The 72,089-nt window shown below is 34.8% G+C and overlaps 3 protein-coding genes across 7 annotated transcripts; 1 reads left to right on the top strand and 2 right to left on the bottom strand.

The window, feature by feature from the left end:
- The first annotated feature begins 12,268 nt into the window (after window positions 1-12,268).
- On the top strand, window positions 12,269-17,128 carry LOC112278644 (putative pre-mRNA-splicing factor ATP-dependent RNA helicase DEAH2). Its single transcript, XM_090246947.1, has 7 exons — window positions 12,269-12,912; window positions 13,177-13,364; window positions 13,650-14,734; window positions 15,111-15,236; window positions 15,707-15,945; window positions 16,253-16,371; window positions 16,689-17,128. The coding sequence occupies exons 1-7, from the start codon at window positions 12,652-12,654 to the stop codon at window positions 16,816-16,818; spliced, it is 2,148 nt and encodes a 715-aa protein (XP_090103073.1). The 5' UTR covers window positions 12,269-12,651; the 3' UTR covers window positions 16,819-17,128.
- Window positions 17,129-23,687: 6,559 nt separating this feature from the next.
- LOC112276790 (protein ENHANCED DISEASE RESISTANCE 2-like) lies at window positions 23,688-31,166 on the bottom strand. Of its 4 annotated transcripts, XM_090247207.1 has the most exons (20): window positions 30,139-31,042; window positions 29,585-30,001; window positions 29,017-29,211; window positions 28,744-28,808; window positions 28,533-28,630; window positions 28,256-28,348; window positions 28,120-28,169; window positions 27,802-27,905; window positions 27,573-27,668; window positions 27,329-27,393; window positions 27,071-27,142; window positions 26,760-26,918; window positions 26,193-26,503; window positions 25,909-25,972; window positions 25,534-25,700; window positions 25,236-25,355; window positions 24,965-25,018; window positions 24,456-24,695; window positions 24,240-24,341; window positions 23,688-24,108 (listed from the first exon to the last, which is right to left on the bottom strand). In XM_090247207.1, exons 2-20 carry the CDS (start codon window positions 29,717-29,719, stop codon window positions 24,013-24,015), a joined length of 2,286 nt encoding a protein of 761 aa, XP_090103333.1. In that variant the 5' UTR covers window positions 29,720-30,001; window positions 30,139-31,042; the 3' UTR covers window positions 23,688-24,012. The 4 variants fall into 4 exon arrangements, with proteins under 4 accessions (XP_090103333.1, XP_024364252.1, XP_024364255.1 ...); XM_024508484.3 differs by having other exon boundaries at window positions 29,585-31,166; XM_024508487.3 differs by lacking the exon at window positions 28,256-28,348 and having other exon boundaries at window positions 29,585-30,738.
- Window positions 31,167-33,526: 2,360 nt separating this feature from the next.
- LOC112276791 (putative ethanolamine kinase) lies at window positions 33,527-38,190 on the bottom strand. 2 transcript variants are annotated; one of them, XM_024508490.3, is made up of 12 exons: window positions 37,845-38,190; window positions 37,253-37,612; window positions 36,936-37,027; window positions 36,464-36,573; window positions 36,240-36,345; window positions 35,965-36,087; window positions 35,583-35,674; window positions 35,262-35,346; window positions 34,846-34,951; window positions 34,574-34,640; window positions 34,136-34,228; window positions 33,527-33,958 (listed from the first exon to the last, which is right to left on the bottom strand). In XM_024508490.3, the coding sequence occupies exons 2-12, from the start codon at window positions 37,507-37,509 to the stop codon at window positions 33,833-33,835; spliced, it is 1,257 nt and encodes a 418-aa protein (XP_024364258.1). In that variant the 5' UTR covers window positions 37,510-37,612; window positions 37,845-38,190; the 3' UTR covers window positions 33,527-33,832. The 2 variants fall into 2 exon arrangements, with proteins under 2 accessions (XP_024364258.1, XP_024364257.1); XM_024508489.3 differs by having other exon boundaries at window positions 37,744-38,136.
- Between the last annotated feature and the right edge of the window lie 33,899 nt (window positions 38,191-72,089).

The raw sequence follows: 72,089 nt of genomic DNA, 5'->3' as shown, positions 1-72,089 counted from the left end.
TTTATTTATTTATTTATTTATTTTTAATGTGTACTAGATTGTATGCTCCTTGTAGATTTATTTTTATATAAATCTTTCTTAATTGACTTGATCAAAACATCTTAAAATCAAAGATAGTGGATATCTATTCTTGATAGTGATCTTATTAAATTCTTTATAGACCATACACATCTATAAAGAATTATCTTTTACTTTCACAAATAAGATAGGAGCCTCAATGTGATATTATAATTATTTATAGTATATAAAAATTTATTAAAATAAATAATATATTTTTAAGTGTTGATATACTTTAAAGTAATTAATAGATTAATTTAAAGAGAGTTGATGTAAGAAAATTTATTTTAAAGATTACTTATATTAATTATAGTGTTTGTAATATATAGGATTCAAATATTTAGTATAAAATTTAAGAAAAATATTGGAACTCAAAGATGAAGATTAAAACCTCTAAAAAGCTTATGTAGAGGGATGAAAGGAAGGTGTAGATGGATGAAGAATAAAAGTAAAGATCTTTATTCCAATTGGTCAATGGCCATGCCTAATAGGCATTTAATATGCTATCTACAATGATAACAAGGATTTTGGTGACTTCAAAAGAAGCATTTGAGAATCACCAATAAAAGATATAAAAGCTGCAATAAGAACTTTGCCTACTCTTACTCCATCAAGCTTTTTAAAAAATAAGAATGTAAATGAAGAAATCTTTGATGAATTGATGAGGAACATGAAGGAATTGAAGATAGAAATGATTGCTTTATAGAAAGACACAAGATCATGCACTTCATGACCAATTGAAGGATCAAAGGAATTTGAGATGAAAGGCATTTGGTGTGATGATGCAAACCACAAATGTGGTGATTGTGGATTATATACAAATGCCATAAAAAATGGCGTTATTACCTTCAAAGAAGGTAAAATTAAAGATGTTATAATAAATGAACCTTTAGAGAGTAATTTTGGGAGATGAATTATAAAAAAATTGATAGAAGATAGATTGGAAAAAAACAATTGTTCACTTAGTAAAGAAGTAGAGACTTATACCATTAAGGTGGAAACTTCTACACATGTATCTAAAAAAGTAATGGTGAGGGGAGCTCAAGTTATTAGAAGACTAATTGGATGGGATGATCTAATTGATGCAACCACCATTAAGGCATATTTTGGTGAGTGAGCATGGAGAGAAAAAATCCTATGATGCATCATTAGACATTAAGAGAGGCAAAATTCATAAAGAAGAGGAGGTAGGAGAGCCAATTAATAAAAAAAAAGGCTCCAAATGTTAGAAACATTACTCCAAAAAAAGGTCTTGTAAGTAACACACAAGAGAAGCAAGAGGCAAGGCCTTTTGTTTTATATCTAGGAGTTGAAGTTCCTCTCTTAAAAAAAAGTGAAAAGAAAGAATAAATACCAGCAATGATAAGGAGAAAAAAAAACAATACTAAAGATAAGGCACCAACCTATAAACTTCAATTTGATATTAAATCCTCAGTTAACATAAAGAGTATCTTAGACAAGAAGATTTTGGATGTGAAGATTGAGTTTACTTTGAAGGAAGCTCTTGATATTGCCAAAAATGGTTTTCATGAATACATAATTGATATTATTAAGAAAAAGAGGCAAATATCAATTGAAATAATAATGGTAAGAGTATTGAATATTCTAATGACTAAGAAAGAAGAAAAGAAGATTGGACAATTTTTTGCCTTGAAATGTGATAATATAGGCAATAGTGACCAAAGCAAATGGTATGGAATTATTTATGATAAGATTGTGAAAATAAAAGTTGAAATTATGGAGGAAGATTTGTATAATGAGATGGAGATTGAAGTATTATAATTTTTTTTATATAATAGAGTGGCTAACGTGAAGGTGGAAGTTAATGCTAGCAAGAACCAAAAAGAAGGAATTATAATATGAGCTAAGATGTCTTAGTGTCAGGTTAATAAACTATAGAAAAATGATAGTGAAGCTTTTACAGCTTATATTCATCCATGTTGGCAAGAGCTACTATGGAGATATATATAAAGATTGGAGACTTTAAAGAGCCAATCCTAGGTGAATCATGGCTCTTAGATGAACATCTTATTTAGAAAGATTTATGAAAAAGATAAGTGGCCAATTGACACCAATCATAGGTGGGTATTGAGAGCTACCAATGATGAAAGAAGTAGCCTTTATGGAATATGTCCAGTAGTAGGTATCAAAATTGGTGATGTGAAAGTAGAGAAAAAATTCTTTGTATAAAATCAAGGAAATTATCTTATTATTTTGAGGCAGCCATATATCACTGCAACAACAATGGAAACCAAGGTATTGGATGATCGCTAAGACTAAGCAAGAATTCATAGCTATGATTGCAAATGGTCTGTCGAATTTCTTAGAATAAAGCCAAATCATGAGAGGCATAGAGATCAACTTAGAAAAATTTCCATGGATTATGAATATGATAATTTTTTGGATTTTTAGATTGTACATATAGAGCATGAAGTACCACAAATGCTATGAAATCATCTACTAAATATGCCCTAATGTATAGAGAAGTGATTGTAAAGTTTGGAGTTTGATAGAAGAGGGATGTATAAGTTTTCAAAAGATTAAAAATTCCGATTTTAAATATAGAAGATGAATTAAAAAGATAAAAAAAAATTAAAAAGAATTGATGTGATTCTCTATGATGAGTCTATTTCTGAAATTATTAAAGAAAAAAGAATTTAAATGATGTTTTACAAGTTTTTAAAACTTTGCAAGGAGAAGATATTATATTTATTGATATGATGGTGGAGATTTATTTAAACAGTTTGTATGAAGAGATATTGAAGATAGCTACTAATGAGAAGTTGATTGAGAGTTATAGCTTGAAGATTGAGGCAATGCTGAATATCAAGTATAAGACTGTGGCAAAGAAGGTGAGGCCAATAGCAATACAACTACCACTGGACTCTAAAGATTATATCAAGAAGGATAAAAATGAGCCTAGATTGAGAGAAATAAGAAAGATTGGATACAATTTCATAGAAGAGACATTGGCTAAATTAAAGATTACAAAGAGTGAGTTCTTGAAAGAACTTGAAAAAAAAAACATTTAAAAAAATAATCTCCAAGCATGGTAAGGCTTTTTCTTCTTTATTAGATGAGATTGGATGTATTAATCTAAAGATTATTGAGCTAATGTCATTTTTACTATTCCACTTGGGCCTTGAGATTTGAAGCCAATTGTTGTGCTAAAAGCCTTACTACCTAAGTTGGTGAGTCTATTGAAAGAAAAGATGCAAATAAAAATACTTGAACCATCTATAGCTCCATATTCTAATCGATGGTTCACAGTACCTAAGAAGTCTAGAGCTTTGAGATTCATTCAAGACATACAACTAACTAACAAAGTTTCAATCATAAATAAAAGATGAAGATCGATTGTAGATGAAGTTGCTGAGGCTTTTGCAAGACATGTCATTTATTCTATTGGAGATTTTTATTTTTTTGGTTATAATTAGTTTCAGCTTGCATCAAAAAGTAGAGATTTGATAACCATAAAGACTCCATTGGGACTTATGAGGATGTACACTTTGCCTCAAGGTGCCACTAAATCAGTAGCTCATATGAAAAATTTTATGAACCAAATCTTAAGGAATTTTATGCTTTAAAAGACTATTCTTTTTTTAGATGATATACCTATGAAGAATTACAAAAAAGAGGCTAGAGACTTGATGTTGAATATTGATAGATGTAGAAGATTTGTGAAGGATTATATTGAAGATGTGGAAGAGATTTTGAAGAGGCCTGAAGAAGAGGGATTTAACCTTGTCCATTAATAGGTCCAAATTTGGATTTGATGAGATTGTGATGGTTAGACACTTATATAGAAGGTATGGCAAAAAATTTAATCTTGAAAAGATTGATGCTATTGCTAGGATGAAAGTATGTAGTAGCATCACTAAAGTAAGGAGGTTTTTAAAAGCTTGTAACTTCTATCAAATTTGAATTCCTCACTTTGCTCATATATTTGGGCCATTATACTATTTCTTGAAAAAAAGGAATTTAATTTAGATAGAAAAAAAACAAGGACTAGCCATGAATGGTCTAAAAGAGATTTTAAAGTCGCCACTAGTCTTGAGGCAAGTTGACTATGATTGTGACAGACTAGTTGTTGTTACTATTGATACAAGTCCTCATGCTATTGGATAGACTATTGGTCGAGATGATGTAGAAGGTAAGAGATTTGCTATTAGATTTAGAATAAGAGTTTTCAAGAATAAATAGAGAATATATCTACAAATAAAGAGAGAGATTTTGGAAGCACTTAAAGCTATGAAAGTAGAAAAAAATTACTTAATTGGAACTAATGTGGTACTAGACACTAATTGCTTATCATTATTGGATATAATTACAAATTATTCTATTCCTGATATTGCTATGTTGAAGTGGATAACTTGTATTAGATCACTCAATCTTATATTTGTATACATTTTTGGTAAGAAGAATTCTATGGCAGATATGCTATTCAGAGCCAAATATATTTGTAAAGAAGAAATGGAAACACAAGAGATTGATAAAAATGATGAAGATGTAGACTATGGCTATATGCTAGCCGCTAATAGAAGAAGCACAAGAGATGAAGATGTGGCTTTTAGAGAAGATCTTTATGGAGGCAAGTTAAAAGACATTAGTATCTATTTGAGTATTATAAGGAGACAAGAAGGCTGGTTAGACAAGACCTTCAAAGACATCAAACACCAATCTTATGACTATATATTTTGAGAGATAGTTTGTTATTGAAGATACCTAAGAAGATGGATGAAGTATCAATAAGAATAATATATAATGTAAAAACTAAAAATCAAAATCTCAAAGAATTTCATGATATATTTTGGGTAGACTATAAAGGAATTTAGGCCATCTATTATAAAATCAAGGAGCAATATTCATGGAAAGACCTCTACAAAGATATGGAGGAATTTGTGGCTTCTTGTACTGAATGCTAATTGTAGTCTAAAGTTAGATTCAATGATAAATTATATCCTACCTATCTACTTGCAATGTATTTTCAGTGGGTGATTGACTTGGTGGCTATAACATTAGAATTATGGAGCATGAAATATCTTTTTTTGGTAAGAAAAGAGCTCTCAAACTATGTTAAAAAGAAAGCTTTGAAGACCAAAATCACAGAAAGAGTGTGTAGATTCATCTTAAAGGATATTTTTAGTAGATATAGTAACATTAGAAGGATGAAGGTTGATTGAGGAGAATTGAATATAACAATGGCCAAAGATTTATTTCAAAGATATGGTGTAAATTTGAAGTTGACAATTGCTTATAATCTTGATATTATGGCAAGAGTAAGAGAGGATATCTTCCCATCATTAATGCTCTTCTCAAGGATTATAAAAGTAAGCCAAAGAAATGGTCAAGACTTCTACTATTTGCTTTATAGATAGATAGAACCACTCATAGTACTATTATTCATTATATGCCTATCGAATTAATATTGGATCAAAAGCCAATCATACCTATAGAAGATTTTTTATCTACTTGGATATTCTTGGATTGAAAGGATGATATAATGAAAGAAAGATTGTTGGAGCTCCAAATTCAACAGCTTGAAATATTACCTAAAGATCAAGAAATGGCATTGAAAAAATTAAATGCTACCATGTTAAGTAAGAAAGAGAGGTTTTACAAAATCTATCATTTGAAGTCCAAATCAATTGAAGTTGGAAATTAAGTATTAGTGTTTGATAGTAGTTTGGAATATCAACATAGCACTCTTAGGAAGTTTGCTCGAAGATGGTTTGGATCATATATAGTAGTAGCAGTGCATGACAATGCTATCTATTTGTTTCATGAATTGAATGGTACAATATTGAAGATACATATGGCTGAAAAGCAAATCAAGGCATTTAAGAGAAGAAATGGTAGATTTATTCTAAGTAATCTTTCAGATTTTCATACATTAGATTTGAACTAAAAAGAAGATGCACAAACAGATGGAGATGATGAAAAAAACAAGTATAGTTAGATTAGCACATGTCGGAGGATGAGCAAGTTTGAAAGAAGTAGATGTCATATTGTAATTGTTTATAGTATGTAAAAATTAACTAAAATAGATAATATATTTATAAATATTGATGTACTTTAGAGTGGTTAGTTGATTAATTTAAAGAGAGTTGATGTAAGAAAATTTATTTTAAGGATTACTTATATTAATCATCATGTTTAAAATATATAAGATTTAAATATTTAATATAAAACCTAAGGAGAAGATTGGAGCTCAAAGATGAAGATCCAAACCTCTAAGAAGCTTATTTAGAGGGATGAAAGTAAGATATGGATGAATGAAGGCTAAAAATAAAGATCTTTATTCCTATTGGTCAAAGGCCATGCCTAATAGGCATTCAACAAGCTATTTGTAAAAATAACAAGGATTTTAGGAACTTCAAAAGAAACATTTGAGAATCAAAAACAAGAATTGTAAGCTTTGGAATTCGAACTACAATTTGTGTGCAAATTTTAGAGGATTTAGAGTTAAAGTAATGAAATTATAGTCATTTAAAGTTATCTTTTTAAGACAAATTATTATTATTTTGAAGATGGGAGGAGTTTTATGATAGATTTTGGAGATCAAAAGAAGAGACTGTAAAGATGATTTTAAGATCTATATCTTTTGTCAAAGAATTTTTACATTTGGACTTTTTATGAAGAAGTTATAGAGCATTGAAGACAATATATGTAATTCAAAAGCAATAAGTAAATTGTTTTGTTGATAGTAATGGTTGAAGCCATATTTTGAGTTTTTGGATTAATTTTTAGCTCAATTTTTTTAAAAGTTTGTATTATTAGATTAAAAATCTATATATAAAACTTTTATGGTATTTAAATATTTATTTTGTGAAATATGAAGAAATTTGCACATAGATATGTGTAAGCAAGGATTTGAAGCTATTGTTAGGATTTTGGCAATATCTCAAAATCCGTAATGAATTTGTAATTGAAATTTATTGTGGTAGTTATTAAAAATACATCAGTATGTCATGTAAAATTTGGATTTGTTTGGAGAATCCGATCGTGAGATATGAGATGTTGAAGTTTGAAAAAATTTCATCTTAACAATATAAAAGGCTTTATAATATTTTTATCAATTTGTTTTGTGATCTTTGGTACCTAGGACTTACGTATTGATGTAATTACTATTATAAGAAAATTTTTATATATAAACTTGGTATTTTTTATCTTGAAATTTGATTGAGTATTTATTAATAGCCAAAAGCCAAGTACTTTTTTAAAGAAAATTCTCTCTACTATGATACCGATTGGAGATTTAAAATAGCATATGAAGTTTTTAGTCAAATTCTCATCAATATATTTTTTGAGTACAGCCAACACATTTTATAATAAGCTATAATTTGGTCCAAATAGTGGTTGAGCTCTTTCTTAAAGATTAATAGAACAATCATAAAAACAATGCTTTAGAAGAATATCTATATTTTTTTTTCAAAGACATTTTAATAATCTTGATATTGATTTAAAATATTACTTGAAATCTTTTTTTTTATTAATAATAGATGTGGTTTCTATAGCAAAAGTTGATCCTTTTTTGTAATATGCATGAAAGTTCTTGCACCTATCAATAATAGTTTGGATATATCAATCTTATGGGTTTCTATTTGCCTAGCAAAATTATATACTAAACTATTGAAAAAATTAAGGTTACAAGAAATCCAATCTATCTAAGGATTATACTTTTTTAACTACAATAATCATAAAATAATTGATTTAGAAAGAGATTTAATCACATTAGATATAATTAAATTATAATAATAACTAATTACTAATTCTAAAGAACTTTTTTTATATATAACATCTTTAGAAGACAATAAACAATCATCTATAATTTCTACATGCATAGATTTGATTTTTCTAAATAAATATATAACTTATTTTTTGACAAAATGTCCATCTATAAAACAGGTTGAGAATCCTAAATCTAATAAAACTAAGACTTTGTGATTTTTTGGTCCTAAAAAAACTTCTATTATAAAACAAGGTAAAGGATCTTAGGAGAAAATATGAACTTTAGTAGGAATTATACTAGATTTTAGCAACACAATCCCTATTATAGTTAGAGAAACTTATTTTCTAATACATCATCTTTTTTGGCAACCATGCTCATCATTTTGTGATTATGCTGCTTCTTTGGACAATATTGAGTAATATACTTGGATTCTCCATAATATAGGTACAAACCTCATTAACAACAAAAAATCTTTTCTCGCTTAATAAGAGATTTAAAATGTATTATATCAATTTTCATAGACGTTGGTTTAGCCAAGTAAGCTTTTGAAAATTTAGAAGGTATTATTATGGCTTGACTTGCACTTCTTCAATCAAATCTTTATTTCTAGCACTTTTCAAAAATTCAATTGTCACATAGAATGGCTTGAGTAATAAATTATTCTAATAAATCTACTCTTAATTTTTTCAATAATAAATCTTTGATATTATCTTTTAATCCATATTAAAATTAATTAATAAAGGCTTGGTTATTTTAATCCACATCACAAATAAGATTTTAGAATTTAATAGCATATATGGTAAATGAATGTGATCTTTATTGCAATAATATAAGTTTGGTCTTTGCTACCTTTCTTAGATCATTTCTCCAAATATAGTTGTAAATACTTCGAATAATGAATTCAACTCATAGATTAATCATGAATCTTTCTTCATCAAAAGTCCAAACCAAAAGACAATTCTTCTTGATAGAAGTGTATCTATGAAACTAACTTGAATAAATCCATTGGAGTATTAAAAAAGATGCAATCTTAAATAGAGTAACTTGTTCCAAAAATCCTCAAAATTTTAATCTTATTCCATCAAACTTCTTGAGAATATTAATCCTTCCTTCTCTTTTGCTTATAGAAGCAAGACTTCTTGAATTTGATTGTGAAGCTAATTTACTTGCTTCCTTCAACTGTACAACTTTTTGGCATAGACTATGGACTTCTTCCATGTGTATAGGAGTAGTACCACTATGATTTACATTATAAATACATGAAATTTTTATTCCTAGAGTGTTGACAAGCTCATGGAGATCTATAATAAATATAAATCTATTCTTACTTTTATTAAAAGTAGCATTCATAATCTTTTATTTCATAAACAATGCAAATAAATTCAAAAAATTAAATTACAAGAAGGTAATCTACAACCTCTAATATCAAATAAAAATCTCCAAAAAAAGAATAATCCTCTCTCTTTAAAAACACATATATATATATTAAAAAACTAGACTATTGTGTAAATATGGATAGTCTGCAACCTTCAAGATACAACAATAGAAGTGAGATAATCCACTTACTTCTAAATAAGATAAGATTATAATGAGTTTACATTCTTGTCAAGCTATCAAAGATATGAATCAAAAAAAAAAAAAAAAAAAAAAAAAACCTTGATACATTCTTATATCATTCAAAAAGACTAAGAAATCACTTAACGATGTTAATATATTGAATTAGAATGGTTGTTGTAAAAAACAAGAAAATTAAAATGTCTTGAAACAAGACTAAAGACTAAAAAGGCATTGACAAGAGTGAAGAAGACTTCACTCTTGCCTCCATATATACTATTTAACTAATAACTATTTACTGATGTTTTATAAGATCTCCAAAATATGTTGATTTTGGAAGACATATATCTTAACTAGCAAGGCAAATTTTTTATATGTGCACCACATAAAGGTAGCTTGTTTTTTAAACCATATACACGTGGATAACTTGTTGACTAAGTTTCTAACCTATCCATCAACTACAAACACATGTAAAGTCAAAAGAGTGTTTATGAATCTTTTAGGAAGCTTTTTTAAAAAATATTATAAAATAAATCTACTTTTATCTACTTCTATTTAATCATATTAGAATAAATATGTATGTCCATGACATTACTTCAAAGATGTATTTTTTAGAAATTTACATGAATTTATAATTATTGAAAAAGATCTTAAATAAATAATCTTAAAACCAAATCAAATTTTAAAATCTATTTATAATATTATTTTTTAATATTTTATTTTATACATATTTTTATATATTTTAGATTATTTTAAAAAAGATGAGTAATTTAAAAACTAATTATTAATATATATATATAAATATATATATATATATGTATATAAATATATATATATATATATATTGTTGCATCAATTTTTTTAAATTATAATTTGGTAATATAAATAAATAAAATAAAATAAAATAAAATAAAAAATATATATTTTTTGAATAATTACTTAATAGTAGTTTATAAATTTGAAAAAATATTAAATTTTTATGTAAGTTTGATTTTTTTATATTTAAATCTAGAACTTTATTTTTAATTTTTTTTAATACACATTAAGAACATATTTAAAACCATAAGATTTTAACTTGATTTTTAGAATATTTAAAATAAAATAAAATTTAATATAATATTGTTATTTAGGAACTTAATAACATTAATGACTACTATGTTCTTCTAATCCGTGCATTAACTCTTCTATCAAAAATATTTTATTAATGTTAATTGTAATAAAAAATATAAATGATCTATAAATTTTACATGCATTAGTCTAAGGTTTTATTTTTTTATTTTTTTATTTTTAAAATTTTTTTTGCCAAGATTATTATAAATTAAATTAATAAATAAATAAAATAAAGAAATATAGATCTTATAAAATAAAATTTTATCATATTAATTTTAGATAAAATTAAAATTATATCATATCTATATATATATATATATATATATATATTCAAAAAATTACATAAGACCTTTAGAAAACATTGTAGAATAATTGTAATTTCTAGCAATGGATCTTAATTGGCAAAATTATTAAAAAAATTGCTTTAAATTATTTATGTATAAAATTATTAATATTATAAATTATATTCGAGTAATTAAGTATTTATTATAATTTTAAACGATTTATAAGTTCCAACAGTCTTGTTGGAGAAAAAAAATCATAAAAATAGAATCTTAGTAAGACTTGGAGGTATTTATCTTAGTTGATTTAGTATTTTTTCTTAATTGTAAAAATTAGTGTTTAGTTGTTGAGACCAATATCTAAATTGGCATATTATCTATATAGTATAAGAACTTTTAGAATTAATTTAGAATTTTATAAGAAATAAATTAAAAATTATTAAGAATGCTAGATCATATGTTTAAGACTTTGATAAAAGTAATAGCACTACTTCGGAAAAACCTAAAGTTCTTACTACACTTTGCTATAATTAACCACCACATTAATATCTCTACTATTATTTTTATTAATTTATTTATTTATTAATATAAGTACATAATAAAATTATTTAAATTGATAATTTGTTTCAAAAAAATTATAAGCTTTTATTATTCAATAATTACAATTTATATTTTTATACTTTTAAATATATTATTTTTTTCATGTAAGATTTGGAGAATTTATGCAAACCTATGCAAGACTTGATTGTTGCCATTCAAAAAATTCTTTATAAAACTTATGAATAAATACTTATATATCTTTGATCCAAAATTAAAATGCCTTATGTAGCATAGCAAGTTACAAATCAATGCCTCTTATTGTAGCAATTAAGATAATAAGATAGTTATTCATTATAAATGCCAAATAAAGCTTTTAAGTACAATAGAGTGATATTAAGAGCTTTTTAGATCTTCATTTAGTAAATATGTATTTATTATGTGTCTAATATTTGTTTATTTATAATTTTCATTCTAAAAAAAATCTTTAAAAAATGCATTAGAATAGTTAATATTTAAACTTTTATATATTTGTTTTACTATACTTCATTTTTCCTTTTACAAAAATATATATATATAAATATAAATATATATATATATACATATATATATATTAAGTTTTATGTTTGCATAATATATCAAAAAATCATCCAAAATTCTATGTAAACAACTTAATCACTAATCATTCAATTATAATAATTCAAATACCACTTTACAAAAACCACACTAGAATGTCTATAAGTGGAATGATTTTGACCTAGAATAATCAAGTCCCTTCGTCCCTCATTCAATACATTTCAAAATTACCGACTCAAATGTTTCAGGTTACCTACATAAGAGCAAGTTGAAAGAGGCAAACAGAGTTGGAATTGGATTGAGGCCACTCACAACAATGCCTCTTTCAGATGAAAGTTATAGATGACTTCCATCCAAATGGATGATAGCTGCGCCGTCAGAGTAAAGGCCCAGAACAGACTGAGGTGTGTTCCCTTTTCCCGCATCCGGGGCACCAGTGCTTCGCTCTTCGACGCGCTTGGCCGAATTCTTCAATCGGCCTCTTCAACGCTTCCGACCAAGAATCGGTCCTGTCCCCACCAAATTCGTTTCTCCTGTTCATACAATCGTGCCGTAATCGGTTAAATTAGGTTTTGAGATTTGGGTTTTGGGTTTTGCCAAATTTTGCAGACCCGGAGAGGCTCCGCAGAAGTGGAATTAGTCCAGGCGTGTTTGAAGAGTCTCTGCGAGAGGCGACTCTTTGTTGCGGCTATTGTAGATTGATTATTGACTTGGAAGTTTTGGCGTGGCGGTCGTTTGGGTTTGGCTGGATCGGAGCGGTTTCTTGGGTTTAAGTTGCTGGAGTAATTGGAAGAGGCAGTAGCAATGGCGGGCGAGAGGAAGAGAAAGTTAAGCCTGTTCGACGTTGTGGACGAGTCCGTCAATGGAACCGAGAAGATGAAAGCGAATGGCGGTCCCGTGCTGAACCCTCACACCGGCAGGCCGTACTCGGCGAAGTATTTCGAGATTTTGGAGAAGCGGCGCACGCTGCCGGTGTGGCAGCAGAAGGCGGAGTTTCTGAACATCCTGGCCAAGAACCAGACGATGATTCTGGTGGGAGAGACTGGTTCCGGAAAGACCACGCAGGTGCGGCACCGTCTCATGATGTCATGATGCACATCCGGTTTGTATGATGTATTCGAGATTAGGGCGTTCGTTGTTGGGGATTAGGGTATCGTGGGTGATATGGGCGCCCACATCCCGAGGAGGTGCAGGGGAACTGTGTGGTTTGTTGGCCACGCAGGTGACTGTGGTTGATGGGATTGGCGTTGCAAGAAACGCAGCGCTGAGAGTGACGAGGGATTGGAGTGGGAAGAGGTGGTCTGACGGGGTGAAACTGGTTGGTTGCAGATTCCCCAATTCGTGGTGGAAGCAGGGTATACGAGCAACAGGAAGCAAGTGGCTTGCACGCAGCCAAGAAGGGTGGCGGCCATGTCAGTGTCGCGGCGTGTTGCGGACGAGATGGACGTGACCATTGGAGATGAGGTCGGGTACAGCATTCGTTTCGAGGATTGCAGCGGGCCGAAGACGACGTTGAAGTACGCGTGATACCCCCCTTACAGAGCGGATTTGGCGTTTGGGACCAGGTTTTGTGTCGTGTAGGAAGAAGAGCTGGGGTAGCCCATTGCAATGCATCAGAAAGCGTGGCGGGCATGGGGTGTGTGGAGTGGGTGGAAGTGGATTAGGCAGGCAGTGAGGGAGGGGGGGTTGGAAGGTCCGCGAAGGTTTTGCATGTGGTGGAGGGGCGAGAGGGGTTGTCCGTAGGCGCGGTGGAATGGCGGAGTTGAGGTTGCTGACATTGGCGAGTGTGTGGGTGTGGGCAGGTATTTGACGGATGGTATGCTGTTGCGAGAGGCCATGACGGATCCTTTGCTGGAGCGGTACAGAGTGATCATCCTGGACGAAGCGCACGAGAGGACGTTGGCGACGGATGTGCTGTTCGGGCTGCTGAAGGAGGTGTTGAAGAACAGGCCGGACCTGAAGCTGGTGGTGATGAGTGCGACGTTGGAGGCAGAGAAGTTCCAGGCGTACTTCAACGGGGCGCCGCTGATGAAAGTGCCCGGGAGGCTGCACCCGGTGGAGATATTCTACACGCAGGAGCCGGAGAGGGACTACCTGGAGGCGGCGATTCGGACGGTGGTGCAGATTCACATCTGCGAGCCGGCGGGAGACATCCTGGTGTTTTTGACGGGGGAGGAGGAGATCGAGGATGCGTGCAAGAAGATAGGAAGGGAGGTGCAGAACCTGGGGGACCAGGTGGGGCCGGTGAAGGCGGTTCCGCTGTACTCGACGCTGCCGCCAGCGATGCAGCAGAAGATCTTCGATGCGGCACCGCCACCGGCAAAGGACGGGGGACCGCCGGGGAGGAAGATCGTGGTGTCGACAAACATCGCGGAGACGTCGCTGACGATCGACGGGATCGTGTACGTGATCGACCCGGGGTTCGCGAAGCAGAAGGTGTACAATCCTCGGATTCGAGTGGAGTCGCTGCTGGTTTCGCCGATCTCGAAGGCGAGCGCGCACCAGAGGGCGGGGCGTGCGGGTCGAACGCAGCCGGGGAAGTGCTTCAGGCTGTACACGGAGAAGAGTTTCCAGAACGACCTGCAGCCGCAGACGTATCCGGAGATTCTGCGGTCGAACCTGGCGAACGTGGTGCTGACGCTGAAGAAGTTGGGGATCGACGACCTGGTGCACTTCGACTTCATGGACCCTCCGGCACCGGAGACGCTGATGAGGGCGCTGGAGCTGCTGAACTATCTGGCAGCGCTGGACGACGACGGGAATCTGACGAAGCTGGGAGAGCTGATGAGCGAGTTTCCGCTTGACCCACAGATGTCGAAGATGCTGGTGGTGAGCCCAGAGTTCAACTGTTCGAACGAGATCCTGTCGATCACGGCGATGTTGTCAGGTGCGGAGGCGATCCTTGCAAGAGACGTATTGTGTTGGTTAGGCGTGATAGCATTGCAGAGCGTTGGTAGGAGGGTGGGATGTGGGGGGTAGATAGGGGGAACGGTCACAGGGATGTGGCATTGGGATGATGAAGGATGGGATGATTACAATGTTGTTTTTGTTGTTGATGACGATGATTGTAGCAGTAGGCTGCGGTTAGAGCTGTGATGTTGATAGTGTAAAGAAGTGGTGCAGAGTCACATCAGCGTGCATCATTATGCACGGCAGTTGGCCCTCTCTGCGTGTGCTGACCCTCCGTGGTGGTGCTTCCGTCACTTTTGTGAAATTATTTTTTGGCTCATGAATGATCTGGCAATGGCACGTAATTGGTTTAGTTCCCAATTGCTTTCTGCGACCAAGAGATGCTCAAAAGGCAGCAGACGAAGCGAAGGCTCGGTTTTCGCACATTGACGGGGACCACCTGACGCTTCTGAACGTGTACCATGCGTACAAGCAGAACGGTACGTTGTGGGTCTGGGGATTGGGGAGTTGTGTTTAGAGGGGTGGTTATGATGAGTGGTGTGTGTCGAGGCTGTGCGGAGGGCAGGGTGGAGTGTGAATCTGCATGCGAGGGTGCAGTGGTGAAGCATAGGAGATGTGTTGGTTGTGGCGGTGGGGATGGTTGGGACGTATGCGCTGGGGGTTGAGAGTGCGTGGGAGGGGAGACGGAAGCGTGGTAGTGGTGTGTTGTGGCAGTGGGTTGGTGGATGGCGAAGATGTGAAGGTGGGAGGTTAGTGTAGGATGTGGAGAGAGAGAGAGAGAGAGAGAGAGGGAGAGAGAGAGAGTTGTGTGGAGTGGTGGTGTGATGTTGAGGAGGAGGTGGATGAGATGTGAGCCACAAACGGAGTAAGGGTGGGAGTTCGCGGATGGAGGGAGAGTGTCGGGTGGGAAGGCTGAAATGGGTGGGCGGGTGTGTGGGCGGACGTGCAGGTGAGGACGCCACGTGGTGTTACGACAATTTCATCAACGTGCGTGCGATGAAGTCAGCTGACAACGTGCGGACGCAGCTGGTGCGCATCATGAATCGGTACAACCTGAAGATGTGCAGCACAGACTTCAACAGCCGGGATTATTATGTGAGCATTCGGAAAGCGATGCTTGCGGGGTACTTTATGCAGGTGGCTCATCTGGAGCGGACGGGTCACTACCTGACAGTGAAGGACAACCAGGTAAGAGACGAGGGGCTGGGTGGAGATGTTCCGTGGATGTTGTTGTGGAAGTAGTGCAGTCCCTACCGGGAACCGAGTGCGTTGTGGGGTGGCGTGAGTGAGTGAATGTGTGTGTGAAGCGGGGTCCTGTCATAGCGCGTCGGGGTTTGGTGTTGGGGCGAAGCATAGGGTAGGTGGGAATGGTGGGAAGACGTGTTGTGGGAGGTGGATGTGAGGGTTGTGGAGTGCTGCGTGGTTTTGGGATTGGGGAGGCATGATGAGGGGTTGAACGGAGGAACGTACTGACGTGATTGTTTGGGGCGTGCAGATGGTTCATCTGCATCCGTCGAGTTGTTTGGACCACAAGCCGGAGTGGGTGATATACAACGAGTTTGTGCTGACTACTCGGAACTTCATTCGAATAGTGACAGATGTGCGTGGGGAATGGTGAGTGTCGCGGCGGTGTTTGATGTGGGGTGGTGGCGATGTGGTTGGGATGTTGCAAAGGGGGTGTGATTGGTTCGTGGAAAGATGTGGATCGGTTTATAGGTAGTTGTGGCAGCGGAGTGTGAGGGTGATCAGCGGACGCGTGAGTGGGTTTGGGTGGGATTTGTGGAGCAGAGTATGTGGCATGAGGGTAGGGTATCGTGGGGCGGCAGAGAGCGCATGAGATGGCGAGTGTGGTTGGAGGTTTTGGGTTGGATGATGTTGGATTGGGTGTGTTCTGAGTAGGGTGATTGGGAACTTGTGTGGTGGGGTTGCAGGCTGATAGACGTTGCTCCGCATTACTACGATTTGAGCAACTTTCCGCAGTGCGAAGCTAGACGCGTGCTGGAAAGACTGTACATGAAGCGCGAGAGGGAGAAATCTGAGGCTAACGGTGGAAAGAGATAGTCGGGGCTTTCAGGATTGGTTCTCTGTGCTTTTGTGAAGTGTTGCCGATGTTGGCTTGATCGACAGCGTTTTGCACTCGTGTTCCAACCCGTTTTTTAGCATAGAACCTTAGACGGTGAGACTGAAGATGTTTCGCCTCAACAGGTCATTTTAGGAAATGTAAAATGGGCATTGGAAGGAAACTTGATATTATTTAGATTGCAGTGGCAAGTGATTCTTATTCGACAATGTATTCATGATTGTACCGAAGTTCTTTGACAGTTCCATTTGTTTGATGAAATGAGAAGTCGTTGAGACTATTCTTCGTGCAGATGCTTTTTTTTTTCTTACGATTCACAGCTGCACTTATCAATGTGGTTTTCGAATGAAATGTTGTTACCGGTGTGACGGTTGACCTTGGCCCTCATTCTTTTGTTAAGTTGGTTTGATTGTTTTGGTAGAGAATGATTCTGATGTTGGTGCGGAGGTTCTTTTGTTTTTCAATAACAAGATCACATCGTGTTACAAGGCTTCACAGTTTTAGGCATCTACTGCTGTGGGAGTGGACTGATCTGTTAAACCTAAGTTAGTGCACGCCCGCTTTGATTTGATTTGTTAAGTTCTTTTGTATTGACTTTGATGAATTTAAAAATTACACCTTTGACCTGACTGTCCTGAGCATTTGCTCCAGGGATATAGAAAAGTTTTTAATTGATGTAATGGCTGTTATGTGACTGGCATGGACTTCATGTTTTGTTTCAAGGTTGTATGCATTACCGAGTTACTCACGTGACTTTTGATCACCTTGTTAAATGTACATTGATTGACTCACACACTCACGCTCACACTCATTCGTTTGTTCCTTTGGTCATATGTGTATGTAACTACAGCTGTGTGATTTTGAGTGTGTGATATAGATGCCATTAACACTGTTTGCATTGGATGCAATTATTTGCAACTGAGCCTAATTTTAACTTGGGTTTGTTGTGTACTTCTTCGGGGATCTTTATATTAGGGGAGAATGTGACTATTAAATCCTTTGATTGGCTGAAATCTATAGTTTCTTATTTTTACCCAATCAATGGATTTACAACTTGCAGCTTGTCACCTTGTCTCTCAAGTATGATGACCCCTTAGCTACAAGTAAATTGAAATGTTTAATACCCAACAATTTATCACAATTTCAAAACATTCTGTCGTTAGAGGATGTCTTGAAATATGTGCAAATGTTTTTAAGAATCATATTTAAGTGAAGCAAAATTATTTATCAAAACAAAGTTATAATAATGTGTTTTAAAACATAAAATACTCATGTGATAAATATTGGTTTTTAGATTATATAGAGAAAGTTCATAATCAAGGAATAGTTCCATGTTCATATGCAGTGCCATATAATTTCACCATTAGGTGATATTGTACTAATTCTTCATTAAAATACCAAACATATCAATGATATATTGTTGATGTATACGTTAGTCCTTTGTATGTCCAAATACTATTATCATTTCTTCTCCTCACGAACTTACCAAATTTGAAAAACTAGCAATGTTTGTAAGAAATCTATTTGTTTGAGTATTTGTTTTGTAAACAAAAATAGAGTCAATATTCATTCTAAACTTGAATGAATCTCTTCATCTCAAAAGTAATAGAGGATGAAAATCATCCACGAATGGGCAATCCATATGGATGTAATGCATCCGAAAGGAAATCAGAAACGACTCCAGTCCAACCCCAACTCACGTCAACCTCAAAAAAGCTCACGATTGGGTCCTATTCACACCGCTGCAGCAGGAGGAAGAGGAAGAGTGAAGAAACGCCGGTGACGTGCCATCACGAATAGCGGCGCCGATATCCCCCCGGGCGCGTTACTAACCCGGGCCGGAACGGGAAGCCACGCTGGCAGTGCGATTCAAATCCCGTGGCGATGCAACCACGATTCAAACCGTTGCGGAAACGGGAAGGACGCAGCCCAATACCGCCCAGCCAGCTCAGCATCGGCGCCCTCTAAGGGGGTGTCGGGATTGGGCTATTACAGTAACGGAATCAATCAATTATTCATTCATTCCAACTCGCTCACTCACACACCCCCCCTTTTCCTTCTTAATAGCCTCACTGCTAGAGACGCTGCCGCTGCCGCGCGGCTCTCTTATGCGGCGGGTCCCATGCCCGTGTTTGTGTGTCAGAGGGGGTCCGCTTGCCCTAGAGATCCAATCCCCCCGCGCCATCGCACTCCCCCCATGAGAAGCGCAATTGTTTTTTTTCTCTTTGCTAGCGGGCGGCTGTACTGTGGAGTGTAGCGTAAGCGGGATAGGTAGTGCTCGCTTTGCTAAGAATTATTATTACTATGACAGATTGGCGGAATCTGATACTGCATGAGTAGGCGTGCCCCTTTTTAATTTTATTTATTTATTTATTTATTTTATATATGCTGGCTAGGAGAGGCTGAGCACGATAAGTTTTGCAGATTGTCTGCCGGTTTCCTTGAGTGCGAGTTTTTTATCGATGGTTGTCGCATGCCTTAGGAGGAGTCTGGTGGAGAGTCGGTATTGAACACCTTGTGTGGCTCCAGGTCGTTGACTGAGCTTGCGGGTTTTCGAAGCGATGCATGAGTGTTTTGCCCGAGGCTCGAGTGGTTGCGGTGGTTGATCTTTCTATGTTTGATGTGGCATGTAGTTGACGGTATCTACATCCTCTACTTCAGCGTCTGGACGCTTTAGTGCGACGTTTCGAAGCTTCTTGGATTTGCGTGCGTGCCGGGGAACGCCTTCTTCCGTTGCAGGTTACATATCTTTGTGAGATCGTTATGAGATGAGCGTGGGACATCCTGTGGTGGAGTGTGAGTAAGAATTGTGAGGAGCGGCGATCATTGTTGCGAAGAGCTTCTCCCTGACATCTTACTCCTATTCTACTTGATAACGAGTGTCGTAGTTGTTTAATTGCCTGTCGTACTTCAGATTTGATCTTCCTTAGATTGCACTCCTTGCGGCATATCGGGTGAGTAGGGTGGCGGACAACCTCGATTATGCTTTTGGGAGGCTCGTTCCGTATCCAGTCCCTGTAGTTTGGCTTTCATGCCTTCATAGTTGACTTTTTCTTCGATCGTCACTGGTCGTCGACGATTAAATCTGCAAATTTCGACCTCCGGGGTACACACTTCTCTTGTGAATTTTGACCATCGACTAGTTTTTTTCGCCTCCTAGCGCTCAGCATCTGATTCAGAGCCTGTGAGGGTGGCCATGGCTCCCCAAGTGCTCTCGGACTTGACTGCCCTAATAATGGCGCACCCTGTTATCTTTGGTCTCAGTCTAGTTCTCTTCACGCCACCATTTTATCCTGTCTTGAAGTTCTTCTTGCCTCTGTTGATCTCTACCGCGCTTTTTATTCTGATGCTCTTTACCATGGGGCCGAAAGGTGCTACTGGAAACCAGGCCGGAGGGTTAGAGTCGGAGGAGAAACATGTTGCACACGGAGGCGATGCCGATGTTTCGAAGCGAACGAAATCCGAGGGGAGCTGGACCGATTGGGTTAAGAGGATTGAAGAATCTAGTATGTCGTGGATGTCCCCGAGGTACAAGAGTAATCAATGGAAAGGGAATCTCTTGAATGACGACAATGTTTCTATCTTGGGAGAAACATCCTGGGTTAATCGCGGTGATTTTAATCCTTATGAGCAGGAAGCCGCGTCCACCGAGGAGGTGCAAAGCTCATCCTCGCGCTTGATTGATGAGAACATAAACAACAGATTTGTGCCGACGCTGATGGCTCCTTCCGAGCTTTTTAAAGTTGATTCTGATCTGCAGCGAGCTGTAGATGAAGTTTACGACGACCTCGGTGAAGATGCTCCAGAGTTAGAAGATGTCGAAGAATCTGAGACGATATCATCTCCAGCTCCTCGCTCTTCCCATGATCCAGAGAATGATAATGGGTCTTCGCCAAAATCTGGCAGTCATGGGATTGCGCATAGGCCTCTGGAAAATCTCTCGATCCCTAAGAGAGTGAAATCGAATAGCTCGGAAGTGCCTAGTCCTTCGACGGATGTGGATGGGTCACCCGGCCTAGATAAGAGCAAGAAGTCCACGTTCGCGAACGTGAGGAAGAACTCGATTAATGCGAGGTCCGACTTATCTCGTACTTCCGAAAATTCAGACGCCGATACCCCTGTAGCGGAAAGTGTAACGTTGTCCGGAAAATTTGATCACTTGGAGAGTCTGGGAGATCTCATGGCGGATTCAGCGGAGGCTGAGAAGAACGGCGATGAGTCGCCCGAGTTGGCAGCCTTGAAACCTACAACTCATGAGCAAGTTCAAGACCTGAAGGAACAGCTTGAAAGCTTCATTCAGGACGACAAGAATGAGCCACCTTCATCCAAGCCTGATCATGGCGCTGATAAAGGTTTATCGACGTCTGAAGATGATCGTGTGTCGAAGCCCGAGTCCTCTCTCCTCGAACAGGACGATGGTAAGAGCTTCTCCTCTTCGTCTCCTTCGAAGAAGGAATCATCCAACTTAGTCAATGGTACCGATAGTGAGATCTCACCTCCCACTGACACTGCGAAGATAGAACTTCATCCTCCTGTGAAGCACGAAAAGGCGTCGTCTGAGGAGGGGTTTTCGGACTCTCAATAAGAGTTCCAATTGTTGAATGCAAGTATCTTTCATTCTCGTATCATGTCCGTGGAATGACGGACAGAGTTAAAACTACTAAGTTCTTATAACTGCGCTTAGTATAAGCTGTACATTATCTTCCTTTGTCTATTTTACTTTTTCGTGCTAGACATTATTTTCCGTCTTCGACTGAGGAGACCTGCAGAGTTTAAATATTGCGGCTTTTAGCTTGAACAGGAGGCGCTGTGAGACCTTACCCTACCTTGATGGTAGAGCTTTTTCCAAATTGTAACTCGTGCAGTCTAGATCAGGACTGCTTTGATATAATGCCAATATAAAGTTGGATTGTGAAATTTTGTGAATCCATCTGGGCCTGACTGCTCGATTTATTACAAGCTCATTTTTGGGAGGGGGGGAGAGATGCCGGATTCTTTTAATGAAAGTTTCATGTGTACAAGTCGGTTCCTTTGTTTTTGGGAATCAACTTACATGGCGATGGAAATACTCCGTGTGTACTCTTGTTTTTTCATTTAATTCGGTTCCTGTAATTAGTTGCGAATCACATCTATATCTCCGGCCAGGATGTATGACTGCATTGTGCATATTCAACTGGCGGCTTCTTCATGAGTACAAGTCTTTCGAATTCAGAAGAAGGAACACTTTCACTTCATACCATGTATTGTAAGGGTCGAAAGGTACCGACCCTTGCACTCGCTTGAGGTGAGTATGAGCTAAGGATCCCCCGATGCGCAGGGAGAATCCGCACCGCGGCGGCCAAGGAGCGGTTGGGAGGGCCACCTTCCTCATTCCGAGGTAAACCTGGCGCGAGGGCGCGAGGCGGGCTGCGGGTGTGCATCTGCGTCTCATATGCTTAGACTTCTTGGGCAGAGTTAGTTTAAGTTGGTAGGAGTCAGTCCGGGGAAACGTGTGTCGTCTCCCGGGATGACCCCTTGAGTTACGACCAGGGCAGTGTCCCGGCACCGTGCAAAGGCACGGGCCCGGGGTGACGGCGCGTCCAATCGGAAGGACGGGGCGCGGCGCCACAAATAGTCGTGGCGCGTCACGGGTCGCGACGCGATACACAGAGAGTCGCAGCGCACCCCGAGGTCGTAACGCGACACAGAGTCGCTGCCCGATGTGAGCCCAGACCCTGGAGGACTCGAGGGTTCTGAACGAGGCTGGTTCGGGTTATTTCCGCATTGTTTCTAAGTAGTAACATTGCTTTTGTGGGACTTTCAGGTGATTGAGAGACCAAGTTAAAAAGGCAACGTTACATGTATGTGATCGAGCAGCACACTCTTCAATCGACATTTGAATATATGGCGCTACGGAGCTTCTGAGGCAACCGAATGAAATGACTGCTTCCTCAAGGTCATTGCCAGCCTCATTCGACCCTGCCATATTCTTATCCCGCATCTGACAAAACTGTTGGACTTTTCGTCAGTACAGCTACAACTTACTTCAATTTCATTTGGTGCACACATTTGCGTTGCTGCTGCTCTCTACTTCACTCTTTTAGAAACCTTTAATGACTACTTGTCTCTGCAGGATTAGACTAAAAGATTTAAAATAACTCTTGTAGTCTTTTTAAAGAATCAAGGATTTTTGGAGCTTGATTAGTATTTCAGTATTTGCAGGAGAGAAAAAAGATGTTCTTCATCCTGTTACAGAAATTGTTGAAGAATAATCCTCTCTTCTTCTACTTTTAAAGTGTTTTAAATTTATTACAAAAAAAACTTAACAGTAGTACTTCTGAAAGCACATTTTATTCAGTTAAAGAGTTATATGAAATTTTGCAGCAATATATTATTGTGGAGACTCATGAGGAAATTCTCAAGTATTGTGCATTACGGCTCAACTTACCTTGCAAGTGGTCTTACATCATTTTAAGTTTACTATGCACATGTACAAAAGTATTTTTTTATTTTTTTATTTTTATTTTTTTATTGCGTCTTTTTCATTTATTGTAAATTAGTTATCAATTGACACACATACATATGTGTGCACACATTAATGGTTGATACAAAACTATAAACATACAACATACTTTTTTTGGATCTGCAATCATTCAATTCACCATTTGGCACGTACAATTGAATTTCTGAGGTTCCAGCAGAATTATGATTTTGGGTTATTAGGTTCACTCAAGTTATGATGGTTGGCCATATTGTTGAAAAAATTCAACATTCTAAAACCAAACTTTCATATTTACAACGGCACTTTTACAATTACATAGGGGTTGGTATTTCGCTTCAACTTTGAAACAGTTTCATTGAAGGCTGAATGTAATTAAAAGTGACTAATATTCCCAAATTACATTGATATTGATATAAATGTGCATCGTGTGTATAATGTCCATCTAATCCGTTTCATGTTTTCATTAAATGGTCAAAATAAATATAAAAAACTTGGAACGTTTTTTGAGCCTCTGTTTGCACAAATCCCAAAGATAGTCTTTTATGTCTACCTCCGTTTCAACTAATTCTCTTCAACAAGATTTAAATCTTAGTGCTCAGATCAAAATTTTACATGTTCTTATCTTTCTTTCTTTCTTTCTTTTTTGTATGCAAAATCTGTGCATTGCCTTGTAAGCCGCATCACACTAATGACTTCACTCTGGACGTGCAGGGATGGCTTTAGCGATGTCCAGGTTTACAAGCCTGCATGTGCCAAGCAGATATTCTGGAAGCTCTTCTTCAGTGTTCGCCTACATAGACACAAACAAACCCATACGGGTCGAACTCAAACCTTCTCTAGTAGTGCTTCTCATGCAAAGTTGCAAGTATGATTATAGCAACAAAAACCAGCGAAATTCCAAATGCAGTGCGATGAACATACCTGAATGAGGAAAGCCAGCTCAATAACGAGTGTGCTCAAGTAACCCAACACTAAGTTCACTACACCCTTGGCTACCGAGGATGAGCCGATGTCCACATCCAGCTGTATAGAATGAACACAGCACACAACAGTCGTGAGGTACAACTTGGAAAAGAATGTCTCCCCAAAATATGCTAGGAGGAGGTAAGAAAACGTTCTCAAAATTCTCGGTCTGACCTCAATGTAATTCTTGCCAGAGTGGTACGTGATCTCCAAAGCCTCTCCAATTAGACAAGCCGTCTTTCCAACACTTTGCTTCACAATCCACGAACCCTTCGCGATGTGCGGTATGAGCTTAAAGCCAGCATTGCGATATCGGTCATCCCCATGTACGAAGTTTTCAAGAAGGGGGAAGTCTGATAGAGGCTGCGTGATCATATAGTACAGAGCCAGAGAGTATGTCGTGGATCCCGGAACCTGAAGTCACAAATTTTATACACATCAAATGCACAGCTGCTCACTGATTTATAAACAAAAATGTAAGCAATCATCAAGTTTTTAGTCACTGGAGACATTAGGACACTAAAACCATCAGGTTCATATTGTAGCATCCTTTCAGTATTACAAGTAATCATGATGTAGCACAAAAACATGCGTCATGCAGAAAAGGAAATTAAATGGAAAAGCCCGAAACCCTACATCAAAATTATATCTCGCAACTCTAGAGGCTGGCTTTTAGAACTTACTTGAATGTTGATGATGAAGAAAAATGCATCGTCCACTCGGCCCTCTTTCTTTCTCTGTTTCGGTGACAGTTTTGAAAGTCACATGTTGCAAATACACTAATTTCAATCACTTCTCCCTAATTTGCTTGCCTGAGTCTTACTGAAACTTGGTCTATTCTAATAACTGCTGTATAAGCACTCAAGTATGTGACTTGTAAACAATTTGCTCTTAAATATAATTAGAAATTAATCGTAAACCTGGGTTCTTAAAAAATGTAAGCACATAGCATACCTGATTGGCTAAAAAAAGTTGAACTGGATAGGAGGGTCGGTTGGCAAGGTGATCCTCTCTCTTATTGGACTTCAACCAATCAGCTGCTACAAATTGCATGACTGGATCTTTGGCTACCACCTGTTCCATCAATAGCAAATTGTTTACAAGATGTTCGATTCTGGGCAACACAACTACTCAAACAGCACACTGACACGATTCATCGTAAGAACATACCCAATCAGACCAATAGATCTTCAAAATCAAGACCGAAGAACACAAGAAAGCAAGTTATGTTCAGAGTAGAAATTAAGGATACCTTTTTACGGTCTTGTAGATAGTGTTTTCCTCGAATTAAAAAGGTGCTTGCTTCCGCTGATTGATAACAGCTCGTGGTCCCAGAGCTAGATATTTTAGGCAGAGTTCCTTCTCTTGTCAGCAAGTCAATGTCATCTTGGTCGGTGTCCTGGTAAGTGCGCTTTTGAGCTGCAAACGGCATGTCTAATGCTATTAATCTATCAAAACCAAAACCACTCGGGCAGGAAACAATGAAAACAATAGTGCACCAGTCATGTGTTTCAGAATAAATGAAAATATCCTAAATGAAATACTCAGAATTCCTTTTGCGTTACAATTATGATACGCTTGTTTCTCGAACAGATCCTCGACTGCGGTGAAGGTTAAGAAAATATGCCTGTTATTCCGTGGAAGCGCTTCACAATGGTTGCAGCTGCGGAAATTTTTGGAATGCCTCCACTCTGTGATTTGAAATATGCAATTCAATTAAGTAATAAAGACAAATCATTCGATTTCGTATTCTGGAGCAATCCAACATTCGATGCGCTATCAGCATTACGTCCAAACGCATTCAACGTTGTAGCAATGTATCACTTTAAGCAGAATGAACGAACTGTAAAAACCAAATAATAACTAACTAGGATTTCTTATTCATCAGCTTTAAAGGCACCTTTGCCTCACCTTATCTTCATCGGAAGTTTCCTCCAAGTCCGTGTTCTGTTGCTGACCATCCAGATCTCGATCAAGTTCCAAATCCCAAGCTGAATCTTCAGGAACATCAAAAAACTCGTCCTCTGCTAGCTGCTGGAACATACTTTTCCCCACATTCTTCTCTTCAAGTAAGAAAGCAGCCGCATCATCATTTAGGTGGATTGGGAGAATGTTTTCCTTCTGTGCTACAGGAAGTTTACACCTTGCTGGTTGTCTCACGTTTGGGCCCATGGAGCTAGGCATGTAGTCTGATGGTTTGATCTTGTAAAACTCCTTCAAAGCTGGACAAAGATTTCCAAAAAACATCAGAAACTCACCAGATTTTAGTCTCGGATTGTTATCATACAGCCGATTCGAGATTGCTTCAAAAAACCAACGCGTTCAGTTTGAAATACTAAATATACCCTGTAGGTTACTACGTTGATGTACCCTCATGTGGAGAAAGTGAACCCTTCTGTTTAAACTCCCCACATTCAGACAACAGAAAGCTATTGGTGCAAGAAGAATTCCTAGGGACATAAGATTTGAGGACTCTACCTGCAACTCTTTCTAGAACTTTCAGTGTGATGTCCTTGTCTCTGCAAGGACTCCAGCAAGATTTCCAATTTTTCCAGTCCACAGTGAGTATATGTTTCACCATACACCGGTTTGGATAACCCCCCTGTGTAGGCAGCGGCGATATTACGTAGCCCCCACCTGCACTAGACAATTTCAAGGCTTTAAAAGAGACGTGTGCGAAAAAACTGGCTATTTCAAACGCGTATGGAGCTACTGAATAGAGGCCTCAAATTAGAAGTCCTTCAGAGATTCTGACATTCTTGATGACGCATTGAGGTGAGAAAGCTTACTTTTGAGCCAAGCTCGTACAAACTTTCTTCGTGGAGGACATTTCTCATGATTTACCGATGTGTAGAGGATAACTACAGCCAATGATGCAGTCAGCTGAATAAGAGGTCATTGGAATGCAAAATCTCCTGAAAAACTCTTGCTTTAGCTTATTGAGAATCAAAGCAAGTCGCAACAGATTTCGCAACCTCAGTTCCCACAAGAAAAGTCCAAAATCTAATTGATTTAGAATATAACGTGAATAGTTTGTGGTCACTAACCATAAGAGCCATCATCTTCGCGTCGCCAGTACCGATGCACAACCAGGTCCCTTGGTTTCATACGCCTGCAATTCAGTTCGATTTTATTAAGCTCAACCTGATCGTCGTAATACTGAAGATGTAGGATGGTAACACGATACAAAAGCATTTGAGACACTCTTAATTTGCACATTCCATATTAGAGGGAGAATTTCTAAAAACTAATATCTAGAACGAATTAGATTATGGATGCGCAATCTCGTACGAAGAAAGCCAAAATTTATGGAAATGCTTGTGGACAATGTCTGAATGGCCGTCAATATGCTCAATAACCCTCCCTTTCAAGTAGCAGAAATCCCACCTGAAAGACGCAAGATTATAAGATACCAAAAATAAAGTTTTGAAATCGCAAACAACTAAAGACGACTTATGATTGACAGGTCTATGTATATCAAAACTATAATTGAAATAAAAGGTAAAGAATTGAGTCTTACTCAGCCCGTGAGGAACCCAAAGCCATGACAGTTTCAAATACGGATTCACAAGTGGCGTGCACCACTCCAACGGACATCAGTGCAGGGGGGTCCTCTCCACGTATCTACAATGTGGGACACACATAGCATTCAATCGTCAAAATGACGGCGAAATCAAGTAGCAGAAAAAACTTTTCATGATAATCTAGTTTCGCGTTTCCTGAACACCATGTAGGATGGAAAGATCAGCTGGAACTCAAATAGACTAGAAGAATTCGACTGCACGCGCTGCACAGTTGCATCAGTGCCAACAGAAACATTAAGAGACACGTGCCTCACCATGCTCTTGAGTCCATGGTGATCAGTGGCTTCCTTGAATAATCGCAATCCTGAACACAAAATGGTATGATAAGTGTACGAAGCTCGTGTGAGATTGAGTAGTTGAGCATCGTCTTTCACAAACGTGGAAAATTACCATTTTCGCAACCAAATATCTGCCACGGCGAATCAGCTACGACATCTGGAGATGCATCCTTAGGCAGTAATGAAACTATCAACCCTGGTAAATCTGTTACAAACGACAAAAGTTGAAAGGCAAAGAATGACAAGGTGAAGAATGACACAACTCAAATTCGGGTAATCAACAAACGAACAAACTCTGCAAAGTACAATATCACCCAATGCAAAACTAAAACATGCTGTACCAAACATATGAGCGTCAAAACGGATTGCAGTAAGAGTTCTGGTACAACCTGCAAGAGTTGTTGAGTCCTCTCGAAAGAGATGGTTATTGACGGTACCCGAGCCTCCAGAAGGGTCTCTGACAACACTTCCTCTTCTAACAGAGAGTCTGTGACAACCATTTCACAAATTAAACAAATGTAGATGACATTTTGATCAGAAGCTTTGAGTAGTTACATCGAGATCACATTCTTGACATATAATTTTCGTTCTTGGGTGTACCTGAAAGGATATCTACGTCTCCCACCCGCAGTAACAAATGACCTATCCTTTCCCGGCAGATGGATCTGCGTTCAAAATTCAGGGGCAACAACTCAAATGATGAAAATACCTTCAAAATTGTGACACTTCAAAACATGCAAAAGCTTGCGAAAGTTTGTGGACCTATTTGGGCGAAATTAGTGCTACTCAAGGTAGATGCAGATTTGATCCAGAATCTTGAATGACTTCATGGATTCGGACGAGCAGGTTAATGAAATATTCTGCGAAAGAGACCTGCTCAGCAGCTTCTTTGAACGCTTCCATCCATTTTGCTGCCTCTTCCGAACTCCGTGCTCCAAACTTGAGCTTGTCTTCGTGGATGTATGAGTCGTACACTGTAAACACAAACAGAGTTCGACCGAGGATGTTTTCTCGCCCATGATCAGCTACTCTCTTGTAGGGATCAACGGTCCCACTTTTGATGGGTGCCTGCACCAATCCCCACAAAACCTCAAAAAATCAGGCACAACTTTCTATGCAAAATTGTTCCTTTTCCAAATCCACCCCAATGACGTGCGCATTCTCAAATGATGCTAAGATATCGAAGCACTACTTGCTCAGCTGTCAAACATACAATTTTATTATACGCTCATTCACTGTAACTCCTTCGATGCAATGACTGAAAACACTTCCGAACGAAGATGCACCTCATTACCGACTTCCACATGGTCAGACGAGATCAAAAAAATGGAGCTAATGAACCAGTCTTGTAAACACTCTCTGGACACATTGCAGTACACTACTAATAATTTCCATGTCTGAACCCCACAGGCAATCGAAAATTGTAGTGAAGAACAGCTACCTCTTCTCTGTGGGCAGGTTTGTCTTTGTAAAAACGCGCTTGGTTTCCACATAGCACTACGTAGCGTTTCCGAGGGTTTGTCATCATCAATCTGTTCGACCCTATCAAATAAAGCCATCCTTCCATGCTTTCCATGAAATTTAACGCTCTACTGTGGTCAGCAGCGTAAGCGCCTCAAAAACACAGACGCTTCGAGTTCGTCTATAGGATGCCCTCCTTCTGTAGCGGATAATTTACGGTACATATGCTCAAGGATCTAAGCACGCTTTGGGATGACGTGCGATGCCTTGCGACGATTTTTCTCCTTGGTTGCATACAAATGTTGCTGTAACGAAGCTAGATGCTTATAAAAAATCGGTAAGCCCAGGCCAAATTCGATCCCTGAGCATAAGACGCACTTTCGGCTTCCACCGACCACTGAAATTGAAGACACCAAAAGAATGTATGGGATCCTTTAGATGGATGACACATTCAAGAAGATAGAACAATTGCAGTTGATTGCTCAACAATCGAACATTTTGATAAATCCAACCCAATGGAGGAAGAACAACCACCTTCAAGCGTCTCACCGACTGCGCAAGTATCTGGTCATGTCCGCACCAGAAACCATAAAACCGAGACCTCCGTCTAAAGCGGCCAAGAGCTAAAATTCTGAGCTTCTGCACTCACCAATTTAAGCTGCTCTTCAGTTACTACCCTCAATTTCAGTACTTCAAAGGCTCTACCGACGTAAATATCCGCACGTTCTTATGCTCCTCCAGCAGGTTTTTTTGACTGTAGAGACGTCCGCTAGACAAGACCCCACACTCTGCAAACATTCAGGAATTCTTCCCAATATGTACTCGTGTGTTAACCAACTCACAGTGCCTCAAATCAAAGCAACGAATTCAGAAAAAAACGCTTCGGTAGGCCACGCTCCTTCCTTGTATCAGCCGCAGCTACAGAACACCCTCGGTTGACGGTCAAATCTCACTTTTCAGACACGTAAACTCTCTGCCCTGCGGAGTGTAACGAGTAGCTTTCTCGTGCGAATTCCAGAAGACATTCATGCGCTTGTGCTTTACGAGGAAGCCCACTCCATGGGTCCCAGCTGTCGGGTGACTCCGACGAAGGAGAGATCCTGAAACTGTAAACTACAGTGCCAAAGTACTGAAAACTCACATCATGAAGAGGGGTCTGTGTTTCAGAAATCACAGCATTTTCTACCTCCCTACACCTCCACATTCGGGATGTGTCCGACCAACACAATGTGGACATTATTCTCCTCGCTACCTTCCAGGCATGAATCTTCGTCCTGTGTCACGAAAGGGACAGACTCCCATCAATGCGCCTCGAACGACACATATACGCAGCTCGCAAACCTCAACCTTCCGCTCGAAGACAGAGCTCCATCAATGTGGCCATCAAAGCACACCAATTCGCCTCGTCTTTGTTCCCCACACACACGAACATCAAGTCTCGTTTTCATGACTCTTGAAAAACTCTTCTTGCATAACCGATGTGGCCTTTGCAAGTCCTGTCTTCATCTCCCATTCATGAAGATCCTAGAATCGATGTCACGAACTACTTGGGGTACGGCGTGGTGTATACCCAAATGATTTTCCAATACCGAGAAACGTGTAGGTATGGATTCGGCATAGTATTCATCATTGGCCTTGTCCCTCCAGTTCGAGCTTCGATGACCACTTTGCTTGTCTGATATCTTTCTTTCTTTCTTTCTTTCTTTCTTCTCATGATGGTCTGCAAGTGTGGTGACAACTGGGGCAAGAGAGATGCCAAGAGTACACTTCATGACAGATCTTGTCTAGTTTAACATTAGACACTAATCTAATGAGAGGAAGTGGGGTGTGGGGGGAGGGACAGAGGAGTGTGTGGACAGCCATGCCGCACCCACTGCCTCTCATGGACTTGTCAGGGCACTGGTCCTTTTCCTTCATTGCTCTTTTTCCGTATTTGTCTCGGTCTCGGCCTTTCTGTCTGTCTGTCTGTCTGTCTTTGTGTTCCTCTACCTCGTTGTCCGTCTTTCCTTGTCCCTCCTTCTACGCACATACATACCTTCATACACGCGTACAGACTTGCTGATCCACAAGCTAACATCGATGAAGGCACCACCCAGTTCCAAACCTTTGAGAGATGGGGCCCCTTTGTTGTCAAACTTGACAGCCGTGTGCCTCGTTCCTTCCTCTTTCTGGCCCCTTTCTGCCGGTCTGGATGTGCGTATTTGTGTGTGTGTGTGTGAGAGAGAGATTGTGTCTTTTGCTCTGTCTGTGCCCTTGTCTTTCCTTTTCTCTTGCAGGAAAGCTCGTTGCCTTTCCTCGATGAAAGCGAATCTAGCTTCACTGGTTTGTTAGAAGAAAGATCTATAGATAGATAGAAACAAGATTTGAAGAAGAAAGAACGAAAGTATGTGTAGATTGTTTGGTTGCTTGGATTGTTGCTGTTTTTTTTTTCTTTTTTTTTTTTTTTTCTTTGCGTGGGCATGTGTGCACAATGGGTGTTGTGTGCATTAGTGGGGTCTACAAAAAATAAAACTAAATAAATTAGAACGGATTTGTTCCTAGGCTTGAAAACTTCGATTTTATTCCTACGAATGAGGAACGGTCAATCTAACCAGGCCACTTTGGGAGACATTTTTTTGGAAAGCCTTCGCAGAAAGGTCCTTTAAAATCTGAAGGGGTTGACTTGATTTGACTTGTTTTGAAATCCTCTTTGATGTAACTCTCTTTCATTTCGCTTTTTGCTCTTTCCTTCTTTATCTTTCTTTGTACTTCTTCTTCTCCTTCTTCTTCTATCTTTTTGGTCGTTCATTATAATTATTAAGTCATATGTTTCCTTTATAATTTCATTTACCGTACAGTAACCTACTTCTTCACTGGCTTCACAACTAAAGCATTAATTGTGGATGTACTTACATTCTTCTTATAAATGCTCATAGATATGTCAGTAATAATAATTTTAATAACTACTATTTTAATTGAAGAGAATATGTCCATCTTTATATTGGCCCTTGTCTGTTGTAGTTGTTGTTGCGGGTTGCAACGAATGCTGAGAACCAGACCACACTCAACCCTGAATTGTATGATTCATTAGCAATAATAATATCATCATCATAGATATAAATATACAGTAATTTCAAGGATTGGATTTTTTTTGAGTGCACCAGGAGTTGTATTGTCTAGAATGATTCATGGGTCATTTCTTCACTTAATCACCTTTCGGTCATTCACAGAATGTTGCCCTTGACAACAACAATTCACTTCAGTTTCAAAATGTTGCACATTTAAGTACAATAAACCTCTGCTGAAAGCATTTTTAAATTATTAAAAGCATACTTCCATTTGGTAACTAAAAAGTACCAGGGTAAAAATCTATTAAAATATACAGTAAAAATTAAGTTCTTTACCAAAAATAATACAACATTTCTGTAATGTGATGCACACCGTAAGACTACAATAAGTAAATAATAAATCAAGGTGATAAATCAGGAATCAAAGTTACAGTAATTGCTTTAGATCATTGAATATTTTTGAACTTCAGATTGTGTAAATTCCCAGTTGCTGCAAACTAAATATTGACAACTGTTGGAATAATCCAAACATACTTTGAAAGTAGCAGCAACTTCAATGCAGCCAAGCTTTGAGAGAGTGTTATTACAAGTATGTGAGATCATTCAAAAGGATTCTCTTTCAAACTAACAGGGGCCAGTTAAACCCACGCCAATGGTACACAATTTGCCGTTTATTCGACAACGTAGAACCGCAAATACACCTTAAAGATACGATATTATTCAGTAGTTGAATGCATAGAAGATGCTGTATTGACAGCATTGCATTCCATCAGGCAAGGTGAACTCAATTTGGATAAGTTGACGGTGGATATTATGGACCACAGCACATGATCACCTGACAAAGCCGTATGTTGGTACTTGGACGCAACCTCGTGTCAAATTCAAAATGCCTCAAAAAATGGCTTTCAATTCATCAGCGGATTCAAACCGTTACATTGAAACTCAGATTGAATGACGATTCAGCTGAACTTGGTTGAATGATTGAGATAATAAGGCACAGCACTCCATCAGCGTGCTCACCAGTCTATTATTCAACTTTTTTTCGCACAAAAGAGTTGGATAACTTCTCAAACAATGCTTCGAACTTCTGTACTAGGTGAACCTAACCATCAATTCTTATGAGGACTAATGATAAAACGAGGGAACAGGTCAATGGAGTGAAATCTGAGGAATAAGATGTTTCACTGCTTTCGCGAGTTCAGATATTCAGAAGTAAGAGACAACAATTCCTCCTTGCGTCTCTTGTACTCATCAAATCGCAGGAAAAAATATCCAAGGTAATCAAATTTGATGGGAGAATACCTTGCCTGCACACAGTCGATATATTGCACATAAACAAAGACCTGGGAGCTTCTACACCAAGCTCTTATAAGATTGCGAAAAAGATGAGATCAATGCGAGAATCACTCGTGAAGGTAGCAAAAATGGGGTTACATTACAGAAAGTTACAACCAAACAGAGCTCATGTAGTGTCAAATAGTTACCTGAACGATTGCCCACGTGGCCCAATACATGTGAGACACTAAGGAATAAAAGTTGCATTCTGCATAAAACTCTTCAAGCTCTGCAATTGTACTCTGCAGTGCCCATTTGAGGTACTAAGCATCAGTCTAGCAATGTAAGCTTCTACAACATTGTAGTATCGAATAATTAGCCTCCGATGCAAGATCGCATCCTCAAAATCGAATGAGGTTCACTGTTAGATTTCCGACTTTAAAATTTCTTTTTAGATGAAATTGTGTTTAGGAATTCTGATTATTCCTGGTCACGAAGTCAGATCGACAACGAAGCGGGTTTCTAAAAAAAATGAAGTGTGTCAGCGAACCTAGTCGCTGGAAGTTGTAAATTTCAGCAAAGAAACCACTTTGACACAAAAAAAACACTTTCCACCAAATTTGCACAATGGATCCGAAGAGGCTCACCATCTCAGGATTCTCTGGATGCAAGTAATATCTGAAGAAGTAAAATTGCTTCTCCTTGTCGGGATACCTACAAAAACGAACCACCTCGGCCTCTGTAAATGCATTTCTATTGCAATCATCGCCAGCAGGGAAACATAGATGTAAGCAGCTCATGTGAAATCTCACCCATTTATCATGTGTTTATCATTCAATGACGGGATGGAAAGTTTCAATTGGCACATTGGGCCACAATAAATTGAACCTAGGAAAGTAAATCAAGCTAGAAAACGTACAAGCTATAATCGCAGTCGAAGCCTGCATGCTCGTTGAAATAATTAGCAATGTCATAGCCTCGATAGCTGTGTGATCCATATTCATAATCAATGATGTAAAGTTTCCCTGGAACCATAGTGGTGTTAATTTCTGTAATGGTATGCATGGTAATATATTGTGTCCCAAAACGATCTAGAAAACTCCTAAACTTTCACAATAACGAGCCAGCGCCACAGCGATAAAAACACAACAAGATCAAATCGAAATGAGTCCTATTACCAAAAGATGTTAAAGAGACCAGAAAAACTACAATAATTATAACTCTTCCAGCAATATAAATAAATAAATAAATAAATAAATAAATAAATAAATAAAATTAGGAGAAAGAAAAAAGAAAAAATAAAAAAAATTCCCGCTAGTTAGAGAAAATTCGCACCTTCATCTTCATTGTACATGAAATTTCCAGAAAGAAGATCGTTGTGTGCAAAAACAACAGGTGCATCGAAATTGTTACTGATCGCCTGCATGATCCATTCAATGAGAATGCTATGAGGAGCATACCAATGAGACAGGCCTCAATCTAAAAAAAATGATCCTGCCATTCAAATCCTATGAGTAGAGCAAAAGTATATGAAAGAAGTGAAGAAAAACAAAAAAAACAAAAAAAGCACATCGCATACAAATTTTCATGAATCTCCTGAGCCAGCACTAGTCCTAACGGTAAACGAGATACAGAACAACAGCACAAGCGGATTACCCTTAGCTCTTCAATTTCCGCTTTGATGTTCTCAAATGAGATCGTCTCATAAGTCTTCTGCTTTTCGCTGTCTTCAAATATAACTCCCGACGCTTCATACAAGAATGGCGAAGATAAATCAAGTGCTACGATACATGATTATACATTTATCACTTTCTTCAACAAAATAAATAGTCCACCACCACACCCACCCAACAAGAGTTCTTGTGTACTCTACCGATCGTTTAGGGACGAGGTTGCTTGCAAAGGAATTGAAAGCACATCGCCAACAACGCAACAATGCGTGGCTAGGATCAACCGAAAATAAATATAAAAGAAAAAAAGACATGTAGGGCTATCAGCACAACGTTGACACGTGTAGACTGCCATGAACGACCGATACCTTTATCGATAAACTTGTAGATGTCATTCCACAATTGTGGTTCTTTAGATCCAGGTATCTCTAACTCATGTAGCCTTCGAACTTCCATAGCTATCAGCTTTGCCAACTCCGGCTTACCCATGTCTGCCAGCCAATCCAGACCAAACCCCAAAATAGGTAAACAAATGTCTGTTCGGAACAAAGCTTGCATACGTTTCCGAGCAAAACATATGCTCATCATGATTCATGTAGCAGAGCATACTGTTGTATGTAGCTAATATAGTTAAGACGAATACCCAGAGGTTCAAGTGTTCTTCCGAAAATAAAGGACTGAATCATGCCATTTCCAAACACACCAAGCAACTTGGCTCCAAACCCAGCTGAAGATAAGTAAGTGAGCGCCTACATGAACAGATTGAGCAACACAATGTTAGAGCTCCAAAAATGACAATTCAACACGAAGATTCTAAGAATTGAAAACAAGGCAAGCAGAAAACCAATACCAAAGTTCACAAGATACCTGAAGCTCCCGGTCACGGTCAATAACAGCATCTGTATTGGGTCCAAATACACGCACAGTCACTGGTGGCAGTTTGTCCTCGTTTTCACCCTCCACTTCTGCCTTGAGCACTGCTTACACAACCACCACAACCATGATACTCCAATCTAACTCCCAAACATGACGCATAATGCATCAACAACAATAAAATAAAATAAAATAAAAACCGTAACTAAAGCAGATTATGACAATTTGCATGCCTTCACACAGTTGAGTTTCTTACTTGAGAGAAGGTAATCACGGCAACAAAGAAATAAATTCCTGGTTCTATGGAGTTGATTCAAGGACGATACTGAGACGTATCATTCTCAACATAATCATTTTTTTCATGGAATCAAAATTGGAATTGAAAGAAGCCAGGGGATGGTAGACAGATTTATAAAAGACATAGAGTGCAATCATGCGAAACGATGGTGGACAGGAAGAAACGTACACATATTCGTGATTCCGCCGGAGATTTTCATCACAGAAATATTGGAGTCGTCCACATCTGCCCACTTCCTTAACAGCACCTTGCAAACACCGCTATAGATTGTTCAAGTCACCAATTCAGAATCAGTTCTAGTGTTATCATCTAACTCGCAAAATATTTCTTAAACATTTTTTTTTCTTAAATTCGATCGCAGAATCCATTCCACACTTGAGCACTTCCAGAGTCCATCACTACAACCCCAGAGTTGCACAAACTCAGGAGGAGATTTGATGGCGCATTGTCAGTCGAAGCGGAGGAGCAAAAAGGATTTTCCTGACCTGACACGAGAAAACAGGGCTTGATCCGGGAGGCGCGGATCTATAATTAAGCCGCATGTGCACACGGCCATGGAGCTTTCCGATCTCTTGAGGAAGATTTTGTCAGTTCGCAGCGTTTCAATCTCTTCGTCCCCTGGCTTCCTATCCTCTCGCCTCGACTTATACCTCTCCCTCGGCGCAACGTCCTGCTTGGAAGCCTTGTCCTTATCTACGTGGGTACTGGGCAGTACTCCCCCTTGCTTTTCAATCATGCCCATCTTCCGTGAATCACACACACCCACCAGAGCCTTACACCTCACGACGCTAAAACGATGATCGAGCCTCGACCATAATCAAGTTGCCCGCTCCCCTTCGACAGAACTAAACCCACACAAACACACAATGAGCTTGAAATCCTCAAGATACCTCTATGTCTCAAACACAGCCACTCCAGCAAACCACCCTGCGCCTTCCAATTCACGACACCTCCTCGCGGGAAAATGTACACTCACCACCCAACAGCCTTCATGTACACACTACACACCTGCGCCAAACACGGACAAGCATCATAGAGACCCACAACTCTCTTCGACCGAAATCATATTTTACCAACCTCTCAAGCCCCAGAAAAGTTGCAAAACTGTAGACCGGCAGCTGCCGGGTTCCCTGCGTCGGTCTTAGCCTTTCGACCCTGGCAGGGCAAATCCACTCGTGACCTTCCTAGGCACACATTCATCAGCAACAGCCCTTCATAATGGAGAGATTCCGTAGATGAGCTCTGGGCGTTAGGAATCTGGATATTCTATTCTTACTCCGACCCATGACAAAGAGCAGCGACGCCATTAGAAGGGATCATTGCGAGCACATTTGCACTCTCGAGCATGGGAAGGGAGACGCATTACCCTCAAATTGAGGAAATCGACCCGATCTCAGTCTCGAGCATTTCATGACGGCTCCTCACTGCGGATTCGGAGCCGACGACACCTCGCTCACAGCTAATTTGGCAAGACCCGGACCCAGGTGGTGTTCGTTCCGAATCCGGACCTGGGTGGATATTTCCCTGCGAGGAGGGGGTGTCGTGCCTCCGAATCCGCTGGCATGATTCGCGAAGGGCCCACAAACAAATTCCATTGGGGGAGTGGATAGATGCGAACCACATGATCGATGCGGCACAAGAAGGAAGTCCCACGCCGCACAAGCTCCTTTTCCACGCTACCTCGGAAATGGCTCCCACTAATGAGTATCGGTTAGAATTCGTTTTATTGTGTTTATTATTAAGGTGTTGGTATTTTATTGTTGTATTTTTTTTTGATGTTTTCAGATGTTGATGTATTGGAGGATATTTTTAAATGCTACACTTTAATTTTTATTCTCATAATATTTACATGTTTGTTTTTTTTACTAGTAAAAAACCAATGGAATTGATGTTGAATGAAATTGTCATACAACAATGCCATTATTGTATGACAATTGTATCTACTATCACAAATACAAAAGAAACACAGTTTTGTTAGGTTTTGTGCATGTTGAGAATGTTTGGAGAAATATAAGAATAGTTGGAAGTAATGTGCACACATATATATAAAAAAGTGTATAGAAAGAGAAAGAACTTCTTCTTATCTGTATATTGATGTAGTTTTTTTCTATATACAAAGAGAAGGGAAGAAGATAAACAATTTCTTCCCACTACATTTCAAACACTAAAGCTACATAATTTATAATAAACTATAATAACTATTATGAAGAGCACCAAGTACATTTAATACTCTCAACATTCTTCGTCACTTGTCATAATATTTATCTAACATAAAATTTGCATAGGATTTGATCTATATTTTTTTGTAATATTGTAAGAGTAATAGTTGATTCCTTATTAAAACCTTATCTAAAAAAATCTTATTGTATTCAAGGGCAAAACCATAGATGAAAGAAAAAAAAGTACATCATTTTTTTTATAATTATTTAAAGTATTTATTAACTTTTTTGCTTAAGAAAAGCAAATCATCATATGCCAATGCCAGAAGTAAGTCAGTGATAGTTGCACAAAGAGAGAGCTTTGGTAAGGAGATGAGCAAGGTTATTTGTAGATTCAATTTTTTTGATCTTAAGTACTTGATTATTAACTAAGTCATAGATAAAACTAAAATACTTTGGATCAATATGTTTTTTCTTATTTTTTTTTAATAAAACCAATGTGCATCTGTTCAATACAAGTGCTATTGTCTTCATACAAGATAGTTAGAAAATTATCATATGAAAGTTCATAGGATGTCTGAATGAGTTTATCAATATCGCAACTAAATATATTCTTGAGATACTTCATGTAAGGCAATAATTTTTGCATAGTTGGATGAAGTTGCAATTATAATTTGTTTTATTGATTTTCATGATATTGAAACTCCTTATCTTAAGAATATCTTTAATTAATCTGAAATAAATTCAAAAGTAGTTATAAAAGAAACACAAAGAAATCTTAAAGTAATCTAAAAAAAAATAAAAATAAAAATAAATAACTTAAAAAAATTAACAATAATCTTAAAAAAATATTAAAAATAAAAACTTAAAAAATAAAGAATCTTAATAAGATATTAAAAATAAAAATCTTAAATAAATCCAAATAAAATTTTAATTTAATCCTAATTAAAATCTTAATAAATTTTAACTAAAACTTAGGTTAAATCCTAATTGAAATCCTAACTGAACCTTAATTAAGTCTTAAATTAAATCTTAATTAAATCCTAATTAAACCTCAATCAATTCCTAGGTCAAATCTTAATGAAATCTTAATAAAATTTTAAATCCTAGACAAATCCTAAATCAAACTCTAGTCAAGGACATGAATCTTAAAAAAAAAAAAAAAAGAAAAAAAAAAACCTCAATAAATTCTTATGTCATTCAAAAATACTAAAAAATTATTCAAAGATAATATAGTATTAAACTAAAATGGCTATTCATTGTCTTATATGGCTCAAAAAGAGACACATAGAATATGGAATGGATCTTTATAGACTTTGATAGATGTAATTGATAAGCAACAAGATTGATTTATTTATAAATAGGAAAAGGCCTAATCCTATAATAGTTCAAATTGTTATAAGGATGAGTAGTCTTAATATTTCGATAAAGTAGCCATATTTTGTCACTTATGATGAATTGTAGTTGTTCCTTATAATAGACATCCACATTGATCTTATGTCATTCTTGAACTTCTTTTAATTGCTCTTTCATTGTTGCATGCAGTTTTGACAAACAATTTATCAAATCTTTTACTACAAGATTATCAACTTTTGAAAAGTCAAAAGTATCAAGTTATAGATGATAATCATAATTAGCAAAAAAAAGTGTTTATTGAATAGAAGAATTTATCAAATTATTATATGCAAACTCTCTTAATAGTAGAAGAATTATCTAATTATCTTCATGATAATTGATGGTACACATGAAATATTATTCTAGTACTTAATTCACCTATTTTATTTGTCCATCAATTTGAGGATGAAAAGCCAAAGAAAGATTAATATTCATCTTTAAAATCTTGAATAGGACTCTCCAAAATCTTCATACAAATTAAATCTTCCTATCCAATATAATATCTTTGGGCAATCTATGATAGTGATAGATATTTTCAATAAAAATCTTAGCCATTTCTTCACCTTTAATAGATTTTGTATATTATAAAAAATATTCTATTTTAATAAAATGATCTACTATCACAAATATAGAATCATATAAATCTGAGATTGAAAAATCTATAATAAAATCAATAGAAATAAAAGACTATAGTTAATTTGGAATAAATAATAGCTAAAAAAATCCATAAGATTGATGATGAGTTTTTGAACTTGAATAAATATCACCTGATTGTACAAAGTCTTTAACTACATTTCATATTTAAGTCTATCAAAAATCTCTTGATATTAGCTCCAAAGTCTTATTATATTTAAAATGTCTGGCTATTGAAAAGTCATGACGAGTTTGAAAAATATGTAATCATGCTTTGTCTTTTAGAATATATAATTGTCTCTCAAAATAGAGTAGATTATTTTTGAATTCAAACTTAGAAGTATCATGAAACTTAGAAGATTTTTTTTTGATATCATGAAGAAGAAGATAAGAGGACATACTTCATTGAATTTGCTTGACAAAGGTTGAATCAAAAATCAATTTTGATTTTATTGCTCAAAGATGAAAATACTCTAGTTTAAAGAAAATCATTTTTTATTGATCAAAAGCTGAATGTCATTCTTTTGGTATAAGATAAAAACATCTAGAAAAGGCGTTTATCAAACCTTGTTTTTTTTTAGGTCAATAAGTAGATTTGAAATCAAATTTTCATAAAGACATAATCCAACAAGCTTTGCAACAATTCAAAGTACATGCTCACATAAAGTATTTGAGGTTCTTGTGATTTATATACACAATAACTGGACTAGAAGTGCCCTCTAGATAATGATGTCATTCTTAAAATGAATCCAAAATTGCAAGAAATTTTTTATCAAGGATCTTATAATTAATCTTGATTTCTAAAAATTTCTTAGAATGAAAAGCTATCAAATGGAACTTATTAATTGCACCCATTTGTGACAAAACAACACCTATAGAAAATATTGATGCATTTGTTTCTATAAAGAATGCCTTTGAAAAGTCAATGCAATACAAAATTGGTGAACAAATAAATATTATCTTCAAGGCTTCAAAAGATGCTATAACTTTTTTATTCCAATCAAGTTTATCTTTATACGTTAGACATGTAAGAAAGGCCACAACTTGAAAAAAGTTCTTGATGAAGATTCCATAATAATTAAAAAATTCTAAAAAATATTACACATCTTTAATTATTTTTGGCTTCTTTCAATCTATGATAATTTGGACCTTCTTAGGATCCATCATAAGACCATTGTTTGAAATAATGTATTCTAAAAAGTCAACTTGAGTAGTATAAAATACACACTTTTCCATCTTGGCATATAATCTTGCATCTCTTAGTTTTTATAATACACAAAAAATATAAAATTTATGCTCTTTTATATTCTTAGAGTAGATCAAGATGTCATCTAATTAAAAAATAATAGAATTATCAAGAAACTTATAAAAAACATCATTTATTAGATGTTGAAAAGTAATTGGTGTATTTCTAAGTCTAAAAGGCATGACATTATATTTAAAATGCTCATACCTGATTAAAACCCAATTTTTCATTTGTCTCCTTCTTTAATGTATATCAAATTGTATGCTCTTCATAGATCTATTTTTATATAGATCTTTACTTGATTGAGTTGATTAAGAAGTCCTAAAATCAAGTATAGAAGGTATCTATTCTTGATGGTGGTCTTATTGAGTCCTTGATAGTCTACACACATTTGCAAAGATTCATCTTTTTTCTTCACAAATAAGATAGAAGCCTTGGTTGAAGATTTAAAATAATATATAAATTTTTTAGCCAATATTTCATTAATATATTTTTTAAGTGTAGAAAACTCATTTTGTAATAGGCTATAGATTGGTCCAAATGGTAATTGAGCTCATTCTTAAAGATCAATGAAACAATCATAAGGATGATGCTTTAGAAGAATATGTAAATTCTTCTTTTCAAAAACATCTTGATAATCTTATATTAGCTTAGAATGCTACTTGAAATCTTTTTTCTATCATTAATAGGTGTAGCATATATAACAAAAGTTGATTATTTTACAGCATGCATGAAAATTTTGGTACCTATCAATTATGATTTGAATATACTAGTTTTATGGATTTTTACATATTTAGAAGAATCTTAAATTAAACTATAGAAAAAAATTAAGGTTACAAGAAATCTAGTCTATTTAAAGATTATATCTTTCTAACTATAATAATCTTAAAATAATTAAATTAGAAAGAAATTTAATTATATTAAATATTATTAAAATATTATGACTATTAATTGTTAATTTTATATAAATAATTTTATATATAGCAGCTCCAAAAGATAATAAATGATCATCTATTATTTCTATGTGCATAGGTTTGATTTTCTTAATTAAAGATATATCTTATTTTTTGACAAAATATTTATCTATAAAACAAATTGAAGATCCTAAATCCAACAAGGCTAAGACTTTGTGATTTTTTGGTCCTAAATAAATTTCTATTATAAAGTAGGATGAAGGATCTAAGAAAAAAATAATATGAAAGTAAATAAGTAAATTTGAAAGTAGAATAAGCTACATTGTAGAGGATATTTCTTTAGGTAAGTTATTCTTGATTCAAGAGTTGGCTCTTGGTATATAAAAAGGCTAAGGAATAAAGTAGATGAATAGACAAAGGATCTTAAGGATATAAAAAATATACTAAATGCATATTTATATAATGAATAAGATAGCAATAGATAGTTCGAATAAAATATTAGATAGATGTATTCATCAAAAGATGGAAGTTATCTATTAAGAGAGTAGCCACTACCTATAAATAATGGATATTAGAAGTGAGAGATATCTTACTTCATACTATCTTTATAAAAAATCTTACTAATGTTATGTGTTGGTGATTTTAAAGTTCTTTTTTTTCAAAAGGTTATGGGTCCACTTATCTTTAGTTGTGAGTTTTTGAAGTTCTTTGAAGTCTTTCTTATTATAAAGAATAAATCTTATGGATATTGCTAATATAAGGATTTATTAATTTTTAAACTTCTTTTTGCATCTAGTTATTTATATAATTTTTTTCTTACTTATTGTTAAGTGTATTCATTGTTTTAGAAGATATCAATCATGTTAGAATGATATCATAGAATATTAGTCTAGTATTTTTTTATTGAATTATATAATTGGTGCACTGATATTGTACTTTTTTATATTGAATTTCTTAAGTGGTTTTTTTGATAGTGATAAGAAGTTATTTGTGAAATTAAAAGTGCTTTTATGAGAGTTGAGAGTGAAATCACTAGTTTACTCACAAAAAAGGCATTGTGGGTTTCTAAGACAACAAACCTTATTGTTTATTGAAACAACTTTAACTCATCTTTTTTTTGATTTTTTTTTTATATATTCCTTCATTAGATATGGCTTTAAGTAAGAGTGAAGATTTGAGAGTCATTGAAAAGTTTAGAAGTGATAATTTCTACTATTGGAAGAAAAAATGGAGTTTTTGGTAGCTTTATTGGACCTATGAGAGATTGTTGGTAAAAGTAAAGAGCCTTTAAGCGATGATGTTAATGTCAAGATAAAAAAAGAATACAAATATTGTGAAAAGAAGGCTTTTGAAATGATTGCATGAAATTTAGATGATGCCATCTTTTTACATGTAATTGCTTGCAATGGATTAGTAAAAACATATAGACTCTTTGCAATATTTATAAGAGTAGAGACCTTGCTAACATTCTATAGACAAGGAGTGTTGGGGACCATATATAAGACAAGGATTGAAGACTAAGAAATGGAATTACCTTGACATTAGAACAATAACTGGATACAAAACAAGAAGGTCCTAGCTAGACCATAAGAAGTCAGTTTTTGAGATTGAGGATCTCCTCAACCTTAATTCTTATATATATTAGGTCCTAAGAAGATTCTTGAAAAGTTTCTATGATGCTTGGTGTGAGCCTAAAATCCACCACTCTATGGAATTAGTACTATACAACAAGCTCAAGAGGTAGAATGGAAGAACTTCCAATTGTGAAATTATTAAGTTAATATAGATGCACATGTTTATAGTTCAATTAAAATTAATGCCTTCCAAGCAATGATTACTAATATTAAATTAAAATATTAAATGAAATTTATTATGTAAAAATGATAAAAAAGATAATTAATTAAGTTATTATTATTAACTCATAGTAAGAATAAAAACTTAAGTTTAAGTTAAAAGTTAAAGTTAAAAGTTAAATTTTAAAAGTTAAAGTTGAAAATTAAATTTAAAAATTAAGTTAAAAATTAAAGTTTAAGTTAAAAGTTAAAGTGAGAATATTAAAAGTTAAAAGTTAAAACTTAAAACTTATCAGCCAAAATTCAAAATGTGGAGATTATGAATCATTGTGAAGATGAAAGTAAAAATAAAATAAGAGAGGTAAAAGCAAAGGTACCTTGACAACGTCCAACGATTGAAGGCAATGACTTCCTTCAACTCCAAAATTTTTCAAAATTTGTAACTAGCTCTAAATTGGATGGTTCTTAGTTTATTGCAAGGTTACTTTAAAGATGCTCTTGCTTCAGCAAATCTTGTTGTAATCTAGTGATTCAATCGTGAGAATTGTTCCTTTGAAGTTGAGTGATCTAAACTGCTGCGATGACAAACCCCCTTCACTTAGAAATTTGCTAAAAATTCAAATCGTCTTCAAATCCAATAAAAATTATGCCTTTCAAATCTTAGCTTGTAAAGCTCAATGCTCCCAAAATTTCAATTGAATCCAATGGTACGGCACTGAGAAATGCCTTCCCAAACTTGATTAATCCAAATTGCAAATGCAGTCGACTTTCTTGCAGTCAAATTTTTACCAAAAATTCAATTCAATTCCAAATTGAGCAAGTCTTATCTTGTTACAAAGCTAAAAACAAAAGCTACAACTATAAAGAATTTTGCATTGAAATAAAAACAATTGACTGACTTATTAGGGAAAATCCGAGACTCTTAAAACCCTTGGAGTACTTTAGAGGCCAAGGGAGCTATCTACGACAATGAAGCATGTTTTTAAACCCAATGATTATCATTCACAACTAAAAATCCATGCACACCCATCCACAAGTTTATGATGAGATTAAAAAATCTAAATGAAATTAAGATTGGGATTTTTGGCCAAATTTTGGCATGGCTTCGCCTTTCACCAAAAGAAGAGAGAGAGAAAAGACTTGAAAAACCAAACCTCTCTTATATAATTGAGTGGAGGCTCATGAAAGGGTGGCTAAATCTCCACCCTTGATTTCTAAGATCCCTAATCTAGATATATAGCCTTCATTCATGTAAATACTAATTTCATCATTAAGGCTGATGGCTATTATAAGTGGTAAATCTAACTTCATCATTGTGTTTAAAACACCTTTTTATGCTAAGATTGACTACTTACATGCCTCCATCTATGTTTATTTGTAATTTTTATGAAAATTTTTATCTCTAGAGATTTTAGCAATTATTGTAAAATCCTTCAAAAATGAAAATTTCAGCGCTTCACTTGTATGTTGGAGGAGAAGGTGCTGATCTTATTTTCTTCACTCCATGAGGTGAATCCAATGCCGCCATCACATTTGAAAGCCTCCATTAATTGAAAAAAACTACTTTGTCGCTTGGATTTGAAGTTGAAGTTGAAGAACAAGCTTCAAAACCGTCATTATTCAACTTCACTAAAACTTTTAGAAAGTTCTAATTTTAATTCACTCTAAATCATATGAAATGATTGTAGGTGAAGTTATAGGCTCACAATCAATCCTTATAGCAATGACTAATAATCTCTAAATTATTAAAATTAACCAAATTACTATTCTAGTTTTTTAATCCTTATCATTTTTGTCTTAATTAACCTAACTTCAAGGAATCAGGCTAGGATTTATACCATCAAAGGTTAAAATCCTAAAAATTTAGTAAAACCAAATTTTACTTATATAAATCCTAATCTATATGCTTAATTATTATAAAATAAGTAAAAAATTAAAAAATGGAATTTTGGAGCATAAATGAAAGCTCAGAGCTGAAAAAAAGTACAAGACTTTTTTTGATTTGTGATAGTGAAGAATCTAGCCACATGGTGCCTATTGTGGCTTGATACTATCGTTTTCCTATAATGCTTTTGATGATGTGGCTGAACTCCTCATTCAATATGTATGCTAGCATTTCTCTAAAAAATTATTAACCTTGTGGTTACATTTTCTACAATGTAAGCATAAGCCAAATTTTCTTTGATACATTATTTCTTGCTCTAAAAGATGTTTGGAATAAACTTCATTAATCTGTATATCTTCTACTTCTAAATACTCATTAGAATTGGATGGTGAAGAAGCTGTAAAATAATTGGTATATACATGTGGCGTAATTGAAGAACGTTTATCTTGTTGTCGTTGAAATAAATGATTATTGCACTGCATAGCTTGATTAATTACTTCATTGAATATTTAAAGATCTGATATAGATAATAATAAGTCCTTGATATCATTTTTTAATTTCAAATAAAATTGACTCATTAATGTATCTTCTCTCTAATTTATATCTGATGCTAATTGTCAAAAATTTGAGGCATATATTGATGCAAAACACATTTCTTATTGAAGGCTTCAAATTTTAGTTGTTGAAGAATGAACCTTATCATGTTCACCAAATGCCTCTACAAATGCTGCCAAAAATGCTTCAAAATTGTAGAATATAGAAAAATTCTTTTCAAATAATAGAGCAAATTAAGATAAAGCTTGACATGAGAGCAAGGTTCAAACCAAATCAATATGGAATACTTCAATAGAATATCATTGAAGTTGAAGCAAGGTGATTAGTCATATTTGATTTATAAATCTACAAAATTTTGAGCGGGTGTCATTGAACTTTTTCAGAAGGCTGATCTTTGATTCTTTTGTTGTTTTTGTTGTCAGATCATTACCTTGAGTAGATGCACCTCTCATGTTTGTTGAAGTAAATATAGTCATTTGAGAATTTGGAACCTCTATTACATTTTGATGTGGTAGTTGAGGTACTTCGGCTCCTTGACCATTATATATGGTCATATATAGTTCTTCATTCTACTTCGATAAAGTCTCTATCCTGATTCTCAATGCTTCAAGAGCATTAATAATAGAATCTAATTTGATCTCTTTGGGATTTTTTATATTGACTTTTTCACCTTTTGTCATAAAAAATTAGAAAAATACATGCATTCAAAAGAAAAAAAAAAAAACTTGATCTATGGTATAAAAAAAAATTAAAAGAATATTAAGAAAAAAAAAAAAAAAAAAAACCTAAGAGAGTGTAATCCACAACCTCTAGAATGCTGCAATACTTCCAAGAAGAGCGATAATTTACTCTCTCTTAAGAAAGACTAAGTATCTAATATTATTTTATGATAATCTCTATAAATTGTTAGGGACCATATACAAGACAAGGATTCAAGACCAAGAAATAGAGTTAGCTCAATATTAGAATAATAAGTAGATATAAGGCAAGAAGGTCCTAGCTAGACCACAAGAAGTGAGTTGTTGAAACTAAAGATTCCCTCAGCGTCGACTCCTATATATATTAGGTTCTAAAAAACTTCTTGAGAAGTTTTCATGAAGCTTGAAAACAAATCAAGCCTAAGATCCTTCTTCAGCAACTTCCTAAATCATCTAAAGCCTTCTAGAACCTTCTAGGATCTCCTATGACCTTCTAGAATTTTCTTAAAATCTATTGAAACCATTTAGGACCTTCTTAGAATCTACTATAACCTCCTAGAACCTTCTCAAATATTCATTAGTTGTCTATCCGTGATAAGGAGAAAGTTCTTAATACTAAAGATGGAATAAGGGGATGACTTCATGGTTCATGTTAATAAGATAAAAGTACTTGCAAACCAACTAGCAATTATTGACAAGATATTTGATGATAAAGACATTATGTTGACATTGCTTACGAGCCTTTTTAACTCCTACAACTACTTTATTGTGGTATTGGAGTCTATCAACATCAAAGAGTTCTTCATAAATGATATCATATTAAGATTTGCCTATGAAGTCACCAAGAGGAAAGAAAAAAGGCCTTAAAATGATAATTTGGCTCTATTTTTAACACAAGGTGAAGGTAAATATTCTCACAAATGTGATAATTCAAATAAAAATATGAAAAATTACTATATTTTAAAAAAATCAAATCACTTTGCTAAAAATTACTACGAAGTCAAGAAAAGATATAATAAAAATATAAACAATACTTGTAATAATTTTGGTGGAGATGATTAAGCTTTCATAGAACAAATTATCTTAGAAATATAGTTAATAGTCAAAAGGATAGTAAAACTAAAAGGTACCAATGCTACCTTTTTAGAGAGGTGACTTCTACTTACTTTGTAGGACCATAAATAAGGCAAAAAAAAAATAGATTGGAAAAATAAATGATATAGGCAATTTTAGAAAGAAGTTAAGAATAAATTCTAGTAAAATTTACTTAGAAAAACTAGATATTGATACCCAGAGAGGGCAGGTTATGAACCAAGGTCGAAATCAGACCCTAAGGTACAAAACTAAGTCTCGACGATGACTCTGGGATTCTTTTGTAAATCAAATAGTAGAGTTTGATAGTAAATTGGATAAGGTTTTTATGAGCATTGGTTTTAGATGATTTGGAGTTTTTATGACTTTTTAAGAGGTTTACAAAATCAAGTTTATTTTTGGATGACTTGAATTTTGTGAAATAGAATAGGATTGATGTTTCTAGTGATTTCAAGAGTTTTGTAACAGATCTATAAGTGAAATTTTGTGGATTAATGCTTATAGTTGTACTTAATATGTATTGTGAATCTTAGCTCGATCTAATGGTTGAATTGAGGATTATTGAGGTTTAAGTGAGTCAAGGTCTCAAAAGGTAGAATTTTAGGTTCAGTGAGGATTTTTAAGATTTCTTGCAATCTACTAATTGGATTAGAGTGAAATTTATGAGAGAGGATATTAGACTTATTTTTCTATGTGTATGAGAATTTTGAGATCAATCGAATGGTGAAAAAGAGAGATATTGGCTCTATGAGGTTGGCATCAAGGTTGGAGAAGGAGGCCAGTCAATATCCAAGCACGTTTTTGAGGTTATTGTCTATTTGGTAATTTCGATCATTTTCAAAATTCTTATGCTTGTTTTTAACTTAATTTTTACAAAGTGTGCAAAATTTGAGTTAATATCGATAGTTCATTCATTAGTTATTGAGGTTTAATTCTGTTGTAGAAATTACTAGGATTTAGTTAGGATTTGATTTAGGGTTAAGATTTGATTAGGGTTTGATTTAAGATTAAGATTTGGTTTAGGATTTAAGATTTGATTAGGATTTGATTTAAGATTAGGATTTGATTTAGGATTTAGGATTTGATTAGGATTTGATTTAGAATTTAGGGTTTAAGGTTTGGTTAAGGTTTGATTTAGGATTAGGATTTGATTTAGGATTTAAGATTTGATTAGGATTTAGTTAGGATTTGATTTAGGATTAGAATTTGATTAAGATATGATTTAGGATTAGGATTTGATTTAGGATTTAGGATTTGGTTTATAGGTGGTTAGGATTTGATTTAGGAATTAGGGTTTGGTTTATAGGTGGTTAGGATTTGATTTAGGATTAGGATTTGATTAGGATTTGATTTAAGATTAGAATTTGGTTTAGGATTTAAGGTTTGATTTAAGATTTAAGATTTGGTTAGGATTTGATCAGGATTTGATTTAAGGTTTAGAGTTTTATTTTACTTTGTTTAGGATTTAAGATTTAGTTAGTTTTTGGCCTAAAGTTTAAATGAAGTCTAATAAGATTTCAACTAGGATTAGATTAAGATTGAATTGAGATGTATTTGAAATATGTTTGTAATCATTCCAGTATTTCTTTAAGATTTCTTATTATTTCTTTGGAATTCATTTGAGATTTCTCTGAATTTGATTAAAGCTTATTTAGCATTATTAGTGTTCTGTTAGAATTAAGATTTTGTTGTTACAATTTCCATTCTACCTTCCACAGCTAGGTGCCCGAAGCATTCTCAAGCAAGACTATTCATATTATGACATATTTGGTGAACTCAACGTGAAACGCTTGAGATAGAAGAAATTTGGTTTTCTTGGATTATTTGAATTTTGGAGAAGGAAGTCAAGGTAATGGAAGGAGTAATTTTTGATGGTACTTCAAGTGGAGTTGGAAGAAGAGCTTCGATTGGAGGACAAGGTATGTATTTTGATCCTAACTCTGCAAGCATATTTGAGGCTTTTGCCTTATTCATGAAACAGCAACAACAAGAGGTTAAAGATCACAAAGAGAGTATGGCTAATAAAGCATTATAAGCGATTGTGGATAAGATTGATCAATTTATAAGAAAGGATATTATAAAATATTTAAGATATTATCTAAAGAAAATAGAATTGAGGCATATTTCAAAAATGGTGATGGTTCAATTATTTGAATTAGCCTGTGTACAAGAAATAAAAAACCAAGTAAAGTCTCTTATAGGACATTTTGGAGGTTTATGGAAGAAATTTTTCCAAACATTGAAGGATAAGTTTTTCTTAGAAGATAGTGACAGGATTATAAAAAAGTCTTTTTATAAATAGATTGAAAGGTGAAAGAAGGATCGTCTAGCAATAGAATTATTAAAGGAGTTTGAAAAGTAATATTCTTCTTTATCAAAGAAAGTAAGACAATTGTTGAATCCAAATAAGATGGAACTTTTTCTTCAAGTAGCTGATGGAAAGTTGCAAGAGAAGTTGGAAATCTTGCTTGAAGATAAAGAAAAAGATGAGAGATTGACAACAAATTGAAAAGAAGTAGAGAAGGCAGTAGGATTATTGACAAAAAGAGAAAGAAAAAAAGATAAGGTGGGTGTTCAAAGACTATTACAAGCATCTAAGATAAAGGTGTCTAGTATCCATCCAACATCTTTGATTCAACCTTCAATGACTACATGAAAGAAAAAAGAAATGAGCATCAATGAAATCATATGTGACATGAGAGATTTATAAATAAAATCTGTAAAACTTGAAGAGAAGGATCAATCATCAAGAGTATCAACAAAACAAAGATTAGGGCCAATGGAGGGTGTAGTACATAGGTGCATGTGGTGTGATAGCATAGATCATTCAAGGAGGGAATGTGAAGATTTTACTGAGGCATTACATAAATGAGTTGTTTTTTTTAAAGATGATATGATATACTTAAATAGAAAGTAGAAAAAAATTAGAAATAAATTTTGATAAACAAGAAATGAAGTTATTTGTTGGAGATACTTTTAAAGTGCATACAATCTCAAGCAATGAATTATCAATATATTGGGTGGAAGAAAATCTTAGTAAATATTTAAGTATAAATCTTGAGTTTTTAGAAGAATCTAGTTCTTTGTGGACAAGTACAATGAGTTATGCTGAAAGGAAAAAATTTACTAGAGATGATTTAAAATGTGTTGGTAATAACATTTGATAGATTACTGGGTGGGATGATCGAGTAGATAGATTATCTGTGCATGCTCATATTGCAAGGAGTCAACATGAAGCATTAATAGAAGAAAAACAAAGGAGAGATGAAAATAATGAAAGGCCTTCAAAAAGAACTATAAGGGGAGAAAAAACATGACAACAAAAGAATCCTATACAAGAAGAGACAACAAAGAATATTTCCATAAAAAGAAGGGAAATTGAAAAAGAAAAAATAAAGGCTCCTGCTTACAAATTACAATCAGATATTGAAGCTGCTACAGATTTGAAGAAGGTATTGGAAGAGCAGATTTTAAGTGGAAAGGTTGAATTCACAATTGGTAAAATTCTAGGAATTATAAAGCATGAGTTTTATGAAGTTATTATTGATACAATAAAGAGAAAATAATAATCTATAGGAAACTCTATAACATCAAATACATAAGAAATAAGAACAATGGAAAGCAATAAAGATGAAGAAGATGAAATACAAAATTTTGGGGGATGTCTTGCAAGTAAGATTTGCAGAAAAAGAAGATATCATTCAAGCTTATAGCCATTATTCTAGAAGTCATTGGACAAGGGCTACTATAGAAACTTTGATAAAATTGGAAAATTTAAAAGAACCAATTATAGCATTGATTGATCATGGTTCTGAAATCAATCTGATGTCAAAAGAATTGTATAACAAAGAAAAATGGCCTATTGATACTGAACATGGGTGGATGATAAGAGCAACTGATAATTCAAAAAGAGATTTGTATGGAGCATATTCAAATATCAAGGTGACAATAGAAGATGTTATTTATGAACAAAATTTCTTTTTATAAGACATGTCTACATATCCTATTATATTGGGACAACCATATATTATTGCCACACGAACGGAAACAAAAGTAATGGATGATGATTCAGCCTATGTAAGAATATGAAGCCAAGATGAGATGAAAGCAGTTCAATTTTTAAATGTTTGTACTAACCATGAAAGAAATCATGATAAGTTGAGAGAGAAGCCATTATCTAATGAGAAATTTGAAGATCTTGAGGGTTTTTACTGCATACCATTGTAAGGCAAAGTTGCAATGGATTAGAGAAAAAAAGCTCTCACTTAGTTTAGAAGAAGAAATATTATCTATTAGACTTATTGGGATGATACAAGATTATGTATTAACTTTTAAGACTATTGAAAAGATGAAAAAAGATGGATAGATGTTATATTAAAAATATTGAGCGAAACTAGAAAGAAAATAAAAAATTGGTTGAAAATGAATTTATTTCAGGAGCATATGAAGAATTAGGTTTTGTAGATACTATGGGAGAATTAAATTATCTATTATAATATAGGTTTCAAGTAGAGAATAGAATTATTAATGTATGTTTTAAAGAATTTTATGATGAAATTCAAGGTTTTATAGAAAATTTAAGTCGCCAAGAGGTATGTATTGAAACTAAGTATAAATCAATAGCAAAAAAAATCAAATCAGTGGCTTTGCTACTTCCATCAAATTATGAAGAAAAGATAAGTGAAAAATCAATACAACCAAATTTAAGGGATCTAAAGAAGATAGGGCATAAATTTACGAATATTACATTGGATGGATTAAATGTTGGATGCGATGGATTTTTGACAAAATATGAAAAAAAATGTTTTAGGGATTTGCTTTCACATCATGGAAAGGCTTTTGTATTTGAAGCACATAAAATTAGGTGTGTTGATCCAAATATTGTAGCGTCCATGGTTATTTTTACTATTCCTCATGAACCATAGAATTTGCGACTAATTCCAATACCAAGAGCATATTTATCTAAGTTAATAGATTTATTCAATGAAAAGATTAAAATGAGAATTTTGGAACCATCTATGGCACCTTATTCTTATTGATGGTTTATAGTGCCAAAGAAAAATGGAACAATGAGATTTATATAAGATATGCAACTCATAAATAAAGTGACTATTAGAAATATGGATTCAAGTCCAATTGTGGATGAATTTGTAGGAGCATTTGTTGGAAGAGCTATCTACTCAATAAGTGATCTTTATTGAGGTTATGATCAATTTCAATTGATAATACAAAGTAGGGATTTGACAACTATGAAGACACCCTTAGGATTGGTTTGAATGTCCACATTACCACAAGGGGCTACAAATTCTGTAGCACATATGATGAATGGAATGCATAAGGTGTTAAGAGATTTTATTCCAAGAATAACAATGATACTTACTTATGAAGATTGTATTCAAGGCAAACAACAAAAGAATTTATTTCTAAGAAGAGTTACAATATGTGCTACCAAATTATTAGAGATTTTTCATTTTGGTGTTTGTAAATCAATGAGAATGCCATCAACTGGAAGAACTAGATACTTTGTTACATTAATTAATAAGTTTTTAAAAAAGATATGGATTTACATCTTTAAAGCTAAGAGTGAGTATTTTTCAAGGTTTAAGGAGTTTAAGATACTTGTAAAAAAGTAATGTCAATGCAAGATCAAAATATTACATATAGATAATAGAAATGTGTATATATTAAAATATTTTAATAATTTTTTAAAGATTTGAGGCAATATAAGACAAATCTCTATTCTTTACACTCTACAATAAAATAGAATTACTGAAAGAATAAATTGCACGATTATGGAGATAATAAAAAATATGCTCCAAGCATAAAATCTTAGACATGAATATTAGGCAAAAGTCATGATTACAATAGTGTATATAAGAAATAGGTGCCTTATAAATGCACTTATATTAATGATTCAACAAGAAGCTTGGAGTAGCAATAAACCTTGTATTTTATACATGAGGATTTTTAGATGTATTGCTTATTTAAAAATACTAGATTATATGAGGTTCAAACTTGATGCAAAAGGTACAAAATATGTATTTATTGGATACTATGAACGTACCAAGGAATATAGGCTTATGTATTTAGAAACCAAGAAGATCATTAAGAGTCGTGATGTAGAGTTTTTGCAAGATAAGAATGCTTGTAAATACTTAAAGATGTGTTTAAGTAGAAGTAATGGTGTGTTTGTAGACACATCTTCAATTCTAGCAAAGAAAGAATAAGAAGATGATGACAATGAAGATGGTAAAGATATAAATCATTAACTGTCAAGAGACAAGCTTTAAGAAAGAAGAAGGTTGCAAAAGACCTTGGAGTATAAGAAAGTGAATCTTCATCAAGTGAAAGGAAATATCCTTTGAAAGTTAGAAAATAACTTGGTATTAGTAGATGAATCACATCTTTCTTCAAATAATTGAAGAATATGCCAATATTAAATTTTTTGCTGATCTATTGAATTTATATGATGCAATGAAGTCCACAAAGGCTATGAAGTAGAGTAGAAATTACTTATAGATAATGGAATATGGAAAATGACTGAACTTCTACAAAATTGATATTTAATTGATTGTAAGTAGGTGTTGAAAATCAAAGAGGATGCATTTGATTATATAATAAGATATAAGGCTAGATTGGTTGCCAAAGACTACTCATAAGTTATTGGTATTGATTTCAATGAGATATTTGGTCTCATGGCCAAATTCAATATTATTAAAATCATTGTAGCAATTGGAGCAATAATAAACTTAAAGATGTATTAAATAGATGTGAAGATGGCTTTTTTAAATAAAAGATTAAAAGAAGACATTTGTATGAATTAAATTTAAGGATTTATTGAAAAAAGCAAAAAAAAACCTTGTTTATAAGTTGAAGAAATCTTTGTATAGGCTCAAGTAATCACCAAGGATATGGTAACAACATATTGTCACATTTTTCTTAAATGAAGGTTCTAAAAGAAGTAAGGCTGATCATTCTATACATGTCATGTAATTTAGTAAATTCATCTTGATTATCATTCTCTATGTTGATGATTTAATCATCTTAATCAATACATTGAAGATGATGGATTGATTGAAGGCAAAGTTAAAAAAAGAATATGAGATGAGTGATTTGAGAGAGCTTTGCTATTATTTAGGAGTAGAATTTATGAGAGATTGCACTAAAAAGACCATTATAATGAGCTAAAGCAAATAAATTCAAGAGGAATTTAAACAATTCAATATGAAAGAGTATAAGCCTATAGGTACACCTTTCAAGGCTAATTTGGAGTTGATGAAGCTCATGGATAAAGAGTTTGTTGAAGTTGAAAGTTAAATATAAGGTATTTCATAGAAGGCAATAGTAGCCTAACTTATATATGTAATAGTTGGCACAATGGTAGATCTTGCATATGTAATAAGTGTTGTAAGACACATATCTTAATTTGCAAGATAATTTTTTTATATAAATACCACATAATTAGCTTATGAAATAAGCTATTAATATGTGTTGATTTGTTGATCAAATTTCTTATCTATTAATCAACTATCAATACATGTAAAGTCAAAGTAATATCTATAAATTTTTTAGAAATATTTTTTAGATTAAATTATGAAATAAATCTATTTTAATCTAGTTCTATTTAATCATATAGATAAATATTAGAAAAAAAAAAAAAAAATATATATATATATATATATATATATATATATATATATATATATCTATTGGACATTATGTATGTTGTCTTGTTTGAAAATACATCAAGCTCCTCATTGTAGAAGGTGAAGTTATATTTTATAAATATTTAAGAAATCTTAATAAGTTTCAATCATATAAGAAAAATATAATTTTAATTTTAATTCAAAATTACTTTAAGATAGTAAAAATACTCTTTTTAGTAATGTCAACCACACATAAATCTCAATTGCCTTATTATTTTCATAATTAGGCAATTTCGATTTCTCTTTATAAGCCCTAATTCTAGTCAATGAGCTTTGGCAAGCTGTAATTCTTCATCCCACTGTCCATTTGATATGAAATTTTGTACAAAAATGCTACTAGAAGTCTTCTATATGCATAGAAAAATTCAATCCAATCCAATTTATAGATTGCAAGAAAAAGTCCAAAAATTATTCTAATTTTGCTTGGCTGCAAACTTGAAAGTTGATGCAAATATTCCAATAGTAATTTTTCTTTCTCCAATTGTTAATTTTAATAAAAAATCATTATATAGCTTGATCTTAAAGTCTTTTAACACTATGCCAAATTTCATATTGATCCAACTAATAGATCTTTAGATATCATAGAAATCCTATTCAATTTTGAATTATTAAATTCTAATATCTTCTTGTATCAAAATCCAAATATCTGCTAATTGATACAAAAATTTATACACACTTAGTACATCTAATCAACAAGTACTATCAAATTTTGAACCATAGATGTGACAACAATTATATGAACTAATTGAAAGTACTAGCCCTAATTATATTGTATATATCCTAAGTGTCACGGACATATGCATGTAAGCCAATAATTACATGTATAAATAGATAGAAGTAACTAAAAGTAGGTAAAAGTAAGTTAATTCTATAGTATTTGATATAGAAGCTTCTTAGAAGCTACATAGACACTACTTTGACTTTATAGGTGTCTTTAATTGACTTTTTGGGATTAAAAACGTGGTCAACAAGTTGGCCATGTACCACACATGTTGTTAGCTTGAAGATCAAGCTAACTATGTGATATACACGTAGAAAAACTTACTTTGTAAGTCAAGGCATGTGTCCTACAAAGTCAATACATGTTGGAGGTCCTATAGAACGTCGCCACATAGCCCTTAGTTAGATAGTATATATAGAGACAAGAGTGAAGCCTTCTTCACTCTTGTCAATTCCTTTCTTGCTTCTAGTCTAGTTTCAAGGATTTCTAGTTTTTTTGGCTTTTGGTAATAGCCATTCCAGTTTCTTTCTTAATATACATATCAAGTTATTTCTATTTTGTCATCTTCTTTTAAAAGAAGTCTCACTTATTTATTTATCTTTATCATGTTCTTGTCCTTGATAGATTAATAAGAGTACACTTATAATATCAGAGCTTTCTCTAATCTTGATTAAGAGTGAATTATCCCTTTTTTCTTGATAAGACACAAGTATATTAGAAGTTGGGGATTACCCTCTTCTAAACTGATATTGTTCTTAGTATTTTCTTTGTTCTTAAGTCCTCTCTTCTATTTGTCTCAAGCGATATTAGACATCTTCTCTTTTCTAAGTGTTATCATGACAAAATTTGTTGAAATGAAGAGTGAAATGGCATAAATATAAGAGTAATTGAGGGAGTTAATGCTTGCAATGCATCAATTCAATTTACCACTACAAGGAGCAACAAGATTGGCAAAAAGTGAAGATATAGAAATGATAAAGAATTCTCTTAAAGTCAGAGCATCTTTATCTTCGAGCAATGAAATCAACACTAATTGCTAATTCAACTTTCATCAAATAAGTTTAGTCAAGTATGTCTTATGATCCTCTTATTTGTGATATTAAGGAAAATCCTTCAAAGTCTCATGATAATTCTAAGTTTGAATTCAAGAAGAATCTACTATATTTTGAGGGACGCCTATATGTTCCAAAAGGTGAAGCTCAATTATTTGTTCTTCAAGCTCGTCATGACTTTCCAGCAGTAGGACATTTTGGGTACAATAAAACTTTGGAACTAATATCCAAGGACTTTTCATGGCCACAAATGTGGAAAGCAGTTAAATTTTTTTTACAATCTTATGATATTTGCTCGAGATCAAAAACTCCTCGTCATCGACCTTATGACTTTTTCAGCCATTACCTATTCCAGAACAACCATGGTCTTCTATTTCTATGGATTTCATCATGGATCTTCTAATCTCAAGTTCTTATGATTCTATATTCTTGATAGTGGATCGTTTTACCAAGATGGCACATTTTGTACTATATATAAAATCTATCACAGGTAAAAAAATAGCTAAGCTCTTTCTTGATAATATCTATCGCTATCATGGATTATCCAAGGATATTATATCCAATAGGAGAACTCAATTTGTATCAAGATTTTGGTGGTTTCTTTTCAAGATTCTTAAAATGGATATAAAACTATCTTTGGTATTCCATCCTCAAAGTGATGGACAAATGGAGCGTGTTAATCAAGTTTTGGAGCTGTATTTAAGATGTACCATCAACTACCAACAAGATGATTGGACAACTCTTTTGCCATTGGCAGAGTTTACTTACAATAACACGGTACATTCTTCTACAAAATAAATACCTTTCTTTGCCAATTATGGTTATCATCCACGACTTGATACTTTTGACTTTTCAAAAGTTGATAATCCTATTGCAAAAGATTTGGAAATTCATTTGTTAGAACTACATGCAATGATGAAGGCATAGTTAAAAGAAGCTCAAGAATAACAAAAAGTCAATGCGGATGTCTATCGAAATGAACAATAACCATTCCACATGGGCGATAAAGTATGGTTATTTTGTCGCAATATTATGACCACTCATCTTTGTGAAAAGTTGGACTATCGAAGGCTTAGACCATTTTCTATTTCTATACAAATTAATCTAGCTGTATATCGTTTATATCTACCGAAGTCAATGAAAATCCATTCAGTATTCCACATATCTCTTTTTGAACTATACAAGATAGTGGACATACCAAGAAAAAGACAAGCTCCACCTCCTCCTATAGAAGTGGACAATAATAAAGAAATTGAAGTGGAAGAAGTCTTAGATTCAAGGCGGCGCCAAAATAAATTGAAATATCTTGTCCATTGGCATAGATATGATATTATTGAACGCACATGGGAGCCAATAAAGAATCTTGGAAATGCAGCAAAGGTGATGGAGGCTTTTCATCAATGACATCCATTAAAATTAAGATGAAAACCTTTCTTATAAAAGAAACAAGATCTAGACAAGATAATATTTTACTTTCAATCCTTGTTTGTAGCTTCTTTGTAATTGTGATGCTCAAAAAATGGAAAACCAACAACCAACGGATTCGACTCAAGAGCCTTCGTTTGTTAATCTATCAGATGAGATATTACGATTGTCACAACCTTGAAGATGATGCAATCGAGATGAAGATCTTTAAAAACGACATGTTCTTCCTCGAATAGATGGCGAGATACAATATGTTTGGTATCACGACCTTGGAAGGGACTCCCGATGTTTGGTGATTTTACTAGAGGTAGGAACAACTCCTGATAGTGTTCCAAATATTTTATTCGAAGGAAGTTATGAAGGCCTGAACAATGATCAAATAACTGGGTGGTCTTCTCGCCCTAGTATGGAACACTACCGATGGTTGAGAGGTCGTATCAATCATCTTCGAAGAGAACAAAGATTAGAGTATGTGGCGAATATATTTTGTCACATCATAGATTTCCTCAACATATGATTACTGCTCCTTGTGGAACTCGTCTCTAGAAAGGGGGATAATGTCACATACATATGCATGTAAGCCAATAATTACATGTATAAATAGGTAGAAGTAACTAAAAGTAGGTAAAAGTAAGTTAATTCTATAGTATTTGATATAAAAGCTTCTTAGAAGCTTTATAGACACTGCTTTGACTTTATAAGTATCTTTAATTGAATTTTTGGGATTATGAACGAGGTCAACAAGTTGGCCATGTGCCACACAAGTTGTTAGCTTGAAGACCAAGCTAACTATGTGGCCCACATATAGAAAAACTTGCTTTGTAAGTCAAGGCATGTATCCTACAAAATCAACACATATTGGATGACCTATAGAACGTCGCCAAGTAGCCTCTAGTAAGATAATATATATAGAGATAAGAGTAAAGCCTTCTTCACTCTTATCAACTCCTTTCTTGTTTCCAGTCTAGTTTCAAGGGTCTCTAGTTTTCTTGGCTTTTGGCAATCGCCATTCCAGTTTCTTTCTTAGTATACATATCAAGTTATTTCTATTTTTTCATCTTTTTATGAGAGAAGAATTACTTTTTTATTTATCTTTATCATGTTCTTGTTCTTGACACTAAGTCACAAATACAAACTTTGTCTTTGAATAATAATTACAAAATTATTCCAAATCCAAAAAAGTAAGCCTTATATTTTTAAAATAAGCTTAAAGCTAACTTAAGAAAATCTTTTTCCAATCTTCAAATTCCTCCCTTCTTTGCCCTAGGTAGTCATTTTAGTAGCTAGAGGTCTGATCTTGACTTTGTCTTACAAATGATCAATCCCTAGGTATCAATCTAACCTATCTTAGGAATTTTTTAGTCCAATCTTATCTTCAACTTAATCCTAGTATCAATAATATTAATTATTTATCTCTTTTATTATATTTTTATTAATTTATAGTCTTTCTAAAGCAATAAAAGTAGTCTTATAGTCTAAAAAGTAGAGTTACTAATCAACCTTTAATCTATTAGCTATTAAGATAGGAAAATAAACTAAGAGGCTTTTATAAAATCTATATTTGAATGTCTTAGATTATTATTGAGCAAAGATGATTAAATATTAATTAAAAAATTATTTTTGATTATATTTTTACCATATAGTTGTGTTACAATACGGCATCTACTTTCTTTGAACATGTGCATCTTCTAATATACACCAAATATCATAATTGATATCATACCATTTTTTTTATTTTTTACATTAATTCCTTCATTATTATTTTTACTATCTATTTCAATACAATTATCTTTTTTAAAAATATTAATATCTTTAGCATGATCTTCCACATTGATTTTTCTATCTCATCTTTTGAAAATCTTTACTTGCTTCTTAGCAATAGATATCTTCAATCTTGTACTATCTAAAATCTTCAATGAATATGTAGCATTATCGTAGACTATTATTACTACATATGGTCAAAACTACTATTTTTAAAACTTTTATAAAGTACTATGCTGATTATTCAAATTCTATAATCTTGCTTTATAGTAATACTTCCTAAAAATCTTTTAATTCTTCAATAATTTTTTACAATGGACTTTTGTGATTGTTGTTTTACTTATTTCGGAAGAAACCTCCCAAAATAAACATGTATAGGGGAATTCGAATATAAGGAAAGACCATGTATATGAGCTCTAATTGTTAGGGTCATATAATTAACCGCTACTGTTGAATGCTTACAATACCAAAGAACACTTAACTTTTTTTCCTACTGTCCACTCTTTCATATCAATACAGTAATAATCACGACATCAATTTTAGTACCCTGTGTAATTCACAAACATACAAGCACAACCCAAACCCTGGAACGAACAACTTTCAATCCACAAAATTTGATCAAGACAATTCCTTTGATTACAATTCCTCTCTACTAAACTTACAACCTTGTGATAAATAGTGACTAAAAACTTCCATACATCCTCAATCTTTCACAATAATTGATAAATAGTCATCTATAAATAACTTTGTAAATTAAACATTGATTCATTAAATCGATTCTCTTCACTTGAATCAACACTAACACAAAAGAAACAAGAAAATTAAAAAGAAGAGATAGCACTAAGCTTATCCTCGGCTCAATACTATGACAATTTGGCATTTTCTTCCCCTCTCCCATTCTCCTTATACTATCCCAAGATACCAATTCTTATACTACAGATGATAATTACTTTTCCTGACTATTCATCCATTCTACCTGCTGAACCACCTTTTCAACAGTTATCTATCCCTATTTATACTATACACTAGGTATCTATATTCTGAAAATAACTACTTATTCTACATAGCCCCACTCTTAACTGTGCAGCGTCCCTGTAAATACAATATTGATAAACAAAAATTATTTTTTTATTTTTTATTTTTTATTTTTTTTAATTGGATTATTCAATCTCTTCGATTTCTAGCGCTAGCTCTATTTGGTCTTATTCCAATACTATATCTTCTTCCTCCGACTCGACCTGAATCTTTGCCCTTAATTGAGCTGTTAAATCTTCATTATACGCTCTCAATTCTCGAACCTCAGCTTCTAATTGGAAGATTCTGGCATCTTTAGCTTCTAGTTGTTGCTGCTGCTGTTACAATTTCTCCTCCAATTTTTCAATTCTTACTCCCATTGAGGCAAATATTTGTGACTGACCAATATTGACTAAATCACTTTCCAATTTCATTACTGTTTCTTTCAAAACAATAATTTCTGCTTGTAGCTCATCTGTTTTGTTTTGATATTGGTCATCCAATTATTTCTTTTCAAGCTCCAATGCCTCCTTCTTCTCTCGTTCCATCTTCAATTGAGCGTTCATCTTCTCCTGTTTCAATCTATATGATTGGCGAGTTTGTAGTAATTCTTGCCTTTGATTTTTTAGGATATGTTGAATCCTCTGTTTTTCCTTTGACCAGTTTTCCACTCTCTCATTGAATTCACACTTCACTTGCATCTTGGATTCCGATTCTACCTTGATGACTTATTCCTGTTCCCTGATTTTGTAATTTTGCTTCAATATTATTTTCTTGCTCGCTTCCACTTGCCTTTTTAAGCTACCCTCATCTTCGAGCTTATTCACCATAAGTTGTAGCTAACAAATTTGATCCAACATAACTTCCTTAAGATTCCACCCTTCCGCTAGACCCCGTTGAAATCCTAATAGGTTACTTTTTCTTGGAATTGGTATTGGTGTCGTCATCTCTATTGTCTACCGAATTGAAACTCGCTCTGGTGTAGATATTAGTCTTGCTTTCCGTTCTGCCACTTTGCTGGATTCTCCTACTTCATACACCATTACCCTTGGACTAATTGTTCCCGTTTGTAAACTTGGAATTACTGTTTGAGATTCTTGTTTCAATGTATACTCAATGACTGAGTTTACATAATTGGAATATAATAGTGAAGCAAACTTCTCTGTCTTCCACTTAGCTCCCATTTCTGCATGTATCCTTGTGGCTACATAAGCTGCCCAATTGAATACCATGCCTTCCAATGTTTCTATCGTGGAAAATAGTAATTGCTTCGCCATGTAGGTGGTATGCCAATTCAATGCTAATCGCTTTTGAACAAATTGCATTCATTCCATAAGTTTGGACGTAAGTGCCTCATGTATCTTCCATCCTTGATTTTGCTCGAAAGACGACATCCCTCCTTTGAAGTAGCTTCCTGGCCTGAAATCATTTGACGCGTCTCCTTTCACCTCAAGCTCTCTGGTTGGTAAATACAAGACCTTATATAAGATATTCTCATCTATCCCAATCAGGACTCCTCTTATCACACTCAAATCATCCTCTGGATCATAATTTTCTATATATTTTGTCACTTGTTCTACATCAATTGGTGGTAGTTTATCCGATCCTCGCAAAAACGTAAATAACTATGCATTTCTAAAATCTTTTTGCCTTTTCAATGACCAACAGATATCTAACTTTATCGGTTCTATGTTGGTGATAATTACAAGATACAGTGATCCCAGATCGCACTTAGATCTCACATTGCGGTGACTTTTCGATCGTTTTGATGCTCTCTTCACTCTTTCTATTGACATTGTGAAAATCAAACTCTCAATACTTCCTCGCGCTAACACTATTGTTGATTACTATTGTAAAGCTTACGGTTCAAAGCACAATGTTTGAAATTTGTAACAATGAACTTTCTATGAGTGCCCTGCTCCTAACTGCTTACTCGAGGTCTGAATCAAGAACATCTAATCTAGTGTACCTTATTCTCACGTCTAATTAAGAATGTCTAATTTCTTGACTTATCAATTTCAGTACCCAAAACTAATCATCAATCGTTTCCTAACTATCACAACCTTTCCAATCCTATTGGTAATCATTATTATGGAGATTCCTTCCCTCCATTGAGTAAATCCGTCCCGGATTTATGTATAATATAGACATAACTAATTCCTATTAATGCGCATTGTGAATTGGATTCCCAGAAAATCTTCCAATTGAATGGAAACATTAGGAAAACCTTCCACCACCTGATATGGTCCATGCCATCGTACTTGAAATTTACTAGAAAAGTTGTTAAAGCAGCTATCATAAAGTAGCACCAGATTATTGGACATAAAATATTTTGGTCGTAACTTACTGTCGTAATAACTCTTTCTATGGCGCTGTGTAGATTCCATGATCAAGAGAGCCATAGCCCTAGCTTCATCCAATTTCTCCAATTGGACTAATTTATATTGAAGAGATTCTTTGTCTCCTAGATGTTCATCCAACGCAATTCGTAAACTTTGGACCTCTAATTCAATTGGTAGAATTGCCTCCTGACAGTATACCAATTGAAATGGGGTAGAATTGGTAGTTACTTTATACACAGTACAATACGTCCATAAAGCTGCAAACAATTTAATATTCCAATCGGTTCTTGCTCCTAAAATAGTCTTTGTTAAGATCTTACATAAGATATCATTTGTCTTTTCGGTCTGTCCATTGGCTCGTTGATGATAAGGTGTAGTTTTGTGGTGTTTGATCTCATACTTTGCTGTTAATGCTTCAATTATAGCATTAATAAAATATATGCCATGATTACTAACCAATTCTTTCAGATAGGCAAAACAAGTGATAATATTCTCATATAAAAATGTTGCTATGGTATTGGCATTATCAGTTTTTGTTGCCATGGCCTTCGCCTATTTGGTGACATAATCAATGGCTACTAGAATATAATATTTATGTCCATTTTGAGAAGCACATGCAATTGGTCCGACAAAGCCAATACCCTATTTTTCAAATGGTGCTTGTGCCAAAATTGGTACCAATGGCTTTGCAGAAGTTCCAATAGGGCAACCAATTTGTTGACAAGGATCACAATGATGAATATATTGGTATGCATCCGAAAACATTGTTGGCCACCAATATCTAGCCATTAAAGCCTTACGTGTGGTGCTATCACCCGCAAAATGTCATCCACAACTGTCCAAATGACATCCTTCCAAAATTGTACAAACTTCACTTTGAAAGATGCAACAGTGTAATTTTCCATCCCACCCTTGTTTGTACAAGGCTTCGCCAATCATGGTATATGGCGCACTTTTTAAAATCAGATGTCTCTTTAATTTTTTATTATAAGAAATGAGAAAAGTCTGAAATGTTAGATATTGGACCAATTCACCATATTCGAGTATAATAACATCCACAGCAAATAGTTGAGCATCCAAAAGAGTATCGTTTATCGGCTCATTACCCAATATATTAGATAAACAGGATAAATGATCTGTATTAGCATGTTTCTTGCTGGGTCGAATGTTAATCGTAAAGTTAAATTTCTGGAGAACTAACATCCATCGAGCAATTTTTCCATTCAATTGAGGTTTATTTATCATGTACTTAAGTGCATCATCATCAACGTGGAATACAAATGGGTATCCAAGAAAATATTGGTAGAATTTCTGTACAGAGTAGATCATTCCAAGGGCTTCTCATTCGATAGTATTATAATTTCGTTCTGTAGCAACAAATTGTCGCCTCATATAATATATGGAATGATCTAATTTTTTTTCATCTTTTTGATTGAGAATGGATCCAATAGCAATATTGGATGTGTCTACATAGATATAAAACGATTTTTTCCAATAAGGTGTTACAAGAATTGGGGCAGATATCAATTTCTGTTTCAATTTGTCGAATGCGAAAGTATAGTCTTCAGTCCATATTGGGTTAGATCCGTCTGATGAGGGTTTTTTTAACAAGTGGGTTAACGGTTGACAGATAACCGCAAAGGATTCAATAAAACATCGATAGTAGCTGACATGGCTGATGAAACCACGCAAGCCCAACATCGTATCTGGCTTTGGTAAACCCAATACACAAGTAACTTTATCGGGGTCCATAGCGATACCTTCAACAGAGACAATGTGTCCCAATAGCTTTCCCAATGGTACGCCAAATTGACACTTCTCTAAATTTAGAGATATCCCATACTTATCGCATTGATTCAAACAGTTATCCAGGCATGCTAGATGTTTAGTCATTGTGCTAAAGGTGCAGAAATCGTCGAAAAATATCTCCATTAATAAACTTAGGTAATTTTGAAATGCTTGTGTCATTATCCATTGAAAAGTAGTCGAGATATTACATAACCCAAATGATATTACTTTATAGACGAATGTGCCCCAATCTGTGGTAAACGTAGTCTTTAATCGGTCTTCTTTGGCAATTTTAATTTGATTATATCCCAAAAATCCGTCCAAAAATGAATAACATTCATGTTCGACCACTGCATCTAAAATATTGTATGTAAATGATAATGGAAAATAATCCTTCTTAGTAGCCGCATTTAACTTTTAAAAAACTTGACATATCTTGATTTTTCTATTCTTCTTCGGTACCATCACGATTAGCGACACCCATGCACTATGCGGAAGAGGATAAATAAAATCCACATCGAGAAGTTTATCCAATTCCTCTTTTACTAAAAGGGAATATTTTGGATTAAGCCGATGTTGTCCTTGACGAATTGGCATAAAACCCTCCTCCAAAATAATCTGGTGCTCACACACGTCAATTAGAATCCCTTTCAAATCCGCATACGACCATGCAAAGGCAGATTTAAGACAGACAAAAAAATATTTTCAAGCATCTAATTCTGTACCTATAATACCGGCATATATTTTAATTAATTGTAGCATTTTGTTGATGCCCAAGTTAATGGATTGACACGCAAGGTCTTTAACAACCTTTGATTTAATTGTATTCTCCTGATCTAAATATCTTGTATTATTTGACATATGAAAACCATCCAAATCTGATTCCAATGTACTGACTCTATTGACTACGGGATTGTTCATCCATTCAGTAATAACATGATCCAAGTTAGTCGCATCCTCTTGATGTAGTAAATATTTATGGGGACTTTCACATTGGTAGACTCTTGCCTTTGCTGTTGAAGTGTTTTGTCCTACCCCAAATTGCAGTGAACCTATAGTATCGACATCTTCTTCAATCGATTGACTCTCATTGTCTAATGTAAATTCTGATTCTAGCAATTGAAATTTTCCATGATATTGTACTGTGTACATGTGTAGAACAATGTGATCCCTGCCTTTTCTAATTGTCAATGTGCCTCGGCCTCAATCGTTCTTAGCTTTGGCTTGATAAAGCCAAGGTCTGCCTAATAAAATGGGATACGATAACGTAGAACTCTGTAATCGAAATACAATTTAATCGATTTTGTATGTCAATCCCACGATAACAATGGCAATATTACGTAAGATTTCCATTGGCTTTATCCGACTATGATCTGCCATTCGCAAGACCAATGTCGTAGGTAGTAATTACTTTAGATCCAAGTCCTCCATTATATCTGCATTCATTAAATTCACACTGGAGCCACCATCGACTTATACCCCTAGAATTAAAACGCCATTGATTGATACATCGATTGTTGGTGCTCCCGGATCTGGGTTTAAGCTAACTTCATGAATTTCTTTAGTGCGGGAACTTCATCGTATTAGCGCTGAATTCAATGTAGATTAACATTTCGGTGCTATAGCCAAAAGTTGTTTCATTGTAATTGAAGGCTGAATAACATTCAAATCCTTCAGAATGTCGTAGGGTTCCATATTGAGAGTAATTCTCAATGCTCTTTTGCGTTTCATTGGTTTCAATTTTATTCCATTCGGCAACAATTCCTTCCTGGCCATTGGGATTACTACTGGTAACTTCGCCAACTTTTCTATCACTAAAGGTTCCTTTAATGTATAAGATCTTTTATTGTGTTGCACAGGTATTGGTAGTTGGTCAGTTGGGATCGTTCTTGATGGTCCCGACAAATTGGCACGTAGAACCAAATTGGGTTCCTCAGTCTATTGAGGTCTCAATATTGGAATACATCCCAATACTGATATTGATTTGTTTAGCCCTATGGACGATGCTACTTGCTCTCCTGCGATTGGTTCATCCAAGTCCTGAATTAGATTCTTGTCTTTTAGTTGGCATTTGATAAGCACTATGTTCACCACCTCGACACGATGTACTAGTGAGTCTCATTGAACAGGACCTTTGTTCTCCGTCGATTGGCTTGTTTATATTTGTTGGTCCCAATTATTATAATTAAAGGACGTATTGCACTGCTAATAAGTGTGACCAGACTACTTACAACTTCCACATATTGGAGCATAGCCATCATTGGCCCTTCGATTAGGACATTCACTCACATAATGTCTAATTTGTCTGCAACAATAGCAACGAAGTAGTCTCCTATCAGCTCCTTCAGGGATATTGGGTGTCTCTACTGGTATATAACGGCTAGATCTGTTCTATGTCGGATGAGTAAAGGATCATGGTTGATCCATTGTTACTATAGACTCTTGCATTGGCTTCATCATAGGTGAATATTGATGATATCTTGGTTGATTCATCGCTAATCCGTGAGTATTGGATACACCTTCTTGGTGAAATTCAGAGTTTAAAAAATTGGAATAATTCTTGTTTTGTTTATTCGCTCGATTTTCATTCTAACCAAACCTATTATTCATTTGTACTTGATTGACATCCCACGAAGTTGGTTGAGTCATTATCTGGTTATTGAGTTGTTGTTGCTTCCGTAAATTCCAACAGTTGGTGGTAATATGCTTGCCCCTGCAAAAGGTATATTATACAATCATTTGGAGTGGTGAAGGACATTCTGTTACTAAATGACCTTGCCCCTTACAATTGCTGCACCAGACATTGGGACGCATATTGGTTGATTTATGCTTTTTTTTCTTTATCCTTGGCTAGATTCATAGCCAATTCATCCATTTTTTTCATCAATGTTAACAGCAATGACTCATTGGAATCCCTTGATACCAATGTATTTGGTAATTTCTTTGTAGGTATTGATTTTTGATACACAGAATAAGGGACATACGGATGTGATGATGATGGTAGTACAGCTTGCAATGGGATGGCATCCACTATTCCCTATGGAATTATATCATAATCATTCTTTCTCAGATAACTTTCCGATGCGTCATTCCAATTTGTCATTTGGTAACCTCCTTGAGATGGAATCATCGTGGCTCCAACTGTTAAGTTCTAGTCATAGTGACATTCTTTCCATACTTTTGCTCGTTCAAGAGATGATGACATGGTGGATGATTGGGCCTCCTTTACAAACATCTTCAATTCTAGTGGGTGTAGTCTATTAACCAATATGGATAATACAAAAGAATTTGGATATTTGGTTATTTGGCCATTTTCGAAGTATATCTGCTATACGACCATAATATGACTATATTGCTTCCTTTGGTACTATTCTGTTGTTCATTAATTTTTCTCTAAGATGTTCTTCAAAACCAATTGGTCGAAAATGGGCTAAAAATGTATTTTTTAATGGACAAATGTTGATTTGGATCCACACCTGGCAAATTCCAAAAAGTAGGTAATGGCACAACGCTAGTCGTTTGATCGTCCACTGCACCCATTCGAACTGCAATCAGAACTGCCGATCCTCCGGACGCCATTAAAGATGTCGGTGTTCCACTCAATTCCTTATTAAAATAAAAATTGTCTCCCGTAAAAGTCTTTTTTGGACTTCCAGGCCTTCCCGATTGACTATTATTATTCTCAAATAATTTTATTGGTTGAATATGAGGTAAAAATGACAAGTTTTGATATACTCTGAATTAGTATTTATTGGCAAGTGATTTATGCTAATCTTTAGAACTAGTCTTGTTAGAATTGGACGTATCTCTAATTGGAAAAATATCCAATGGGATATCTAATTCCTTTGTACCTTCCTCGCTTTCCGTTAACGGCTTTGAGAGGTATGTTGGACTATTAGCAGTACTCCCGGTGAGTGCTCTTGGTAATTTCTTTAACAGTATGTACTTCTGAAATATTAGAGGTCGATCGTCTTTTGGGTATGATCGAATATATCGACAAGCATGCAACCATGGCTTAATCCAACTTTGTCGATGCTTCTTTTTTAATTTGCGATCTCGCTCGTTACGTAACAAATTTCTTGCTTGCAATCTCTATGTTCTTTCCTTTCATTACTTTATTCTCTTTGCTGTTAAATTCTTATTCTTAATAACCATACTCTTTCATTATTTCTACTGAGTTTGCTTCCTAATCTCCTTTACTACTTCGGCAATTAATTCCTAACACTCAATAATGTTGTCTATCCCTGACAGTGGTGCCAAAATGTGGTTGTCATTTTACTTATTCCGGAAGAAATCTCCTAAAATAAATCTGTATAAGGGAATTCGAATATAAAGAAAGACCATGTATGTGAGCTCCAATTGTTAGGGTCACATAATTAACCGCTACTACTGAATGCTTATAATACCAAAGAACACTTAACTTTTCTTCCTACTGTCCACTCTCTCATATCAATACGGTAACAATCACGACATCAATTTCAGTACCTTGTGTTATTCACGAATACACAAGCACAATCCAAACCCTGGAACGAATAACTTTCAATCTACAGAATCTGATCGAGACAATTCCTTTGATTACAATTCCTCTCTACTGAACTTATAACCTTGTGATAAACAATGACTGGAAACTTCCATACATCCTCAATCTTTCACAACAATTGATAAATTGTCATCCATAAATAACTTCATAAATCAAACATTGATTCATTAAATTGATTCTCTTCACTAGAATCAACACTAACACAAAAGAAACAAAAAAATTAAAAAGAAGAGATAGCAATAAGCTTATCTCCGACTCAGTACTATCGTAGTCTGGCATTTTCTTCCCCTCTCCCATCCTCCTTATACTACCCCGAGATACCAACTCCTATACTACAGATGATAACTACTTTTCTTGATTATTCATCCATTCTACCTACTGAACCATCTTTTTAGCAGTTATCTATCCTTGTTTATATTATACACTAGGTATCTATATTTTGAAAATAACTAATTATTCTACAACTTTCTTTCAATTTGTCTCAATTCCGCTCATGATTTGGAGGTATAAACAAAAATTATACTGCCTTTCTGCCATCCTCAGTACAAATTTGTACATAAGCTAAACCAGGATCAATTACCTTTCTTTCCATCTAAGTTACAA

The sequence above is a fragment of the Physcomitrium patens genome, chromosome 24 (assembly GCF_059467195.1).
Source record: "Physcomitrium patens ecotype Gransden chromosome 24, ASM5946719v1, whole genome shotgun sequence".
NCBI lineage: Eukaryota > Viridiplantae > Streptophyta > Bryopsida > Funariales > Funariaceae > Physcomitrium > Physcomitrium patens.
This window is presented reverse-complemented; position numbering and strand designations above follow the sequence as displayed.

Excerpts from the sequence above, each read along its gene's own strand:
- LOC112278644 (XM_090246947.1), top strand. The coding sequence starts at position 12,652 with ATGGCGGGCGAGAGGAAGAGAAAGTTAAGCCTGTTCGACGTTGTGGAC. Across the intron at positions 14,735-15,110 it reads GATCACGGCGATGTTGTCAG|TTCCCAATTGCTTTCTGCGA; the intron begins GTGCGGAGGCGA and ends TAATTGGTTTAG. Across the intron at positions 15,946-16,252 it reads TGACAGTGAAGGACAACCAG|ATGGTTCATCTGCATCCGTC; the intron begins GTAAGAGACGAG and ends TGGGGCGTGCAG.
- LOC112276790 (XM_024508484.3), bottom strand. The coding sequence starts at position 29,719 with ATGGAAAGCATGGAAGGATGGCTTTATTTGATAGGGTCGAACAGATTG. Across the intron at positions 25,973-26,192 it reads AAACTTCCGATGAAGATAAG|AGTGGAGGCATTCCAAAAAT; the intron begins GTGAGGCAAAGG and ends TTCAAATCACAG. Across the intron at positions 24,109-24,239 it reads AGCTGGCTTTCCTCATTCAG|GCGAACACTGAAGAAGAGCT; the intron begins GTATGTTCATCG and ends GTGTCTATGTAG.
- LOC112276791 (XM_024508490.3), bottom strand. The coding sequence starts at position 37,509 with ATGGGCATGATTGAAAAGCAAGGGGGAGTACTGCCCAGTACCCACGTA. Across the intron at positions 35,675-35,964 it reads CTACAAGTTTATCGATAAAG|CGTCGGGAGTTATATTTGAA; the intron begins GTATCGGTCGTT and ends TCTTGTATGAAG. Across the intron at positions 34,952-35,261 it reads CATGTACAATGAAGATGAAG|GGAAACTTTACATCATTGAT; the intron begins GTGCGAATTTTC and ends CTATGGTTCCAG.